The sequence below is a fragment of the Myiozetetes cayanensis genome, unplaced genomic scaffold (assembly GCF_022539395.1).
Source record: "Myiozetetes cayanensis isolate MyiCay16 unplaced genomic scaffold, myiCay2020 scf21, whole genome shotgun sequence".
NCBI lineage: Eukaryota > Metazoa > Chordata > Aves > Passeriformes > Tyrannidae > Myiozetetes > Myiozetetes cayanensis.
This window is the reverse complement of record NW_026087423.1, coordinates 52,698-121,332: the sequence shown is the minus strand read 5'-3', so window position 1 is coordinate 121,332 and position 68,635 is coordinate 52,698. Positions and strand designations below refer to the sequence as shown.

At 46.7% G+C, this 68,635-nt stretch overlaps 1 protein-coding gene across 4 annotated transcripts; it reads right to left on the bottom strand.

Moving 5' to 3' along the window:
* Nucleotides 1-8,349: 8,349 nt before the first annotated feature.
* Nucleotides 8,350-60,136, bottom strand: MORC2 (MORC family CW-type zinc finger 2). 4 transcript variants are annotated; one of them, XM_050318444.1, is made up of 26 exons: nt 59,952-60,136; nt 53,716-53,769; nt 52,569-52,603; nt 51,539-51,607; nt 43,465-43,555; nt 41,810-41,918; nt 40,523-40,682; nt 40,329-40,440; nt 38,975-39,100; nt 35,589-35,668; nt 29,914-29,996; nt 28,916-29,001; nt 24,219-24,359; nt 23,633-23,787; nt 23,381-23,509; nt 21,995-22,100; nt 16,171-16,303; nt 15,782-15,856; nt 15,293-15,670; nt 14,768-14,908; nt 14,618-14,672; nt 13,705-13,846; nt 13,202-13,393; nt 13,013-13,106; nt 11,739-11,927; nt 8,350-10,883 (listed from the first exon to the last, which is right to left on the bottom strand). In XM_050318444.1, the coding sequence occupies exons 1-26, from the start codon at nt 60,017-60,019 to the stop codon at nt 10,815-10,817; spliced, it is 3,072 nt and encodes a 1,023-aa protein (XP_050174401.1). In that variant the 5' UTR covers nt 60,020-60,136; the 3' UTR covers nt 8,350-10,814. The 4 variants fall into 4 exon arrangements, with proteins under 4 accessions (XP_050174401.1, XP_050174402.1, XP_050174403.1 ...); XM_050318445.1 differs by having other exon boundaries at nt 29,914-29,993; XM_050318446.1 differs by having other exon boundaries at nt 40,532-40,682.
* Nucleotides 60,137-68,635: the final 8,499 nt, after the last annotated feature.

The following is a 68,635-nucleotide window of genomic DNA, read 5'->3' as shown; positions in this document are numbered from 1 at the left end:
AGAGGCTGGAGAGCTGCGACACCTGGGTGGCTCTGCTGCTCACTGTGAGCTGGAATTTGGGGACATTGATGTACTGGAGTGTGTCCAGAGAAGGACAGCAGGGCTGGGGAAGGGGCTGAAGCACAAGTCTCATGAGAAGCAGCTGAGGGAGCTGGGGTAGCTCAACCTGGAGAAAAGGAGGTCTCAGCAGGGACTCTCTTGCTCTCTGCACCTATCTGAAATGAGGGTATAGCCAGCTAGAGGTCAGTTTCTTCTCCCAGATATCAAGTGACAGGACAAATTCCACCAGGATATGTTTAGGTTGGATTTTAGGGAACATTTCTTTCTGTAAAGGATTGTCTAGTTGTGGCACAGGCTGTCTGGGGCAGTGGTGGAGTCATCATCCCTGGAGGAATTTAAGACACACATGGATGTGGCATTTGGGGACATGGTTTAGTAGTGTCCTTGGTTGGACTTGATGGTCTCCAAGGGCCCTTCCAACCTTAATGATTCTGTGATTCCATGATCCTAATGTTCACAGATGAGGTTTGGGGAAAGGTGGTTGGAGAAGTGGCTCCTAAAGAAGCAGGAGACAGGTCTCCTTCCTCCATGGGAATCTTCTGATGGCTGTGTGTCATTCTGCAGAGGCTGTACGTGCAGGATGCTGGTCTCAATGATGGAGCGACCACTGTTCAGGGGATGCAGGCTGCACGGGCCCACTCGTTCCCCAGGTGAGTGTGCTTCCTCGGTGGCTTCCCAGTTCCTTTCTATAGAGTGGGGGGTTGCCATTCCTCAAGCCTGTGTTATCATTCGCTTCTGCAGTTAGTCTCAATGATCCTTGTGAGTCCCTTCCTATTCAGTATGGTGTCATTCTGTGATTCCAGGTTTCAACTTGCTGTGTCTGAGGTTTTTTCCACCTGGTACACAAAGGTTGCAGAGAAGCACAGGGTCAGAATAGGTACAGGATGGGTCCCTGCTGCTCTGCCCCATATGGGGTGATCACAGCCTGGTGATCATTCAGCCTCACAGGGCTGTTCCCGAGAGCTTCTTCCTTTCCCAGGGGCACAGAAACATCCCAACAAGTTTTCCCTCCCTATGCTACCAAACCAGAAGCCAGGCATGAGGCAGCAGGAGCCAGGGATGAAGCCACCTGCCAGGTGAAACTCTTGTGGGAAGGGATGGGAGGGATCCTTACACCCCTGGGTGCCAGCCTGCTCAGACACTGGGGCTGTAGTGACTCAGAAAGGTCCATAGGAAACAGGCCCAGATCTCTGCTTCTCTCCAGTGCCTGGGGAGCTTTGGCCCCAGAGGAAAACAGGATATCTGCCTGCCCTGGGCTCATGCTGACACCTCCTCATGTCTCTGCAGTGTGCTCCCCCTGTCCCCAGGCAGCTTTCCTGGGATGGGGGAGACAGGTGGGCAGGAATCAGCTCCTTCAGCCAGACTCAACACCACACTCCTGGCCTCTGAGGACTGCCAGAGAGCGCTGCAGGTATGTGCCAGATGGATCAGACCTGAAGAAAGCTCCTCCAAAGCTGAGCCTAACTGTGCCTGACACTCCTCAGGAGGTCTGGCAGCTGTCTGCAGCGTGGGAGCATGGAAATTCCCGCTGGAGAGAACAGAAAGTGGAATGGGTGGCGTGGGAAGCCTGGGCTGCCAGGGAGGATCAACAGGTACCCCAGGTATGAGCAGGGACCCTCTATGTGAGGGCACCTTGGCCGCTCATAGAACCCTTCTGGAACAGGGGCATGCAGGGTGGAATTGAGGGTCAGGGGGGAACTCAGGGGGATCGGGGAAGACCTTCAGGGGGTGGGGGAGGGGTCCCTTGGAGGGGTTAGAGGTTCCTGGAGGGCTTTGCAGGTCCCTGGGGTAGTTTGGTGGTAATCCCTGGGGATTGGAGGGATCCTGTGGTTTTGGGGGACTCTTAGGATCCAGGGAGATGGGAGTCCCTGGGGACCTGGATGGAGGGGGACAGTCTCTGAGAGGGTTTGGTGTGCCCTGGGGATTGTGAATATCCTGGGGCTTTGGGGGGACTCTTTGGACTGAAGGAGATGGGATTCCTTGTGGGGAAGTTGGGAGTCACCCAACCACAGGGCAGAGTTTGCCCACTCATTCCCCAAAGGAGAGCTCTGGGAAGCAACAGCAGCCATCAGCCATGGTGTGGTGTGGAGTCTCCCGGCTCACACCTTTCCAGGGGTACTGGGAAGTGTCACCTCTGGTTTAGTGAAAGCATCCCCTCTTTGGTAGATATCTGGCCCTGGAGGTCCTTGGGCTCCCCATCCTTCGCTCCAGCCCCAGAGAAAGGGGGTCACTGTGACATGGGGGAGCACCAGAACCCCCCTTCCCATGGAGGAGATGGTGGAGAGATTCCAGCGTGGGACCAGGTGGGTGAATGCAGGACTGGATGGATGGATGTGGAACTGTGTGGGTGCAGGTTGGGGCAGGGGGAGAGGCAGATGGCAGCTCTGGGAGAATGAGTTTTTGTTGTTGCAGGCATCTTTCCCCACGAGCCATCCAGGTGCTCCATGGGCTGGAGCCGCGTCAGACACGGAGGAACATCTTCACGTTTTTGGCTGAGAGCAACCGGCGGCAGCAGGAGCAACAGAAGCAGCTCTGCAGGTATCTCCAAAGAGATAGAATTCCCACCATCCCTCCTCTGGGGCAGCCCTGGGAGACAGAAGTGGGTTTTAGGAGGCTGCCTTTGCTGGGCGTCCCTGACACCCACTTGGACACCCAGCATTGGCTCCCCTGTAGGAGGAAAAAGTCCTGGCTGGAGGCACTCTGATGGCTGTCTGCCTGCTCCCCAAACCCTGAGAGCGTGCCCTTCCTTGGTAGAGTCCTACCCCATGACACCTTGTCCTGACCAGGGACACTGTACAGGACACCTGTAGGGGACACCCAAGGTCTCAGCCCAACATGGCTTTGCCCCAGCTACACCAGGGACCTTCTCATAGGCTGGGAAATCACCAGGGGCATCTTCCACTCCATGGACACCTGGAGATGATCTCATCCTTGGTGCCCTGAGCCAATCCCACAGGAATTCTGTGCCTTCTCCCTGCCCATATCACCAGACACCTCTCTCTCCCACCTCAGCTCCAGGTGCTGGTCCAGTGGCCAAGGGTCAAGGGCTGGAGTGGTGGCTGCAGCCATGGCTGGTAATGACGGGTCTGGGAGGCTGCTCACCTGATGAGGTCCACCTATGGATACAAAATAAATACTGCTGAGGCTGTTCCCACCTGAACTGAGTGGCCTGGGCTGGGTGATGGAGCCATCTAATGGCTAGGACCATGCTGGGACCATGGTGGTTGGGGGGTTGTGTGGGGGTGACAAGGGCTCTTCAGGAAGGTGAGGATGTGGGTTTGCCTTCTGCTCAGGGTGGGACTGAGCAGCAGGTAGGCCAAGGTGGGCACCATGTTATTAGGTATCTGCTAGAGACCTCCTCTTCAGGAGGAACAGTAGGTGAGGCTCCTTCAGAAGCCCTGGTCTTCATGGGGCACCTGTACTCCCCTGCTACCTGTCAGGAGAAGAATTCAGACACCTGGGAGCTCTCCAGGGTGCATTTCTTGGCACCGGTGATAGGGAATTGAGAGGGAAAGGTTCCTGTGGAGGTGCCACCACTGTGGGATGAACTAGTTTTAACACACCACTAGGGTTAAAACTTAGGGGAGACTAAGAATTCGAGGGTAAAATCCCTGGATGGAATGCTGTCGACATGCTCTCCATACAATGATAAACATCTACTCAGAGGGATGGAGCAGAGACTACGCAGCCCTCTCCATTCAAATACTGGCAGAAAGAAGGACATTGTGGTACTTTGTTCAGGAGACCATACAGTACCTGTCAGTCAAGGGGGATGGATTAAGGTGTTCTACTGGTGAGTCAACGATCATGTTGAACCCTCTCTTCAAATGCCAAGCCACGACCACCACCCCACCACCCCTATTAGGCATGGCAGGAGAACTTTACACCAATCAGAAATACAAAAAAAAGTAAGTTGGGAATAGGGGAATAGTTGAGGAAGATTCCAACGAAATTGCTGGGATCAGTCGACAGGTTGAACCTGTCTTCCCCTTATAGGGACACCTATTAGGTAAGAAACATACTCTATGCACACTAAATAGTACTTTTATGATTAGAGTTTGTTTGTGCTTGTTTCGCTTTGTAGTAGAGTAGATTGCTTTAAACACATTTTTTCAGTCAGACACTATCACCGATGACCCCCAAATCTTATTAATCTGTCACAATTTATTTTAATAAAGTGTTATTCTATAAACTGTTAGAGTGAGTCCTTTACAGGTGCTGGCGGTTGCTAGTAGTGACTTTGAATTTGAAGACATCACTTTCAACAATGTAAAAAAATAAAAATCCCTTAAGGGGAAGTTCATTTCACACTGACCATGAGCACTGACTAAAGGCTTCTCAAGATCTTAGTCTTCCTCTTGCTTTTTTGCAACTGATGCTTAAAAAGTACTTTGAAGTAGAAAACAAAACATTAAAAAGAAGAAAAAAATGTACAAGTTAAAGGTGACAAAACTCACATAACTAAACCTGAAAAGAATCAGATTTTTCATTAAACAGATGTTCAACAGGCTGCTTCTGTAACTGGATAAGCCTCGCTCCTTTCTTACACCCTAATGGGATGGAGGGGATGTAACCAGTAGAGGCTGAGGTACTTAACACCTTCTCTGCCTCAGTTTTCAACCATAAGGCAGGTCACCCTCAGAACAACAACCTCAGAACCTGGGCTGGTAGACAGGAACAGGGAGCTGAGTAGCCCATCTGTTATCCAGGAGGAAGCAGTTAGTGACCTGCTGTGCCACTTAAATGCTCACGTCCATGGGACCACAAGGGATCTATCTTGGGGTGATGAGGGAGCTGGTGGAAGCATTTGCCAAGCTGCTTTCCATCATTTATCAGCAGCCTTGGCTCACCAGGGAGGTCCCAGCTGACTGGAAGTTGGCCAATGTGACACCCATCCATAAGAAGGGCCAGAAGAAAGTTTTGGGGCCTGTTAGCTTGACCTCAGTGCCCAGCAAGGTTATGGAGCAGATCATCCTGATCACACGGCACCTCCAGGACAGCCAGATCATACGCAGCCAACACAGATTTAGGAAGGACAGATCCTGCCTGACCAACATGATCTCCTTTTATGATCAGGTGACCCGCCTGGTGGATGAGGGGCAGGCTGGGGATGTGTCTGCCTGGACTTCAGCACAGCCTTTGACACCATCTCCCACAGCAATAATAATGGCCAGTCTTCGCGAGCGAAGATCCGGGGAAGGTCTTTCCACCTTCCAGCCTGCGCATTGGATTTTTTAGGTGAGACACAGTGTGCGCGGAACTGAGCCCACCCTTTAATCCTAAGGTTCATCTGCCGGGGCCAAGCGAGCTTGGACGGTGGCAGTGAGGTCCTTAGGACGTAGGTGGGTTGCCTTTAAGGGCTAACGAGCCCCACCTGCCCGGGAGTGTCCCTGACCGGGAATCGAACCCGGGTCTCTGCGGTGATAGCGCGGCGCCTTTACCACTAGACCACCAGGGGTTCCAGACGAGGTGCCATTACATCTCTGTGGGGGAGGATGACCTTAAACAAAAAATTAATTCAGTCTGTTTTGGGAATTTATTTATATTGTAGACAGGGATAAGAAGCTGAATAACCCCCCTGTAATCCAAGAGGAAACAATTGGCGACCTTCTGAGCCACTCTGATCCTCACAAGTCTATGGGACCAGATGGGATCCACTCAAGCGTGATGAGGGACCCAATCCACTCTCCATCTTTCACCAACAGTCCTGGCTCTCTGGGGAGGTCCCAGACGATTGAAAGCTGGCGAATGTCACACCAATCCACAAAAAGGGCCGGAAGGAGGACCCGGGAAACTCCAGGCCTGTCACCCTGACCTCAGTGCCCAGCAAGGTTATGGAGCAGATCATCCTGAGTGCAATCACACGGCACCTACAGGATAGCACAGGATCATAGCGCAGCCAGCACAGGGTTAGGAAGGACAGGTCCTGCCTGACCAACATGATCTCCTTTTATGATCAGGTGACCCGCCTGGTGGATGAGGGGCAGGCTGGGGATGTGTCTGCCTGGACTTCAGCACAGCCTTTGACACCATCTCCCACAGCACACTCCTGGAAAAGCTGCAGCCCAGGGCTTGGACAGGGCACTCTGTGCTGGATTAGGAACTGGCTGGAGGGCCGGGCCCAGAGTGGTGGTGAACGGGGCTGCATCCAGTTGGAATCCAGTCACCAGTGGTGTCCCCCAGGGATCAGTGCTGGGCCCAGTTCTGTTTAATATCTTTACTGATGATCTGGATGAGGGGATTGGGTCCACCATTACCAGATTTGCAGAGGAAACCAAACTGGGGGGGAGTGTCGATGAGCTGGAAGGCAGGAGGGCTCTGCAGAGGGGCCTGGACAGGCTGGAGAGTTGGGCTGATTCCAAGGGAATGAGGTTCAACAAGACCAAGTGCCGGGTCCTGCACTTTGTCCACAACAACCCCCCTGCAGTGCTACAGGCTGGGGTCAGAGTGGCTGGAGAGCAGCCAGGCAGGAATGGAGGTGGGAGTTTGGATGGACAGGAAGCTGAACATGAGCCAGAGTGTGCCCAGGTGGCCAAGAAGGCCAATGGATCCTGGCCTGGCTCAGGAAGAGTGTGGCAGCAGGAGCAGGGAAGTGATTCTTGGCCTGCACTCAGTGCTGGGGAGGTCACCCCTGGAGTGCTGTGTCCAGTTCTGGGCCCCTCAGTTCAGGAAGGATATTGAGGTGCTGGAGAGTGTCCAAAGTGTCCAAAGAAGGGCAACAAGGTGGCTGGTGAAGGGTCTGGAGCACAAGTGCTGTGAGGAGATGCTGAGAGAGCTGGGGTTGTTTAGTCTGGAAAAGAGGAGGCTCAGGGGTGACCTCATCACTCTCTGCAACTCCCTGAAAGAAAGTTGTGGCCAAGTGAGTATCGGTCTCTTGTCCCAGGTAACCAGCAACTGGAGAAGAGGGCAGTCTTAAGCTCTGCCAGGGGAGGTCTAGGTTAGACGTTAGGAAGAAGCTTTTTACTGAAAGGGTGATTGGGTGTTGGAATGGGCTGCACAGGGTGGTGGAGTCACTGTCCCTGGAGGTATTTAAGAGACTGGATGTGGCACTTAGTGCCATGGTCTAGTTGACAAGGTGATGTTAGGTCAAAGGTTGGACTCAATGTTCTCAGAGGTCTTTTCCATGCAGTCAAGGAACATGTTTTGGTTTGGTGGTGGTTTGTTGTGGGTTTTTTTGGTGTTGTGGTTTTTTTGTTTCTTTGTTTGTTTTTTGAACTACAGAAAAAATCTTTAAAGAAATATTTTGGTGTACTATCCTGTGTAGACAAGACTGAAAAACCAATGGATGATCATTTTGTTCCTTGATATACAACTGAGGAGTAGTGGCAGCATTTTTCTTTAAACAACAGCAAGTATCGAGAAATGTGAAGCCACTGCTCAGGTATTTCCCCTAAGTTCCCAAATCATTAAACCACAGGTTCTTACAGTGCTTTACATCCCCCCCACCCTCTGCACATGATGTGAGGTGGCATAGAATAACCTGAGGGTCATAGCCTTGCCTCTCCTGGCTACTGAAAAAATTACCTTGTCCTGGCTGGAACCAGGACAGCAGGCTTGGAGTAAGCTTGGAGGCAGTTCTCCTCAGCTTTGCTGATAGGAAAGGGAACACAAAGATAATTCAGGAGCTGCCCATCTGGTCCCACCCCACCCAGCGGGCACAGCCATTTTAAGTCATTAATGGCCAGAACTCTAAGACCATGAACACATGGAGATGCTGCTAAGAGGGATTTCAGGATTTGAAGGTACAATTAGATCAAAGTCCCTGGGTCTTGAAGACCAGAAAGACTTTTGGGCAAGGCAGTGGCAAGAGAGGAGGCTTGCATGTTCCCCACAACCCTGTTAAATGGCTGAAAGGCAGCAGCACCCAAAGCCCAGCTGGTCTCTGCTATGGACTGGAGGAATTACTTGCAAGAAAAAAACCAGTTGATCCTGTTGCCATAAAATCAAACCCCAGATCTGATACTGGTGACATGAAATTTCAAGCCTCCACTTAAGGAACTGCAGCAGTACACAGTCCTATGAAGATGTGCAAGCAGGACCACATCCAACACACTGGGAGAGGAATCAAATGCCACGAGCTCAGGGTCTTTGCCTCAGTGCCTTGCCTGCTGTAGCATACAGCCTTGGAGGGTTCCTAACAGCAGGATCATAGTTGTCCATGCTACTTCCCTTGCTGAACCTGTAATTCAAGGGCTCTGTAAGTGATCCTCCAGCTCACGTGGATTCACCCAGTCTCTCTTGCAGAATGAGACAAAGTTGGCTTGAAAAAACAGTCACAAGTCTCACAAATTCATGTTAAAAAAGGTCTCTTTATTAACTACAACAATGTCCTCCTTTGCATTTCTGCTGTAAGAAACAGATGGAAGTGAAGAGGAAGACTGAGTGAACAGCTGAGGTATTGACAGGCTTAATCACAGCACAGAGATGTCATGGCAGTGCGGCAGGGAGGGTTCTCGATGGCAGCTGAAACAGCCTTTGAAAAGTGACAGGGACAGCCCTGTGTTATGCCACAGAAGAACACCCGCAGGAGAAGTGTGTGGTGCAGAGCTGTGGAACAACCTCCACTACTGATTCTAAGAGCTCTAGAAGAAAAGGCCCTGAACAACCTGGTAACAGCTTTGGAGTACACTGGGCTGGGAGATGGCAGTTTGGATCCCTGCTGGAGGCATTCTGATCCTATGGGTTTTAAAGATGCTACTGATGTTACACACAGATCTGCTAAACAAGGTTACAAAAACAAAAACATGAAAAAGAGAAGGATTGCAGAGAAGGATTTCCACGAAGAGTTGGAGAACGAAAAGGTTGTTTTATTGGCACTTAAAAATTCTCAGCTTGCTTTTCCTAGTAAAAAAACCTTGGAACAAGATCCAAAACATGAAATGTAATAAAAAACAAGAGTTAAAACTGGAAATGAGAAGTTACATAAAACAGAGGGGAAAACCCAGAGTAGCACTTTCCTAACAGGGGAGCAGAAGTAGAGAATCAAACTTGTGCTGGAAGCTCAAGAACTGTCTAAGAGCTGTTAGTCCCATTTTGGTGCCCCCTGAGTGTCAGGGATTAAAGCTTGCATATAGAAGCTGCTCTGAACTGCCATCCAATGAAACTTGGTTCTCTAGAATGTCTGCTGGCTCCTGGGAAGGACAAAGATTTCTTCTTTCACCTTAATAAAAAATGCAGCTTCTCCAGAGAGATTATTTTCATCAGAAGCATCAGTCTGTCACCACAACTAACAAACCTCCAGTATGTGTGAGGAAATGGACACCAGTGGAGCCTGCTCCTCCAGCTAAGGAACACTGCCTCTCTGTGATGGAAGGTGTGCAGGGACAGGGGGATGCTCCTTACCTTTGTAAACTGAAGGATGTTGGGCCCAAATTCCAGATGGAAGCAGTCAGTTTCACTATGCCATGACAAGCACCTGGAATTCAGGTAATGAGCAAAAGCCTTCCCTCTCTCCTGTGGTTTGTAGAACTCAGGACATCTTCAGGACTACAAACAATTAGTGCTAATGATTTTCTGTGCAACAGACATTTAATTTGAAAGGGTTTTTGCAAAACATCTATTACACATCCAGATGTCAAGTGAACCCCAAAGGCCCATTCCACCTGACCCCTCAATGGTAGGCAGCTCTTGCTCACACCATGTGCCTCCAGGTGTCTGGCTGGCAGGGGACTCATTTCTGAGTGTGAGTCCACAGCCACCTTGTCCTAGCAGGCCTGAGAACCTGCTGACCAGCTGGCAAACTCAGACTGAGTCCCCTTGGCCACAAGTGGCCTGTCAGGAGCTGGCTGCAGCCAGAGGGCAAAGGACAGGTGTTTTCCTTGCTGCTGGCACTGGGCCAGATGCCACTCAGTGGTGTAGGGCTCTGAAGGCTCCAGATTCTAGCACCTTAATAATAAAATTACCCGGAAGTGCAAGCTGACCAAAGCAACACACACCTGAGGAGGTGACAACAGAAAGGGGTCACTTTATTGTCAGGTGGTCAAGTTCTTCTGATGTTGCAATTATGTCTCAAAGAAACAGCAGCAGCAGTGTGTGATAAGGTGACTGTAAGCAGAGAACCCAAACTCCAGTGTTCTCCCTTTGACGTTCACAGCCCACGGTGATGGCCCAGGAGGCCATCCTCTCCTCAGTCTCTTGGCTGTTAGCATGGTGGCAGTTCCACCAGCTTATGGTGACTTCCTGTTCAGGAATGTGCCAGCGCCAATCCCCCCCGATCTACTGAGGTTCCATTCCCTCCACTCATGCTCATACAGGGACATCTCCTTTCAACTGCTCAAATTCATGGCTTGGCTTTCTCTACCTCAAGTTGAGTATCTTCCACGTCTAAGTCTTGACCTTCTCTGCCAGAACTCAAGGTTTATTTTTTAGTTGCTGCCAGGTTCTTACTGTAGGCAACCTGCTAGGCAGGATGCATCTAAAACTGCAGGTTTAGATGCAAGAAGGGCACTCACACTTTTACATTGCTAAAAACACGCAACCCACCCATCGTATCAGGCACAGTTCCCATTTCTTTTAAAAATAAATATTTATCAGCAAAAGAAAGAGATTCAGAGAAGTACAATGTCAAAAATTTTCCTGCCAACAGCACAAATGCTTTTCATGTACAGTCATAGGAACAAGTTGCACACCAACAGGAGCACTGCTTAAAAACCCTCTTCTGTCATCAGTTGCCCAGGCCACTCCTGCAGGAATCCACATCTCCCACTGCAGCAGCCAGCTCCTGTGTACTTCTTCAGGACTCATACTGGGGCTGCTCAATCTCCTTTCATGATCAAGTCCTCAATATATGCATCCAGTTCATCATCTGTATTAATATCAATGTCCTGAAACAAGAAATACCAGTGAGAAGTGAATCTTGAAGAAGAGTGCAAGAGTGAAGAAGCCAGAGCAGCTCAGCATCCTCTTCAACCTGTGGTCTACTCAGCCTCTATGCCGCAACCTCCAGCACCCATCAGCTGCTGACAGCTGTGGTGACAGCATCTCCAGCTTTCCCTGTCAGCGCCTGACAGACAACATCTGGAAACCTGTCAGCACCTGAGGCTCAAACAATGTACTTAACTGATGGATTTACTGAGCGGATCTGGGGTTTGGTTGGGATTTTTTAGTTTTAACACATTTTCGTAACAGGGAACAACTGCTTCCAGCTGTTTTCAGTAGCTTCTCCATTGGTTGATCCTAATTCTATTTAAGTAGTTTTATAACTTAAAGTTTATTTATTTAGGATTTTACTTAAATATATATTTGCTATTTTAATTAAATACTTAATAGTATAATTAATAAATTGGTTTCACCATAAGATTTTTTTACATCATTTGTTTAAAAGTTTGCATTCCTCTAAGAGGTTCAGAATCTGCCCAAGAATGGGGCCTATGCCTGGGAAAATTCTGCAGCAGAATGCAGAGAACAAACAGAACTTGTGCAGTATGTACATGCCATGACAAATCATCCTGTGAGAATTAACACTCAGTGGGACCCCCAAGGGCCTGGATCCCAAGAGTGGGCAGGGACAGCAGCTGTGCACTTGTCTGCTTCTGATGGGCTGAGTCTATGTTGCTCCCAACTGAGGAAGGAGCTGGAGCCCAGTAAGATGCTGGACTGAAACACCTGGAATGCCCAGAGGGCCTGGGCCAGGTGGCTACTCTGGGGCAGCTCAGGGTTTGCCTCTCTTCCTCACCCACCTCCTGCACTTTCTGTAGAAGGGCCATGATGTTAGTCCTCAGTTTCTGTAGTTTCTCCTCTGTTTCCCTCAGCTTCCTCTCTGAGTTCTGGAGGTTTTCCTCACAGGCTTTGGCCCGGGCATCAGCGCGTGTCTGATACGAATTGCACAGGTTCTGCAGACCCACCTCATACTGCCTGAAATATTCTTTCTGCAGCAGACAAAACACAATAGATGACATGTGAAGAGAAAGCACCGAGCATCACAAAAACAGCAGCACTCACAGGCTTGTAGAAGAACCAAACCCTCCCTACAGCACATCTCTGCACACCCCACCCAAACTCACATTTATATCTGATTCTACCTATTGCAGCCAGCATGAAACTCACGGGAGTTTTCACATTCTTCCAGTATCAGGACTGCCCCCAAAGCTGCCTGAATTTAGATTAAGGGTGTTAACGTGTTTCAAAAAGCCTGAACTCACAGATATGCTGCAGCAAGACTTGACAGCCCCTGTACACTGTGAGTGTCCTTGGTACAGATCACCCAGACAACACAGCCTGTCACTGGTAAGTAGGAACACCTGCACTCGCCAAACACCCCAGACATGACCAAGGTGCCCTGTGGAAGCAGTGGCTGTGGTAACTCCAGTAGATGCCTGAGTTAACAGAGAGGAGGAGATGAGAGAAACTGCCAATACGCACACTATGAGCATGGGAGTGCCAAACAGCACTGGCTCTGGTCATCTGCAGGTGGTTTGTCCCATGTGCAGGTGCCTCCTGGAAAGGTCTCCCTTGCTGGTATGTCAGAGAAGGGAGAAGTCAGAGAGGTCAGTTCCCTTGCTCTGCATTCCAGCCAGCTGGATCTCCCAGCACCAGCTCACAGACACTGGTGGAAGCTCAGCCCCACCCGTACTCAGATAAATGGAGGCCATGTTCTCTTCCAATTTTAAGATTACCTACACCTAAGTTATAAGGCTGGGAGCAAAAACTACAGATGTGTCTGCATCCTGCTTCTACAAACCTCTAACCTGGCATCTCTATTTTAACAGCATTCTAGTTTAACAGCATTCCCACATAGTTGTATGGTAACTAGAAATGTCCTCAGACAATGTCACAAGACTCAGAGCATCTCTCACAGCTCTCATTCTTTTCCTCACCCATGTCAGTCTGCCAAGGATCCAAAATCACCTTTTCAAGAGTGTGCTCTTGCATCAACAGTATGCACATTTGCCATAAGAAGGGAATATGGATGGGAAAACCCCAAAACTTACTTTTCTAGAAGTAGTGGACTTACCAAGGGAAATGCCAACAAGCCTTCCGAGCTCATGGAACTCAGCTCGTTCTTGGAGATTGGAAAATTTGGAGGCAAGAAGTACCGCAAGCAGTTCCTGTGCAGGAAAGAAAAGCATAAAGCCAGAGCTGGGAGTTTAACAAGCTGAAGCAATCAGACTGCAGAGCTCCCAAGCGCCTGCAGTGAACCCACCGAAGGATTTGGACTAGAAGGTCAACTGTTTCTTGGCTGCTGCTGGGACCAGTGGTGTCAGGCTCAATTCTGACGCAGTCTGAGGTAGAGGGTTCAGCCACAACCACCTCTTCTTCTTGCTGTGTGTCTGGAGCCTGGTACTCAGGAGAGGGAGGCTTCATCAGCCTCACATCCTCACTGCCCTTCTCTACCCTGAGAAAAAGTATTAAGGAAACATCAGGAATCTTTTTCTACACTGGACATATCTGAAACACCATTAACAGTTTAACCAGAACCTGTACCCAAGTGTCCCTCAGACCTCTAGACACACAACAGCTGCCTCCATGGCATGACTGATGAAGTCTATCATGCCCATTCGTTATGAAGCCACTGCACAGTCCTGAGCTCACATGCTCCCTGACATGACAGCAACATATTTGTCTTCAGCATCTATGGCAGTAAAGTAGCCCCTTCTTTCCAAAAGCAAAACAAGCCTCCAAAATCCAGTAGCTTGAGATAGTTACCAGCGATCCCGTGGTGTGGTATCTGTAGGGACATAATCAAACTTCACCTTCCACCGGATCGCATGTCTGCCCCTTTCTACAGCTGTGACACGGCCCGTGAACCATTCCTTGTTCACACGCACCTCCACGTGCAGCCCCTTATCTGTGAGGAGGAAGCAAAGGTGTTTGCAAACCTTCAGCTGCTGGAAAGCACATTTTGCAGGAGCCCTTGAAATTCAGGCACCTCAGGGGGGAGCACACTTGAACTGATGACAATGCCCCCAAACAGTACAGACACTATCAAAACACAATGGGCACACAGCTCAGCTCTTGTTGAGAAACATTAAGATGCGTGAAAATGAGCTGGCTTTCCAGACAGGTTTCTCCTGTACTCCAGGCTGTTTAACATGGGCTTTCCAGGCTTGTGAAGGCCTCTAGGACAACTTGCCACATGTCCCTAGTTTCCAGACAGCTCCTTGGAAGCATGCTGAAGAGATGCCCTTCTCTGTCGGAATGTGCAGTACCACACTGGCTACCACCTTTTTTGGGGTGTCCCAGCCCCTCTTCTCTCATAGCAGCGCAGCAGGCCTGGATACAGTACTGACCACTTGCCAGCTGGAATGGCTCCATGATCCACCAGGAAGAGTAAGTGTGTTATCAGTTACACCCCACAGCCCAGTCCCACACCTGTCAGCATGATGCAGCCCTCAATCACAGACCCTCCCATGCCACAGTTGCCTCTGGTCTAATCAAGGGGTTCCCAGCCAAAATGTTTCATGCAAGTTAGAGTCATCTTGGGGTTTGGGACTCAAATTTACACTATTTCTTATTCAAAAAGCTCATTACTGAAATCACAGGTTTTACTGATGAGTCTAGTTCTGCAAGTTCTTTTCTATGTCAGATACCAGCAGCACCCCAATGGCTCATTTCTCACCTTTCTGAGCTTTCTTCAGTTCCACCAGCTCTTCCTCTCCAGCACTGTCTGTTAGCTGGGAGCAGAGAGAGGGCTCACATTAGCTGCCTCCCACCAAGATTAGAAATGCCAGACAAAAACCTTCTGCTGGGGAAACCAGCATACTCTCACCTCCACTACCACCTCATTGGAATCCTTCTCTTCTTTCACTGCCACAAATTTTCCTCGTTTTGTCCTCTCCTTTTTGTGCTCCCCCTCCTCTTCAGATCCATTCTCTGGGATGTTCAAGGTCCTCTTCCGAGTGCTGGAAGCCTGTAGGAAGCAAACAAGCTCTAGCTGTCAATTCCAGCCTGCTATCAACCAAAAACCTTATTTTTAGCCAAGTTAAAAAAAAAAGAGAAAAAATGCCCAACATCCAGTTTGGAAGTTAATCAGATTTTCTGAAAGATTTTAGAGATGCAATGTGATCACCCCACCACTTCACATTCTTTTTTTTTTCCAAAGAAACAATCTGGTCTAACAAGAGAGATGAAACAAGTCTTCTTGAGGGGTGTATATGGCACCCTAACCCAAGAGTAAAGTAAAAGTTCTCTTGTCTTGTGCAGGGCCTACAGTGCACATCACACGGGACAGAGCAGACAGGTTGAGCAGGGTAGTGGGTGAGGAGCTGAGGGGTTTTATCTTGTTGACTCTCACCTGTGAGCATTTGCCAGAGGCAGATTTCTTTACTGCTGGCACCTTGGCAGCTTTTGGACTGGGTGTCTCACGTGGGCTTTTAGGGCTCTGCAGGCCAGCAGAGAGAGACTTCATGGCTGTACCTGGTTTGGCAAGAGTTTTTAAAGTGCTGTTAGACTTCCCAGATGTCACAGTGTTCTGGTGTGTCCTGGAAGTGCTGGCCTCCTCTGTGAAGAGCATGCTGGCCAGCTTGGAAGAGCTGGTATTCGGACAATCTGAAGAGCTCTTTTTCAGCTGACTGCTGAACTTGGGAGGAGGGGAAGATCCTGGTGGTCTGCTGGGAGCATTCTTGATTACATCAGGCAAAGGAGGAGATCGTGGGCGCTGAGGTCGAGTGTGCTGAAACAAACGTGGATACAGAGAGAGGAAGGGGGACAGAGTGAGGAACTGCTGTTCAGAACAGCTAAGGAAGCACGAAAGAGTAAAAGCCTACAGCAGTATGCCATTTACCTCTCCTGAAGGTCGTGCGGTCACTTCCAGAGGCAGTTTCTTCAAGTCAGCTTGAGATCGAATAGGAGTGGTTTTCTATTTTTAAAAAATAAATTGGAAAGGTCATCTTAACAAGCTGCCAGGGGGTGCCTGAACCCAGCCCCACAGCCTTCCAGGTTAAAAACAACAATTACAAGGAAGTGTGTTCTGTGTCCTTCAAGAGACATCCCTTCAGATGTCACTCCTGTTTTCCCATCAGAAAATGAAATGCAAGCTTAGATGCTTGTTTTCTGTTATTAAAACAAACCCTGACCCATGAAGGAGCATAGGTGGCATCAGACTCAAAGCATCCCTTTGCACTAGGAGGTCTCTCAAACCTGCTCTGCTTAGCTGGAGACCTCCAGACTCACCTGCAGAGCTTCCAGTTTTTCCTGCTGCTGGCGGATTTTCTCTGACAGTTGTTTCTGCTTTTCCTCATGTGATTTTGGGTCTTTTTTCAGAGTTCCCAGTGGTACCTTCTGTTTCTGCTCTGCAGCCTCACATCTAGCATGGAGGGAAGGCAAGATAAGATCAGCAAGGACAGCAGAACCAGTGCCATGCTCATGCAGGATTGCCCCAACATCCCATCCCAAATGCAGCAGGAAAACCACTTTCCTTTCTGCAGTAGCCACAATCTCAAAAGCAGTGGTTTTCTTCTTCAGAAACAGATATGATTTAAGGAGCAAAGGTACAGCTGTTAATTAAACATATTTATGCTGGGAATCACCAATTCAGAGCCCAAGAACAGCCGTGACTGGTTTCTGTACTGCATCGGTACTCCAAACTTTTTCAGTAATTTTCCTTCCTATCAGCTTATGTCTTCATATCAGTTCCTCTTTTTACAAGGCTTCCTTTCCCTTCAGAAAGGAAAGCACAGTACTAGTAAGCCATGAAGACATCATTCCCACAAGCCTTCCAGCAGCAGATGCCCTCCGGCTTGCCACCCTAGGCCAAACAGTTTCCTCTGCAATATCCTGTAGCTATTTGCTTTTCCCATCTGTTCAGCCTATGGCCTGAAACACAAAACAGTGGTGAGTATCCTACTCCCATAGGTCCTCTCAGGTGCAGAATCTTGGAAGAGTCCTTGAAAGAGGAGGAAAACATAGGTACGAAATACTCTTTCAAGTGTACTGGCATCATCCTCCAAGTGCTGGCTGAGCAGCTGTCCCTCAGGAGCAGCCAGAGGAGAAGGAAGGGACTGAGCAGTGCTCAGGATCATCTCCTGTCATCAAAGGGAGTCATGGACAGGCACACCAGGATCACGGGGGGTGAGGTCATGCAGGGATGGTGTGAGCCAGGAAGGCAGAAGCACCGAGACAGCCCTTGTACAACACAAGAGATCCAGCAGATCCCACACTGAGTCTAAGCTAAGCTGTCAGCCTGCAGGTGTGAACCTTACAGGTAAAGGAAGGACCCTGCTCTCACTGCAGATCACTCAGAGCTCCAAGATGCTGAGGAGAGATGATTTCATCAAGATCTCTGATCCTGAACCTGCCAACTGATGTGATATCTCCCAGTCTGCCAGATATACACTGTGATCAGCTTTGTCAGTGGGAAGGAACACAAGCAGCAGTTTCTCCATCAGCCTCTGAAGGACTGCTGGGGCATTTTTCATGGAGTGGTTCCATGTGTCATCACTGAAAAATGACTGTCTGACAGTCATGGTGTCTGGTTTAAAGGTAAACTGGCAGGAGAAATAAACTCAACTCAAAAGAGATTATAAGACAGAATTACAATTTAATAAAAATAATACAATAAAAATTATTATACAGTCAAACAATTGGTTTTAACCCACAAAAACGCAGATGTGTAACCTGGAACCCTGGGGCACAAACAGAATGATGTTCATTGACCCCTGTGCTGACCCCCACGTGGGCCCCCCGAGTTCAAAAGTAAAAGGAGAGGTAAAACCTGTTGGTGTGAGTGGTGGCTGCAGTCTGGTCGAGGTTCTAGTCCTCCTCTGGATTGCACAGGTGGTACCAGAAGTCCCAAGACCCCAAGATTATATACACTCAGGTTCAGGTGGGAATGCCCAGCACCTCTCCCAGGGCGGGGAGTTCCACAGTGGGTGAATGTGAGTTCTGGAAGTGAGGACAGGAACATCCTCCTGTCTCACAGGCCTCTTAATACCCAGCTTATAGCCTGAGGGGTCAGGTGAGGTCTGGGCAGCTGCTCCAAATGGTCTATTGTTAACAGTTTTTGGGATACACCCACACAGTGATGAACTGGTCCCAGCTGCTCTAACTAGGACACACCAGAGCTGCAGTTTCCAAAGATAAAGCTGAACAAGTGGCACTGCACACAGGTTTCCCACTGGAGAAATGTTTCTCCCAGCCTATGGTGTGGCCTGAGGCCAGAAGCATTGCCAAGTTGTGCCTTACAGCACACAAAAGAATGAAAATGCCATTAGTTCTTGGACATGAAAAATTCAGACAACTCACAGCATTCAAACCCACAGATTGTATCACTGGAGGCAGCCAGTCAGAACAAAGCAATTATCTTGCTAGTCAGGAACTCAGGACCCAGACTGTGGTGGTGCTCAAGGAGCTTTGAGACACAGAGTCATCTTCAGCTGGTGCTTCAGCCACCAGTTCAAATACCATTTAGGACCCAACTGGATGTCAGGTAGGAGAAGAGAGGCAAGCAAGCCTGGCACTGCAGTGTGAACAGGCACGCTGCCTTTCCTATGACAAAGTGAGCAATGGTGGCACCTTGTGCTGACCCCAACACAGACTGTGGCACTGGCGGAGGTGATTGCTTCACATGACAGAGACAGAGGAAGGGCACTCAGCTCCCATGATCTGGGATAACACACCACCAGCAGCCACTGAGGTGTAGGTGGACAAACCAGAAGGCTGGGGAACAGCTCAGTGCCAAGAGCAAGACACTGTGCCAAGGCAAAAAACAAGCAAAAGAACACCATGTGATCTCTGATGCCAGGAGATCAACACCAGCTCTGACACTGCTTCATTTTCAATTTGGCTGGATGACACTCTGCACAGACCCTCATGGCACACAAGCTTGAGGACCCCACCTATGGTGGCTGTGTTTCTCAAATCCTGCTAACCTTCAAACACTACAAATACCAGAAACAGTCAGGACACAGAGGTGGAGAGTGTTCAAACTCTTTGCACAAGGACATGGCAGGAAAAATCAGGCAGCACAGCACCTGGAACTGGTCCCAGTCAAAAGCCAGATGAGTGCTGGAGCAACTTCTGCTGAAAATCTTCTGCCTCATGTAAAGGACACCACTGCACTTGTTGCTGGAAAGTACATGAGAGCCTACTCAACCCAAAAATGTTCTGGAGTTATTTATTCTCCCCGAGTAAGACTGCTGAGATCCCTTCTGAAGCTGAAATGACCAGAAGATTGGATCACCTGTGTCAAGTGCCTCACCTGCCCTTTCCCAGCTCCCTGCATGGGGAATATGAGATGGCACAGCATGCTCTTCAGAGGCAGTCAGGTTCACTACAAAAAACATCCATCTCATGTGAAATGCAGCCAAACCCTCCACCCACTGAATTTTCATGGTATTGTAAATACAAAATTTAAATTCTTTCATGCGTAAATTAAGTTCCTGGTAGGTGACATGACAAAAACCCTGTCTACAGATGGAAGAGCACAAAGGCAGGTGGGGGGACCTGAATAACGCCCTTCCATGGCTACTCCCTAGCCATCCTAGGAGCCACCAGCCCATCTAGGACCCATTTCCACAAGCCCAGAGGCCCAAAGCAGTTTAAGGGGATGTAAATTGGGTTTTCTGGGAATTGGAGAATGCAAATCTGTTCAGCAGAACAGATACCCCATTTGGGCTACTGCCAGGGCTTTCCCAGAGCAGCCTCAGCCCCAGTGTCCAATCAGTGGGAGCAGTCCTCTGTAACATCTTCTGGACCAATAGGAGGCACCAAAAGCAGGGAAAGAAGGACTGAGATGATTTGGGAAGAATAAACATGGGAAAACAAAGAAATAATAGGCTGAAAAGTTCCAGTTGTCTAGTCAGTGCACCTCTGTAACCTTGCGTCTCCTCTTTTCCTGGGTGAGGGGTTCCATTCCACACATGCACCTGAGTACAGTGGTGCAAGCGCCAGCAGCTGGAGTGGGACCATTGGTTGCAGGGGCCCATGTGCCTGAGTGCCACCATCTGCAGTGACTACTGGCATGTGCATGAACATGAGTCACAGCAAATGCTGGGACAGAGGAGCCAGCCAGGAGGTGACCTGGGAGCAGGGGTGACCTGCCGGAGTTGACTACCAGAGGGACCAGGGAGTCCTGCCTGATAGAGATGGGTATGGGGGTGTAGGCAGAGCTGTGGGTGTCTCTAGACAGAAAGGAACTGGGAAGAGCAAAGATCTCCATCTGATCAGGATGGAAAGATGCTCAAGACGAGACACTGGGAGATCTGTAGTGCGTATGTTATGTGTAACCACAGGAGGTCTGTACCCCTCGCTCCCTGGAACCGCAGGCTGTAGGGCCCATCTATGCCAGTGCAAGTAACCAGAGAGACAGGGGCCAGATATGGACATGAGTATTTCCACTAGTGGTCCCTCATCATGACCAACCAAAAGGGAAAAGGATGAGGCTGCTGGTGCAGTCTGTGTGAGTGCTGAGTGTGCTGATCTGCGGGGCTGGACATACATGTCTCTGTACATACATGGTCTGTATGTTTGTGTGTGTGTCTACCAGCAACACCTTCCCAGCTTTGCTACTGCTTCTACCTGAAAGGCTGGATATGTGGCAGCCCCTCTTCAGGCTCCAGGCTCAGCCCAGCCCCAGCAGTTTGGCCAGAAACAACCTCGGCACAGCCACACTCCTCAGAGCTCCACAGCAGGACACACACATGGAAAAACAGGGAAGTCAGAATAAGTATTCTTCCAATGGCAGGTGCCAAGAGGAAGTAGTCAGAAAATCAGTACTTTCAAATAGAAACATCAACACTCTGTAGCCTTTTCAGCCACAGATGTTAAAATTTTTATTCCAATTAAAAGCTACCATCTGGATTCATCCCCTTTGAGCAAAGGCACCTGAATTTCAGCAGAGTAGCTTCCCTCCTTACACAACACAGACAAGAATCGGCTTCCAGCCATGTTGCTCTCCAAAGAGGAACAGCCTGGAGCAATCATTTTCCTCACTCAAATAAATTACTAGTTTCTGCCTATATTTTATAACTGTAAAACACATCGCTGGGAAGTGCTGCTCCCTCAAGCATGCAAAATGTCCCCCCTGGGCCCACCTCAACCCAGTGGAGTTGCTGAAGTTTGGTGTCTGATGGGTGGGAGCTGGAGGAGCAATAAAGACCACTGCAAAGCCCCGCTGAAGACGTGTCACTCCCTGCCTGCACCATGACAATTCTCCAACTGCCATCTATGCTGCCCACGGCAAAATCAACATGATCTAAGGCTACAGTAGTATTTCCAGTGCCAGTGCAGAAAAGCCACAAAGGATCCGAATTTCACCAAATCATTGGCTGAGGCTGGAGGCATCTCTGAGGTCCTTCTGGTCCCACCCCCTGCTCAGGCAGGGCCACCCAGAGCCAAGGGCCCAGGACCATGTCCTGGAATATCTCCAAGGATGGAGAATGCACACCTTCCCTGGGCAACCTGGGCCAGGGCTTGGTCACCCTCACAGGGAAAAAAGTGACATGCAGAGGGACCCTCCTGTGTTCTGGTTTGTGCCCATGGCCTCTGGTCCTGTCGCTGGGCACCACTGGAAGAGCCAGGCTCTGTCCTCTTTGCAGCCTGCCTTCAGGTGTTTGTGTACATTGATGAGAGCCCCCTGAGCATGCTCAGCTCCAGGGTGGACAGCACACACTGCTGCCGGGCTTGTTTCTCCTCAGGGATAGGACTTTGCATTCTCCCGGTTGAACCTCAGGAGGTTCCTGTTGGCCCATTTCTCCAGCCTCTGCAGGTCCCTCTGGATGAATTCATGACCCTCTGGTTTGTGAGCTGCTCCTCCCAGTTTGGTGTCATCTGTCACTTGCCGAGGGTGCCCTCTGCAATTTGCACATCACACAAATGTCCACCAACATTCAGCTCTACATGTCATCACTGCTTTTTCACAGGCTATGAGCACAGTTTAAAGGCACCGAATTACTGCCAGTCCCTCCAACTGTTCTCAAAGACCAGACGACCAGAAAAAAGCTCCAAATGTACAGGCAAGACACACTGCAGAAAAGTCTTAATATTAACTGATTCTTACCTGTCTTGTTCAGGATCAGGGTTCATGGAGCACACCCAGCTATCAGGGTAGTTCTTCTCCACAGAGCTCAGCTGGAACGGGAGAGTCCGCCACTTCAGACATACATCTGTCACACAGACACTTTGTAAATTAGAAATACACAGCCTGACACACAGTATCATTTTTTCCCACAGCCCATTTGAAGCCCAAGGACCACACTGAAGTGTATGCAAAAGTAAGATTAGTGGCCAAAAACAAGTGAGACAGTCACAGGATACACTGAGTCAATTCTTGCTTCATGCTCACAAAATGCTTGGATAAAACCCTCAAAGACATCCCTAACAAGAATGCAATGAAGCCTGGCATCAACCAATACCAGAGGACCTCACGCTCCTGCTGCAACAATGGCACGTATAAATCAGTCAGAATAGCCAGTCCTGACATCACGAATCAGCCAAGCAGTCAGGCTCTCTCGTACTGATACCAACACAAGTCAGAGACGTATCCACTAAAAAAAAATAAAATTACAATAATTATTACATTTTTGATGAACCAGGAACACAGATTTGGCTTTGAGAGTATTGCTGGCCTACCAGGAAACCAACAGTTTCACAAAATCAAATTTTGCCAGGAAAATCCAAATGTCCTTAAATCAAGCTCTGCAAGGATGTCAACAAGAAAGGACAAGAAGAATGAGAGTAAAGCCTCTCCTCTTTGGCAGTAACCTCAAAACGCTTGAGAAAACCATCAAAGCAGAAGAACCTAACAAAATAATTCCACAAGAATGGCCTCCTATTCCTTTCTTACATCCTCATCCCCAAGTCCTGGGGAGAAAATAAGGAAGTTTGGTGTCCCTCTACCAGGAAGCAAAGTGAGAGTGTTAAGCTCCCCCTAACCCTAGCAAGGACTTAGCCAGAGCTGTTCAGAGGTGCAAATAAGAGAACTTGCATTAAGTTCCAAGGAAACTGTAAAATGTTCCCTTTGTGCTCACACACAGTACTGATCAGCAGGTCAGTGCATCAGGATACAAATTACTTGGCCACTTCGCATTGCCTATAGGGAAGTTTCAGATTTTATTCTGCTGTTGGGATGGGTGGCTTTGACCAGTTCCAGTTTGTAAGACATTTTTGAGCCCACTCTAAACACTGCTACTGGCCACACATGCCCCGTTCTGTCAGGGGATCTGAAGAACATCACAGTTAGTGAACTGTGCAGGAAAGGAGCCTTATGCCAGGATGTCACAGCGTACTATCATGTGCAGACAGAGGTAACTCACAAAGAAGACAAGCTCTAAGAGGGGATAACAAAAATGAAGCCCATCCCAAATGTCCTACGCATTTAACTGCTCCCCAGCTGCAGCCAGGATTGCCCCTCCTTCCCCAGGGAGGAGCAGCCAATTGGACGCACCGCACTGAATCGTGGTGGGGATCTCCATGGCTCTCCGGCGCTTGTAGCGCAGTTCACTAGACGGAGGCTGGTTCCAATTTGCTGATAAATAACCAAATTCATCCCAGAACTTGATGATACCTCTCTGGGCTGGAAAACAAACCACATTTTGCTCAGTATGGAGCCATTATCACAAAGTCACCACCTGCACTCTTGGCTGCCCTCCAGTCAAGTTTCTCCTTCCACCCCCTAGTAATCATGAAGCTTCATTACCTATAGCAACATCCTTCCAATACTGAGCCAAATGCTCTCCCATGGCCTTCAGCAAGTGTCGATACTCCTTGGCATCAGCAAAATCTTGTTTATTATGGGTTGGCTCCAGAACCAAATAGGGCACATCGACCACACCTACCACCCCTCCACATGCCCTAGAAGAGGAACACACAGTCACAAACATTAAGCTGCCAAGTTTTCAACCTGAGCCATCATACAAAAAGTAAGACGGACTCAAATATATGTATTTGCTGTCAAGACCCATTGTCCCTGTCCCTAGAATGAGGCACTATTGCTATCAGCACTCATCAGTGCCACGTGCCAGCATTGAGCCAAAGCACCTTATACTGCTGCAGGGATGACCAAAATCCATGTAAAGAACTTGATATGGAGCAACCAGGGAAACATTAAGCAGTATTAAACATAATTTATTTATCAGAATGCAAACTGAAGGCTGACAAAATGAGCAAGCCTCATGCCCGTGAAGAATGATTAATGTAGAACAAGGTTATTGCACAACCTAAGTTAGATGTAGAAATGTGTCAGGCTTAAGCAAAAAGACTGCAGAAAAATCTGCAAGACTCACATGCCGCCCTCCAGCTGCGGGCCCACCTTCTCATACATCTTGATCAGCCGACTACAGTTATAAATGAACATGCCGTCCAGGTCACGTTGCTCGATGTTCACCCCAAAGATAAAATTCAGCTCTTTGGGTTCCTTCAGTGCCCTGTGAGGGAATGAAACAGAGACTGAGAGATGATGAAAAATAAAGCATATTATATACTGGTGTTAGAGAGAGGGTATGGAAATCTGGCATCCTTGGGCATTAATCCTGTAACCTCCTATTTCTGAAAAATACAAAGCATTTGTTGAATGGGCATTACAACTGAACATGAACAAAATACAAAAACTTTGCAATACAGATACTAAATTTAGGATGGACAGGTAATTATTCATTTCATTGGGTTTTCTCCTTCAGAACAGATTCTGGATTTTACTTCAGATGTGCTTGTTCAAAAAATGACAGTGAACTAGTTTTATGAGAGTGTTGTTTGGTACAGACTGGTCCTTTCCAATGCTGTTTTGGTTTGTATTTTCCAGATGCAAATCCCTATCTAGATAAAGCATGAAATTGAGATTTTGATACAAAACTATAGTCTTGATTTTCAGATTCTGGAAAGTTCACCTAATTCCAATTTTGCAAGGCTGTTCCTTAAACTGTAAAGCTGGAGGATACAACACACAGCCCAAACACACTTTCTTTTTCTTTCATGACAGGATATCAATTTGCATGATTTCTCCTTTAGCTATGCAGCAGATGGCTCCAACAAAAGTTGGTCTCAAGTATGTTTGTGAGCACATAGGGATTTCCAAATCTGAATCTCTAGTTACCAGGAATTCTGTCTCCAGTGAGGCAGAAAGCCTCGAGATTGATTTCTTTGTGCTATAAATCGAACAAAATCCCTTTGTCTCACAAACAGAACTACTGCTCTTTAACAGACTAAATTAATCAGGTTCCACAGTTTCCCTGAAATCCACACTGAGGATTTTTCATAAGGAGGATCCTCAGTTTCAGGCTGAAAGTATTCTCAAATGCAAGGTCTACACCTTGCAATTACTACAGTGCAGAGCCTATATCACAGTCCTGCCCACTTCTCTCAGTTTTGACCTCATTTATATCCCCCTTTCATACCCATAAAGTTCTTAGCACTTATGTGCTTTATCCTACTTAGAAATTTGACTTCTGCTACACTAGTTAGTTGAAGATAGTGGAATTCTTTAAAATGTTCTGCTGACTGTCTACTAATATCAGATATTAGGAGGACCTGAGCTGTGCATGCACAAACCGTGCACTGTGATCACCTGCAGATATGAGATCTGTCTTAACAGTGAAATACCTCAAAATCATAGAATCATAGAATCAGCCAGGTTGGAAAGGACCTCTGAGATCATCAAGTCCAATCCTTGATCCACTACCACCAGTTACTAGACTACGGCACTAAGTGCCACATCCAGTCTCTTCTTAAAAACCTCCAAGGACAGAGAATCCACCACTTCCCTGGGCAGCCCATTCCAATGCCTGATTACCCTCTCTGTATAGAATTTCTTCCTAATATCCAACCTAAACCTCCCCTGGCAGAGCTTAAGACCATGCCCTCTTGTCTTACTGAGAGCTGTCTGGGAAAAGAGACCAATGCCCACCTGGCTCCCCCCTCCTGTCAGGGAGTTGCAGAGAGTGATGAGGTCATCCCTGAGCCTCCTCTTCTCCAGACTAAACAACCCCAGCTCCCTCAGCCTCTCCTCACAGCACTTGTGCTCCAGTCCCTTCCCCAGCCTCCTTGCTCTTCTCTGCAGCTGCTCCAGCCCCTCCATGTCCTTCCTGAGCTGAGGGGCCCAGAACTGGACACAGCACTCCAGGGGTGGCCTCCCCAGCACTGAGTGCAGGCCAAGAATCACTTCCCTGCTCCTGCTGCCACACTCTTCCTGAGCCAGGCCAGGATCCATTGGCCTTCTTGGCCACCTGGGCACACTCTGGCTCATGTTCAGCTTCCTGTCCATCCAAACTCCCACCTCCATTCCTACCTGGCTGCTCTCCAGCCACTCTGACCCCAGCCTGTAGCACTGCAGGGGGGTTGTTGTGGACAAAGTGCAGGACCCGGCACTTGGTCTTGTTGAACCTCATTCCCTTGGAATCAGCCCAACTCTCCAGCCTGTCCAGGCCCCTCTGCAGAGCCCTCCTGCCTTCCAGCTCATCGACACTCCCCCCCAGTTTGGTTTCCTCTGCAAATCCGGTAATGGTGGACCCAATCCCCTCATCCAGATCATCAGTAAAGATATTAAACAGAACTGGGCCCAGCACTGATCCCTGGGGGACACCACTGGTGACTGGATTCCAACTGGATGCAGCCCCGTTCACCACCACTCTGGGCCCGGCCCTCCAGCCAGTTCCTAACCCAGCACAGAGTGCCCTGTCCAAGCCCTGGGCTGCAGCTTTTCCAGGAGTGTGCTGTGGGAGATGGTGTCAAAGGCTGTGCTGAAGTCCAGGCAGACACATCCCCAGCCTGCCCCTCATCTACCAGGCGGGTCACCTGATCATAAAAGGAGATCATGTTGGTCAGGCAGGACCTGCCCTTCCTAACCCCGTGCTGGCTGGCTCTGATCCCTTTTCCATCCTGTAGGTGCCGTGTGATTGCACTCAGGATGATCTGCTCCATAACCTTGCCAGGCACTGAGGTCAGGGTGACAGGCCTGGAGTTTCCCGGGTCCTCCTTCCGGCCCTTTTTGTGGATTGGTGTGACATTCGCCAGCTTTCAATCGTCTGGGACCTCCCCAGAGAGCCAGGACTGTTGGTGAAAGATGGAGAGTGGATTGGGTCCCTCATCACGCTTGAGTGGATCCCATCTGGTCCCATAGACTTGTGAGGATCAGAGTGGCTCAGAAGGTTGCCAATTGTTTCCTCTTGGATTACAGGGGGGTTATTCAGCTTCTTATCCCTGTCTACAATATAAATAAATTCCCAAAACAGACTGAATTAATTTTTTGTTTAAGGTCATCCTCCCCCACAGAGATGTAATGGCACCTCGTGTCACACCTTCCTTTAAAACAGGTGACTCTAATACTTTTATAAGAAAACATCTGCAATAGCAGTTTTCAGTACTTTTAAATCCAAATCTTTGCCAAGAGGGGTTTTCAACACTGTCAGCTGCTGGGCTGCAATGTGACCCTTTGGTCCCAGCTCAAGGTGGACAACTGTGATTCAAGAGCATGAGGAGGTGTGGCTAAACACCCAACTCAGGGATTCATTTTCTTTTTCTAACTTCTGGAAAAGGAGGTAGAGCCTTACATTTCAAGTAATACCATGCACTCACTCACAAAATAGGAAAGGCATCTCCTCATTTTTATCAGAGATGAAAGGAAGTAAAATTATTATCCAAACCATGGAAAATTAAGTGGTGGTTCAAAAGCCAATTTATTACTAGGAATTTAGTACCTGTCCTATCGTTTGGACTTATAACCTGATCTTACACAGGCTTTGGAAAACATAAAGCACTTCTTTCCTTGCTGCACCCAGCACCAGAGAAACAGCAGAAAACTGTCCTAGGACATCCTCTGTAACTCAGGAGTTTTGCAAAAGGTTATGGGAACTGGTTTATACAGAAGGTTTCCTATTATACACATTTTTCAGGAATTTCCTTCTGCTTTCTGGATGAAACACAAGGTTGTGGAAAAGGCTGACCCTCTAAACTGTCTCCAATTACCAGTGATGAATGCAGGGACACAGGGAAAACCATGTGCCTGCCCAGAGCTTTTTTTGCTGGTCAGCTTATTAACAGGAGAAAATATTTTGCCCATGGGCACAAGGGGCAGAAGACCATTCACAAAATTTTCCTTTGTGCACTGATGTCACACACAAGAATTAAAGGACAAGCTGTACACAGAAAAGTATGTGGAAGCTGAAGAAAACAGTTTTTCCCATAAGTTTCTACATCCTTCAGATCTCAGCTCCAGCACTTTTAAATTAAGGCTGTATTTATTTCTTTCCTTTTAGTATTTTAAGAGGCATTAGATCTATCTCTGGCAACAGGTCTGGGATAGTTCCGACCTAGGCAGCCATGTAAACTAGCATGCAAACAACCAGGTGGGAATAGAGACATGTTGTATGCAAATCCCCAACTTCCTCAGACTCAGTATTTGTTTTAAGAGCATTTGTTTCTGGTTACCACTTCAATTGAGAAATGCAAAACAAAATGTATATAAAGAGTGAAATATTCCTGTGAGTACATCAAAAGCCAAAGTTAATTGCAATCAGACCTAAACTAGAATAATGTCTTCAAATTTCACAGCACTGACTACAACAAAACTCAGTACATTTTCAGAAAACATCCCTGCAACTCCTAAAGCTTTTTCACTGTAACTTGTGAACATTGGTTCACCAGTCTGAATCTTACCTGCAGATGGAAAAGTAAAAAGAGTGAAAAAAGCTGATGTGAACACCAGGTAAACATCTACAGCGAACAACTTCACCCACTCACCCACATGTCTTTCATCAGATAAGAGGGGAGCAGCAGAGGTAACCAGAACAGTGACCTAGTTGCTTGGTTTAGTAGCCTGGGCATACTGGATGCTCACATTTAAGCTTTGAGCGGAACTTCTCCTCCACCACACACACAAAGCAGAAGAGACATCTGAGCACCTGGGAGCAAACAGCCAAGGAACTCCAGAGTTTGGAAGCCCCTGCACTAACCACTGGGAACTCTAGAGCCTGAAAGCCCCTGCACTCACCGCTGCTTTGCATCCTTAATCCTTCTCTTGACATCGGCCTCCCGCCGCATGGTGATGGCTGAGTTCTGCACTTGACGCAGCGTCGCCTGCAAAAGGGCATTGCACAGTAAAGCTGCTGCTGGGAAATTCATAAAATTCACTCAATTTATGATTTCCCCTTTCAAAAAAAATCTGAGAAATCGTTTTAAATGTAAAAGAATTCACAACCGGTGGCAGGTGACAACCAGCAGGACTCCACATGTAGGACAGCACTTACATCCAGTTGTTTAAGCAGCTACACAGTTGCTTGGAAGAAAAAGTCTAAATGTAATTAAAAGTCCCAGGAAACTGAAAGCAGAGGCAATGGAGCACAGGGAAACAGTCAGAGCACTTGGATACTGCTGTTTCCACGAGATGCCAATAGGAAGCCCATTGATTTTAACCTGGTGTCACTTGCTGACCCTTGCGGTGTCCCTGCCAGCCCTCCTCCCACCCTGCGGCACTGGGGCTCAGCATTGCCCCTCTCAAAGCTACAGTCCCACTGGGAGGAAGCAAAGAGCCCCTCTCCAAAAGCCCCTGCCCAAATGCCTCAGAGACAGTTGCACAGGCAAGGGAGGAACAGCCAAAAAGCCCCCAGTTCTACTCCTGTTCCAACACCTCCTGTTCCCCTGGCCTCTTCCATAGAGGCTGACAGCAAACAGCACCTGGGGCTTGGAGGTCCCCTTCCCACTCAGGATATATGGGGGCCGTGGGCAGGGGAATGCCAGCATGCATCCCACTTGGGCTGGACATCAAGTGCAGATGGTGTAGCACATACAGTGGTAATGAGATGATGGAGCTGCCTGAACACTGCTGACAGCTCACCATCGACTGGAGTCAGCACCTGCTTAACCAGCACACAGGATGCTGCCATGTGGGGGCTGCCACAGCGGCTGCTCAGCCAGCACTATTCCATGCCTGTGCTCCGAACCGTCCCTCAGTGCCCAAAACACAATGTGCTGCTAAAGCACAAGGCTCACCCTGGACTCCCGCGTGAGATCCCCTCCAAGGCGCTGCTCAAGGGCATGGGCTTTGCTCTCTGCCTCACGAGCCTTCTCCTCTGCTGAAACACACAGGGACAAGGATGATGTCAGCTAGTCAGTACAGGAGAGCAATTCCAGAGAGCCTTTGCTGCACGGATGTGTACAAGGTTACAAAGGAATACAAAAAGGTACAAAAATCAAACCTTACATGAGAGGGCCCCACCAACACAGCATCTCAAACATGCTCAGAGGTCACAATCAACGCTGTCACAATCGCAGGGATAAACTCTGCAAAAGTACGTTTAAAGGAAGGACCCTAGAGGAAGTCAACAAAGAACTGGAAAGCATAAGGATGCCAGTGGCCCTGCATGCTCTGCCTGGCAGCATGATTCGCAGAAAGACTCTCACAAAAACAGGCTTGAAAAGGAGTTCCAAAGAGGTCATTTTCTGATAGAGATGAAGGGAAAAGAAATGCTTTTGTCTCTGCTAATAGCTAAATTTTGCCTGGAAAAAGAGAAACCTGCGCTATACACAAAATAGAACCCAGTGTTCTGAAAAGTTACCCTGCACCTGATCCTTGCATGCAAGAAACTTAATATTCCCCTTTTCATTTCTGTCCTAGAACAAGAGGAATGCTGACAATAGGCACACACCACCTTTATATCGCTTAAGACTCATTCAATAAACCTCGTTTTCAGCAAGGAGAATGGATTGAGAGTAGCCCTGAAAAGGACTGGGGAGCGCTGGTGGGTGACAGGCTGGACATGCCCCAGCTGTATGCACTGGCACCCAGAAACCCCCTGTGTGCTAGGCTCATCCCACAGCGTGGGCAGCAGGGGAGGGGGGAAATCTGCCCCTCTGCTTTGCTCCGTTGAGACCCCCCCACCTGCAGAGTGGCCTCCAGCTCTAGGGCCTCAACATCAGAAGGACATGGAGCTGCTGCAGAAGAGTCCAGAGGAGGCCACAGAGATGCTCCAAAGGCTGGAGCAGCTCTGCTCTGGAGTCAGGCTGGGAGAACTGGGAGTGTTCAGCCTAGAGAAGAGAAGGCTCTGGGGAGACCTTAGAGCATCTTCCAGTGCCTAGAGGGGCTCCAAGAGAGCTGAGAGGGACTTTGGACAAGGGCCTGGTATGACAGAACAAGGGAAAATGGCTTCTGACTGACAGAGAGCAGGGTTAGATGGACTGTTGGGAAGAAATTCTTCCCTGTGAAAGTGATGAGGCCCTGGCACAGGTTACCCAGACAAATTGTGGCTGCCCCATCTCTGGAAGTGTTCAAAGCCAGGTTGGACAGGGATTGGAACAACTTGGTCTAGTAGAACGGCATGGAATGAGAGGAGCTTTAAGGTCCCTTCTAATCCAAACCGCTCTGTGATTCTGAGATTTGGAAATACAGTGGTTGCACACTGAGGGACAGTGTGGCTCACATTAAGGTGAGCAAAAGGACCATGCCCCTGCAGCAGGGGGGCAGCAGCACAGTTACAGCACACCCAAAAGCCATTTCCCTCCCTGCTCTCCTCATAGAGAGCTTCACAACTGCAGCTGTGAGACTCCCAAAACAAGGAAACACACCAACTGAGGAACAACCTTGTCTAAGATTTACAGAGGTAAGCAGGAAGATGACAGGGACGCAATTGGCTCCTACGGATTACCAGCATCTCTCTGAAAAGCAGCACTCAGTTGCCAGACAGAAGGGAAAAAAAGTCTGTAGCCAGTCCGCTCACTTAGACCCCTACAATAAAAATCCCTTTTCCTTCCTATACAGCGTCCCATTGGAATTTTATTCCCCTCGTTCCCACAGCACCACACTCTGGGTTCACAGCTGCTCACCAAGCAGGTCATAGCAGGACTGTGCTATGTGACCATCAAGAGACAGCCTAGCTAAATCAAACCCACAGGAATCTGGAGGTTGCTTAAAGCACTCGGTCCACTTCAATCAGAGCTTGCAGGGAAGTTGCTGGTGGGCTAAAAATATCTGTGGCTAGTGGAAAGAACATAGCAGTAACCCAGAAGGGCACAGGTCAAACCTGCTCCACTAAGGCAGTGACAACTGAGACAGGTGACAGGGCTGAGGCCCCAGTTAGAGGACTGAGGCCCCAGTGGGTAAAATGCGTGTCCTACGCAGGAAAGTGAGCATGCAGCATCTGGTACCCACATTCACATCCTCCCAGGGGACAACAGGCACAGTATACCCATGCCATTGCCAAGGAAGGCACTGGACACACCAAAATACTCCAAAATAATACTCAGTACAGCACAGAGCTGTTAATGACTTCCAGTACTGGACACCTGCGTGACTCCTCACCTCTTCTGTTTGTTTGTTTTCCAAACTTTGGAAGGGGATTTCCAGAAGCCAGGCAATGGCAACACCAAGGTGCCTCAGTGGAGTACTCAGTCTTGGTTCTGAAGGACACAGAAAGCAGCTGATGGTCTTTCACAGCCACCTTGCCCAGGAATGGTACTTTTTTCCTAGGTTCACCCACTCACTTAGAGATCTGGATAGTACAGCCTATACACGAAGCAGGAAGTCAGTTCCCATGGAATGAAAAGATGGCTTTTCCTCATCTTAAACATATGTATGTGTTTACTTCTGAGACATGGCTCTTCCTACAATATGCCAAAGCCATGTCACCAATAGTCACAGCTGCCCATACATCCTCCTCCAGCTATTTTCTGGTTATCCTAAGTTTTCGTTCCACAAGCTCATAAGCTACTTTCAGAGAATCAGCACTCTCTCAGTCTGATGGATTCCAGCACATCCCTGGCAGGCAGCTCTGGCAAGTTGGAACTGTTGTTTGCTCAGTTGAGACCAACCATTTCTCACAATGCACTCCTGAGACTTGAAAGAGCACACTGCAAACCATTCCTGGGTGAGAATCCTTCTGAAGAGCTGGAGACTACAAGAAACTAATCTTTTCTACCAAAACAGAACAAGAGAGCTTGGCTGTTACAGATTAAATCCATTTTCCTACAAGCAAAGCAATGAGATGTGTGCTGCTGAGGCTGAGGATAATGCTATGAGCATGTTTTAATCCTGGAGGCTCCATGTGACCCAATCTTGCAGTAACAGTCCGAGGTCAGCTAGGAGTTTTCACCACCACATCCTAAGCACTTTGCTCAGCACCCCCTCTCCCCCAGGGGACACTAGGCCAGTTCAGTGATCCCTGCACCCCTGGAGGCAACAGGTTGGTTCACTGCCAATGTCCACCCTACCCTGACACAGTTCACTTTTTATATCTGCCCAGTTGTTAATAAAGACAGTCTGACTGTATCAACTAAAGACGAGGTTTTATTCTTTTTTGAAGGGTCCTCTTCGTCAAACACACACATGAAGGGAAGAGGGAAGGTGGATAGCAGCACGAGAAATGGCGGAATAGCCAGTTCTGGAATGCAGTGTTTACATAAAGCATATTTATCACACCTAGAGCAGGGATTTTTCAGGCTACAGGGAGGGCAGCATGGAACTATTTGATATACAGTTATACACCTTTTTCAAACTTATTAACACTATTTAAGTCTCTTTATACTAACTTATGACACTCTGTTACTACTAAATATAAATCTATATTTTTTCTGTAAGTAAAGCTAACGTAAAGAATCTTTTTCTCTTAGTTTTAACTTTGGTAGCAGGTGTTCACTGTGCGGTGTTCTTCTGCAGAAGTTTAGCAGCTTCTCTCTCACTTTCACTAAGTGCCCAAGGCCATTTGCTAGATTGCAGAGGTATCTCCGAGGCCTTTTGTTGGGCAGCTGCTCCTTGCTTGTCAGGCCTAACACCTGCTAGGTCCCCAACAGTTCCGAGAATTACAGAATCATTTAGGTTGGAAAAGACCTCCAAGATCATCGAGTCCAACCTATGACCTAACACCACTATGTCAAATAGATCATAGCACTAAGTGCCACATCCAGTCCTCCCTTAAACACCTCCAGCAACAGTGACTCCACCAACTCCCTGGGCATTCCAATGTCTAAATGACTCCTTCTGTGAAGATATTCTTCCTAATGTCCAACCTAAAACCTCTCCTGGCACAGCTTGAGACTATGTCCTGTGGTCCTGTCACTAACTGCCTGGGAGAAGAGACCGACCCCTGCCTAGCTACAACCTCCTTTCAGGGAGTTGTGGACTAATAAGGTCTCCCCTGAGCCTCCTCTTCCCCAGGTCAAACAACCCCAGTTCCCTCAGCCACTCCTCACAGGACATGCACTCCAGACCCTTCACCATCTTTGTTGCCCTTCTCTGGACTTGCTCCACCACTTCAATGTCCTTCTTGAAGTGAGGGACCCAGAACTGGACACAGTACTCAAGGTGTGGCCTCACCAGTGCCAAGTACAGATGGGGAAGAATCACTTCTCTAGTCTTGCTGGCCACTCTATTTCTAAAACAGGCCAGGATGCCATTGGCCTTCCTGGCCACCTGGGAACACTGATGGTTCCCTGCACATCCAGAGGCAACAGGCTGGTTTGGTGATGGAAATGAGTAACATCTCCATGCCAGTGAGACCTGTTCTCAGCATTGGAACACCAATGGCAGCATTTTTCAATGTCAGACACTAAAGTTCCACTTTTAAGTATCATGAAAGCCTCATTGGACTGCTGCAGAGAAGAATCTCCAGATCTTGCTCTTTGCACCTTCTTGAGAGACAATGACAGTGTGTGCTGAAGGCCTGTCTTGGCTGCAGGACTCAATTTAAAAATAAACTTCACCTACGAGGATTGAGGCACACGGTAAAATCTGCTTAAACTTCATCTTTTGAAGTCTATCTTGCCAGGCTGTACTTCCTAAAGAAGGAACAGAGAACACAGCAATTCACACCATTTCACTCTGCTGCTCTGAAGTCACGCTGCCCTCTGTGACACTACATAGGCTGAACGTGGCACTAGTCCTTGCGTATCTGACCTGCAGCCACCAGCAGACGTGCCTAAAGCAGCTCTGATACAGGGGTAGAGGACACATGCCTTCAATTGATTTATAGAGTTGATTTATAAAACCTACCAGAAGATACAGGTCGCATATAGGTCACTTACAACTTCCAAGATTCCTTCTTCACTACGGCACTTCCCCATCAGGGGTTAGGGGTGGACACTATTTAGTGTGTTTAATGTCTGCAGATTTAATGCAGTCATATACTGTATTTATAACGCTTATGTGATTTCTATCCAATAATGGAAAACTGGGTTTTCCCTGAAGACTATAGGACAAAGGTATGCCTGGAAGGCTTAAAAACAAACAAACCAGGGCTCCTTTGTACATCCAGACCAATCCCTTTACATCAAGTGATGGAACAAAAATCTACTGTTTGAGCTGCCTCAGCAGGAAATAGCAAAAGGAGAACACAACTAAGAGCTCATGATATGCTAAAGGTGAGAGTAGAACTGTGGGGTGACAGGACTCAACCAGGCCTTGGCTGGAGCGAGGGCAGACAGCTGTGACTCCAAGGGGTATCCTGTACATCTGTTACCCAGATGAAATGGTCTCAGAGAACAATGTACATTCCATTGAACAACGCACTTCCATTCCATGGAAGTAAGTCTATGTCGTCTGTAGTCACTGTCATAACTCAGTTCCTGAGCAATTCCAATGATCCCAGAGGCAAGCAATCCAAGTCATACCCAGCAAGTGTTCAGTCCATCCCTTCACAACAGCTGAACGAGTGCACATGCATACCCTGAGGACTCACCTATCCTTGCCATGTGCTCTGCTTTCTTCACCTCTTGCTCTGCACGGGTCTTGAAACGGTTTGAAGTATATTTGTACATCCTGTGATGATCAAAATTTATTAATCAGCAAACTTAGCAGTAAGGTCAAACCAAGATTTCATCACTGCATGAGAGAACAAGGTCTACAAGTAGGTACTGTATACTCCTCCCAATAGACTCAATAAATGGAGGAGGTTTACTTATCAGGAACTGGACATTTTTGGTTGAACCTAGGCAAAAATCTCTTTAAGTCAGAGATGTTTTAGTAGAAGTTGCAACCATAATACCCTGTCTTTTCCTGCATTAACCAGTGGGGGCGAAATATACCCATATTCTGAGGAAATCTCTAGACTTAGAGAAATAATTTCTTCTTCAGAAGTGGAAAGAAGAGCGAATAGATATGGAAAGCTTCTCGAAATCCTCCCACTACAGTTAAATAACTACTCCTTTTTCCTGCAAACAGCTGTCCACAGGTCCATCTCACACAGGGTAGCTCAAAGCAGAAAAACAATCTGACCAGAGCTCTAAGTTTCAGGACATTTTTGTGTGCTCCACATCTGACTTACAACCCTGCAAATTGTGATGGAGCTGCAGCAGCTTGTTTCACCTTTCCTATATCTTTAAATGCCAAATGCAAATCCCAATCCACAGACTGCTGCAGAGTGAGAGACGGGTATGTGTGAGAGGTCAAAGCTTATGAGTGCCTCTGAGCAGAGGCACGTAATGAGGGAAGACTACACCAAGGACAAGCAGAGCCTGCAGGAACTCAGATCATCTTAAGATACAAGGTTTTAGATGTATCAAAAGGAAAATCCTACTCCAAATAACTCTTTACAGAAAATAAAACTTTCCAGCATTTAGCCAAAGCAAAAGTCATTAGAAATGCTTTTTACAGAGAGGCGGAAACACATAGGGACGTAAGGCTTGACTGACCAATTGACTAGAATCACATTTGGATCCCAACGAGAGACAAGATTCCCTCCAAATAGCAGATAAACCGTCAGGACTCATGAGAAACCACATCGTACAGATGAAAAGTATTGTTTAGGTTTGTTTCTGTTGGTGAGCACACATGGATGTTGGTACTGAGGTCAGAAATAGTCTCTCCGACAGGAAATCCTTGCTCCTAAATCTAGAAAATTCACACCACAAGCACAGTTCCCTGAAACACATTTTGCTAAACTCATTTTCTGCTATTCAAAAGGATTTCCTCACTAGCAAAAAAGCAGCCAGGTGCTAAAGCTTCCAGAAATCACCCAATTGGGTGATGTCACTGTGTCAGGAGCTGCAGAGTCAGGATTTTGGCGGTATCTTCTCTAACCTATGTAAGCTTGATGAAAGCTACCTGGAGCCAAGAGAGAGAGCACACTGAAAGCCGGGCTGCTTTCAACATGCTGGCATAACCACATTATCTCATCCACATCCACCTGATTTTTCTGAGAAAAAAAAAGAGAGAATTTGAAAGTGAAGCTGAATTATCAGCCCATGTCCAGCTCAGGGGCAAGGCAGCTCCTGAGGGGACCATAGGGACAGCACTCCTTTTGCAGCAGGGACCACTGTGAGCAACTGTAGGGTGTCCCAGATGATGGCACTGTGAGCCATCACCAGCCTCACAACACTCATTCCGACTGCCTCGGAGTGTCCTTTTAAAGGGACACACTTGCATGTGGCCTGGCTACTTCTACCTGCACAGTCCACGCTCCAACAGGTACTGGGGGAAGGGATGGAAGTAACCTTTCAGGAGACACAAGCCATTCCCAAGAAGCTGGGACTGTGGTCACACATCTGCAAATGCTAGTGAAGGATCTGCACAAAACCAGCCTGCCCCTGCCACCGGCACATTACCAGCTCCAGAAAGATGAGCAGAAGCCTCTCCCACAGAAACACAGCTTCCAAAAGGGGCAGATGACAAACAGAAAACAGGTGCCTAGCTCAGGAGACGCACTGTTATTCCTGAAAAACAGCACAAGGGCTGCAAAATCCTAATTTTCAGTAAAGGCATTTACATACTCTAAATCCATGGTGGATTACCACTCTTTATTCTCTAACACCAACACGGGAACCTGCAGACAAGCCACTGTACAGGCTTTTCCTTCAGAGATGAAGGCAACCTGACTGACCGCCCTACTGCAGGAGGGAGGCTCCACTTAAGGCAAAGAGCCCTTTGGGATGTCACACACAAGCACACCAGCTGCTCGGGGTGCAATGCAGCAGCACTTCTGCCCGTTCCATCCCTCTGTTGGACCTGGAAAGTTAAGCATTTACTTGGCCCAGGCTACTGGGCCAGAAACACAGCCATGCTAAAGAGCTGAGCACTGATGCTGCATCAGCTGACCCCAAAGGAGCCCATGTGGGTAAAACAGAGTCAGAAATCCAGAAATTCTCTATCCAGCAAATCAGGATTTACAGTAGCAAGTTTCCTGCCATCTGCAGGGAAACAACTGGCCTGGCCAGCACAGGGAGTAGTGGGTGTAACATTCCTTGACTTTACTTGGGTTTCTAATACCATCTCACACATTCTCACATAAGGAGCTGAGGAAGTATGAGCCTGACAGACAGACCATGCTCTGAGTTAGAAATCGGCCAGACTCTTCAGGCGTCATTAGGCATGTGACACTGGCCTGGGGTAAGTAACATGCCTGGTGGGCTGAGAGTCGCCCCATACTACTCAAATACCACTGCAAGCCAAAATGCTATTCTAAAATAATCAGCTAATACTCTATGAAATTAATACTGCTTTATTAAACCAAATCTAGAATGCAGACTGTGTGCTCCCAGGGACAGAAGAACACTACTGCCTCAAGTAGACTTAAATACATGTTTCCCTTTCCCCTCCCACTCCGGTAACCTTTTCCAGTCTCTGTTCAGCCAACTGGCAGCACATCTCAGCTCACTCTCATTTTTTGTTTAAGGGAATTTAAAAGAATATAGCGAAAGCTATTTCTCAATCTCTATTCAAACCTCGATTAGCTAAATGTAAAAGCAACTGTTTCAAAGTACTCAGTCTAGTTTCTTTTCAGTAATAATCCCAACACCAACTATACGTATTTCCTTGTCCTATTCAAAAAAACAACACAGTTACCCAACAGTTTTGTGTGGATACAGTATTTTGAACGAGGATCTTCATTTCCTAGTTTGCTCTGAAAGGGAGTCAAATTGCACCAATGACTCATGCAATTTTCATAGGCATTAGATTTTCCAAAATGTACCTCTTTTTCCATGACATCAGCACCACCTGTCATTCTCTAATGGTCTGTTTCTGTGGCATTAACATGGAATTATGCAGTATACACCTGGAGAGCAAAATGCTAAACCTTTTCTCTAACATCTAAAGGTCCTATCTGCAGATTTTGGGTTCAAAACTTACCTTGGCTTATAGAGGCAGCACGAGAGTCGTTTGGTTTGCACTTTGTGTCCATTGATGAAGATCCTCATCCTGGGATCGATATAAAGCACAGCAGCATAAGCACGGAAGGAGCGGCGCTCCGGCTTGCTGCAAGAGAGCCATCTATTTCAGAACAATGCCCAAGAGATACCCTCAGCAAGACAGCCAGGTGAAGGAAAAGGTTTTTCTATTTTATTAGCGTGCAGCTACCTAAAGTGAGGCTTTTCTTTAAAGTTTTTTTCTGTGTCTTGTCCAGAGACTATTGAGTTGTACATTGTAACTACTGCTACCAAACACTGATACATGTTACTGCAGTTTGAAGAGAGAGTTTAAATACATCTGCATAATAAACATCAAAGCTATAAAAGGGACCATTTAACACAGTGTGCCCATCTGCCAGAGCTTTCTTACCCTTTGGTGAGTCAACAGTGCACTGCCACAGAACATGCACTGCTCACACACAGACATGGTACCATAACATCAGGAGGAAGAAGTAGTGATGCCTTGGTATTAAAGAGGTTGAGAAGCACATGAGATTGCTGGGGGAGATCAAAGGAGTTTGCTGCACTATGCACTCAATAATGTCACTCTTAATACATAGAGACAGAACTGCTTTACAAGGTCTGAAACTTCCCATGGAAAATTCAAGTACTTCAGGAAAGAAGCACGTAATCTCATCAGAAAGGTAAAGCTTGCTAAGTGTTCCCATGGAGCTCTGGGATCAAAGATTTGGCTCATTTCAGCTAAGTTCTTCCTTTTCAGGCTACAAGTGATCAACCCAGCAAACACACAGCTCTCTCTGAACAGGGCCCTCTGCTCCTCCAGCTGCCCTCAGAGTACATTCTTCTTCTTCCTATGCAGTAAAGTCCAAGAACGGTCCCTGCTCCCAGACAGATGTGATTATACAACCCACCTGCCCCTCTGTACCATCCACCTATGGAGGCTGACCTGCACAGTGTCTCATGCTTTGCCATTTAATCCCAAAACTGAACAGCAATTTAGAAGCAGCACAGACTGAGGATGAAAATATTTTTGGTGAGTGTATAAAATTAAACCTATAGTTTAGGGCTCCTTGCTTTAAGGGGTCTAAAAGGCACTGAGTCTGCTGCTTTGGCTATACTGAGACCAGTTAGCACAGGTGTTCACCCAAAACACAGCCAAAACACCCGTGGGCTAACACACACATGAATCCCAAGCTACTACAGAATTAACTACAGATCTTCTAAATTATCCAGTTCACTACAGAAAGAGAAGCTTTAGAAAACCCCATGTACACACTATATAGCCAAACCCCACACCCAATTTGATCAGGGCCTGTAATACCGGTTATACTTACGTTCCCTCAGGGGGTGTTTCTGCCATCTGAATGTCTTGTGGGTCAGAAGTCACATCCAGCTCTGGTTCTCCATTATCCATTAGTTTGAGGTTAAAGATGATCACCAGGGTGCCTGAGCAAGTAACAAGACGGATCAGGCAAATCCCAGTCAAACTCCAAATACCTCACCCATGACCTGCACCATTCACATGTACCTTTCTCACCACGTATCTTACTGAACTGCTCCATCACTTCCCGTTCTGATTTGAAAGGGGAATACTTGTAAATGAGCTCCGTCTCAATAGCAAACTTCTCCATGTTGTCCGTCAAAGGTTCACGGCTCCGTGCATTCCAGGTGGGCAGGGGAACAATGACCTGCAAATCCCATTGTACTGAGAGTGACTCCAGCTCTCCCACTCCAGTCAGCCTCTCCTGTGGGTCACAGCCCAGTGACTTATCCCACCTGACAGCTCCCTAAGGCACCATGAGAGTCCTTTCCAGTTTTTCAGAGGTTTGCATGTCTGTCAAATGCTTGAAGATCCTCTTTGCCAGCCTCTGAGTTGCTTTCCTACAACACCAGTCTAGACTGAACCACTTCTGAGTCACCTGTATGGTACCAGCTACTCACACACACAATGACTTTTTCTCCCCTCCCCTTGTAGCAACTTTCATAACATTAAAAAGTCACTCAAACTTGCCTTTTTAAAAATGTAAACCTCTGGCTTCATTTCTCTCTTGAACTCAAACATCCTTCACTCATATTTATCCCGATCTCACTGTATTCTTTTTATAGGATTCTAGCAAGGTTACTGGTGGTTTCTATTATTCAGAGTAAAAATACAGATAGAACTATAAACTGCAGCTGCACAAAGGACTTTAGTTGTGGGTTAGTTGCCACCATGCACTCCCTACACTCCCTCCCTTACGACAGAAGATGTTTCCTGAGATACTATCCCAATGCAAATCTAAAACTTCAGTATCAGCCTTGCCTGGAGTAACATTGCCTGAGTTACCTATTAAGATATACAAGTTTTTCACAGGTTGAGCCACACTGACTTTTTACTAAAAAGAAGACTATCTGAAAGAAGAGACATGCCTGGAGTTTATGACCTGTAGGTAGCAACTTCAACAACATCTTTTATTCTCTACAGAAAATCAAGTCAGAGCAATAAATCTAAATACATCTCAAATTCAAATTCTGTGGGAAAAGGAAAATGTGAGAAGTCTGAGCATGTTCTGAACTCAGCAAAACCACCTTTAAGTGACTGAAACAAGCCCTTCAAACTTGCTATAGACTTCTCAAACACAATTAAAACCAAAAGGAAGAAATCTTTGATGAATTTGCAGAAGCCCCACAAGTATATCACTAAAAGAAAACCACACACTTGATCCTACAAGAGCGGCAACCAGTCCTTACACAGACCATTCTCCTGTGAGAGCTAGGCAAGTTCAGATGAGACAGCATTCACTATATTACTTCATTACAACAAGCACATGCAAACCTCATCGATGCCTTCTTCCTCATGGAATGTCCGTGACAAGAGGAGACAAGTCATGGTGTTGTCTTTCTTCGTGAACAGGACAAAATCCTTCCCAATCCGCATGGAACCCCTGCAGACAGAGGTGATGCTGTGTGTTACACCTGATGTACCACACTGTTCAGAACGCAGACCACTTTACTGAGGTTTCTTCCCATTATGTTCAATTATGAGATGTCAAAATCAAGTTAGGCAGAAGGGCAGAAACAGCAACTACCATTTCTCTCTAAACATCTCATTCCTTTCAGAAGGCATCTCAATCTAGACATTTTCACAGTGTTTCAAAACATTTAACACCAGTCACAATTAAAAGGTGCAGAAGTACAGCACGGCTCCTACTATGCAGTTTAAATAAAAAGAAAAAAAAATGAAAAAGGAAACTAGGGTGAGATATGACAGTAACCTTCAAAGCTCTGAGCAGAAATGTCAGTGAGAAAGCAAGTACAACCTCATTTCACTGTATCTGGAATGAATAGCAGCAATCTGGAGACAGAAAACTAATTTCCTAATATCTAACTAAAGCCTCATTGACACTTCAGCTAAGGTAGCTTAGCAGCTCATTGTCACAAAAAGGGAAAGTCCCATCTTCCTCCTCACTCTCCTATCCCAAATAGTGTCTTTGCATCTTCTCTGTTACCCTGTTACCAAACTGATCCAGAAAACCTTAACAGATAAGAATTGACATTGCACTGAAAGAGGTATCAGTCTCACATCAGTGCATTTGTCTTCAGACTGGCTTAAGGCCATACCACAGCAATACCACAGCTTACCCTTCACATGCTGGGGCTTCAGGCAGCATTTCTCAGCTGTAATACAGTACAACTCTTGTTCAAGGTTAAGAAGGGACACAGATATGTCCTGGAAGCACACAGCTCAGGATCCGGGATGTGTCCTGTGCTGCAGTTGAATCAACGCTGTCTCAAGATCCCCTAAATCCTGGGGTTTTTTTCCCCAAATTATAGAGTACTGCCAATTTCCCAGTAGGATGCGTATAATCAAGCCACACATGCCAGGACAGAGCAGAGCAGAGTAAGCCATAAAGCCCTCTAATTTTTCCAAAGACACAGCAAACATCTTCCTCTTTCCTAACAAATCCCCTCCAGCCAGATTTCCTTCCCACCTCTGTTCCTCTACACTTAATCCCACTCCTTCTCTCATTCCTTCCATCATTCCCCTTGTCCCTACTTTTGTTTGGTTTAAGAACAAAAATAAACAGTTAAAGTCCATCTGCCTTGCACGAGACAACTTTCCTACTGAGAGGCTGCAACATTATTTTGTTCTAATCTTATTACCTGGCTGCCGCAGGCATGTTTTTCAGATTATGGTTTGGTTTCCAGCTCTTTCATTATTTTTCCCTGGCTCTGACCTGTACCTTCTGTCTCACGCAAACATAGTGCCAAAATAGTGTCACTGGTTGTGGACAGCCTTCTTGGCCACTGGAGAACCACAGCAGATGTTGACAGAGCTCCTAGCCTACCAAACCAGGGAATCTTATTTAGAGTTCATCTGCTTTTTTTTTCTAGAAAAAAAGACATACACCTTCAAGCAAAAAGTACATTAACCAACCACCTGGCTTCTGACCTCCCCAACCTCAGGAGGCTGGCTTTTGTTATACCTACGATTTCAAGCCATTCCCATACTGCCCGATTTGAGTTGACTCCGGTGATCGCTTGGCTGATTTACCAAACTGGATAACACTGGCAGCTTCATCTGCAACAGGAGACAGGGAACAAAAAGAGCTTATTTTAATGTACAGACACAAACACACATCTTTTAGATAAAGAAGGAAGATAACTCCTTCACCAACCAGAAACAGTACAGAAAGACTATGGCATGAAAGAGGTCAAAAGTCCAAGCTGAAGTTCCATCCTGAAGCTGAACCACAGAGCCTTGTGAGGTGTGTGCTGCTCGAGGGCACTGACACTATCAGAAACTTTCTTACAGGTGCCATGATGTTGACAAAAAGAGTTTTTAAGTTCAGCCTAGTCCAGTGTTCCATCTGAACTGCATGAAGATGTTTCTTAAAAAAAAAAAAAATCCCTAAAAAGGCTCTGTTTATGTCCACCACAGTTATCAACACTCATAACCGGGACGCGGCAGCTCCGCTGCATCCCATGTCCCACTGACACCACACGCTTGAGAGCACTGGCACTAGAGCATAAGGTAGGACTATAAAAAGGTCAGGAATACAGAATAGACACTAGTATTTCTTCACAGTGCTGAACTGAATACTTTGGTTAATTAAAGCACTAGTAAGACACAAGCTAACTTTGGAAGCAGATTGCTGGAGCCCTGGCAGCAGGACAGCTGCGGGGAAAGGCAGTACGAGCAGGTCCCACAGCAATTAGTGGAGGATTTCATTAGCGCAGGACAAAATGGAAGGACACGATAGCTTTACAGCTGAGAGGGTTTGTCATTTTTAGTTCCAGCCTTTCTACTGTTCAAGGGATAAAGCCAAAATTTTAACATCATCCCTAGGACAGAATAATGATTCCTTTCCCTTCCCCCAAGAGATAGCAATCATTCCACCAGATGGTTTACTGGGAGAAAGGAAGTGCAATTCCAGAGACAAGGAACACAAAGTCCTTAACAGGAAGGCTAACAACAATTACAGCTCTCAAATGCATGCATAAGCTGTGACGGAGTACAGGACATCGCTCACCCCACCAGGCAGCTATGGGGAGGCTGAGCCCATGGACTGGCTAGTTTACAGCACACAGGAGACTCAGGCTCACCAGCAGTGACGGACAGTTTTACAGTAAGATATTCAGTACTAACAGCATTGGTCTGACATGGCATCACTGGGCTGGTGTCAGAATGCCATTTTCAGTTGAAATTATATTCAGATTTAAAGTCACAAATACAGCAGAGCAACTGTGCAAACCCCCTCGCTGCTTCAATTGTGGGTGTTCAGAACGGAGCTCCACAGCTATTCCAAAACCAACTTTGGACTACATGAGGGTACCTCTGCCTTTCCTTCAGCCTACTGTAGTATTTTCTAGCCAAAGAAAACATTGGAATATCTTGTATGTGAGATCTGGGTAAGGATGTCAATGATGACAATATTTTTATTATTATTATTATTGTTACTACTACTATTACTGCGTTATTTTTAAAGCCTGGTCAGGAAAGGGGATACAGAATATTCTGAGAAGAGAAAGACTATTGGAATCTTTTTGCTGTACAAACGTTTTTCAAAAACTAGTTTTAAGAAATCTTTAGGAAGCTAAAAAGTATAAAGAGTAATTACCCAAAGTATTTCCTCTTTTAGAAAAGGTGACCAGATGATTCATCACTCAATGCTGGGTGTTTGAAACCACCCTATAATGACTCTTCTTTCAGGGCAGAAAGATGAAGATGGTGCTGAGCAGAGGGGATTGTGGGGGAGCACCTCTCTGCTCCAGACCAAATGTCTTTGGGAGAGATTTAATCTTCACATCCTCTCAAGAATCAAGGTACAAATGAATTTTTTTTTCAGCCCTTTTGAGTTAAGGTTTTGGAGAGAGTTTCGCTTAAGGCTATTTTTAGTCACACAGGTTTTGTTTTGTCGTGTCTCAGAGATACTAGATTAAAAAAAGGCAAACTCCCTGGCAAGAAAAAGGAGGAGAGGGGGGGATCTATGCCCAACAGATGAGAGAAAAAACAAGTTGAAGAAATTCACTCAAGATGGCAGATTTGATCTTCAGAGCCCAAGAAATCAAGGGCATGTATAAAACGACTCTTCATAAGGAACATCAGACACCAAAGATGAAGGAACTGGCAGATGGAGTTGTCTAATTCCTGAGTGTTCCTGAAGTCAGACCTGGCTTCACCCTTTGAGGAAAGTCCTCTCATATCTCAAAGTTCTGCAGCTGAGAAAGAAGGTCTCGATCAGAGCAGAGAAAATCATCCTTCCTACCTTCTCCACAAATTCATCTGCTATATTCATATTAGGTAGAGTACTTGCAGCGGACTGAACAGCATCCTCAAAAGATATCCCAGAGCCAAAGAATCTAATTCACTACCTGGGGAAAATCAGCCTAAAGCAAAGTTGAGCTTTCCTTGGGACAGGGGGAAAAGGGAGAAGCTCCAAGGTTCTTTGTCACCATAACACAAGACACCAGCCCCATTTGGTGATGGCTGGAAACCACCAGTGATTAACAAATCACTTTGATATATGTTTTTGCAATTTATTTAAAAAATCTGTTAACCTGAGAGGAAATGTCAATGTTAAGTTAAAGATTAAGGTTTAACCTTAAATAAGGTTAAACAGACATTTTCCCCTGAGAACTGTGTAGACCACTCCCCTGAAAATGGTCTCCAAGAGTCTCTGCCCACACACACAAGTGTGTACACAATCCAAAAACAAGTGCTGAAATCCCAGTTACATTTAAACAGCGTTCCTCACCACTGTGAGCCTTGGATAAACAGCATTTTAAAAATATAATATCTAATAAAGTAACCAAGACACTAGTACTTAATTAACTGCTCCCAGGAACACAAAAACTGTTCTGAGTTTCCAAACTTCAAAAATACGGTTTAAAAGAGCAATAACTGATATACTTACTTCAATCTCTCAAAAAACAATGGAACGAGTCCTCTTAAAAAAGTATTACAAGCCAGCTGAGACTGCTGACTGGAATAAGTCAGCAGCGATTACCAAGGCAAGTCATTGATGATGACTGATGTGGTTGCCTTCTGCAAGGCAGCACTTTCTGTTCATGTGGAGATAGCTGTGTGTGTTGTTTGTCTGGACTTCAGCCAAGTGCTGGACACAGATTTCCACAGCCTGCTCCTGGACAAACTGGGGAGACACAGACCAGACAGGTGGTATGCAAGACAAGAAGGGGACTGGCTCACAGATTGTGCTCAGAGGTCATAATCAATGGTTTTCATTCTGGCTGGCAGCCTGTCACAAGTGGAGACCCCTGGGGATTGATGCTGTGCCCCATGCTGCTCAGTATCTCCATACAGGATCTGGATGATGGGATCAAAGACACCCAAACCAGCTTTGCTGATGGAGGTGAACTGGGCACATAGGGAAAGCTTTCTTAGAGACCTGAATAGGCTGGAATAGCGGGCAAGCAAGACCTGTCTGAAGTTCAAGGGAAGCGTAAGGTCCTGCACCTGAGATGAAATGACCCAAGAGCCCGGCACAGACTGGGATCTGCAGGGTGTGCGGAGCTGCCATGCTGGAAAGGACTCAGAGGTCCTGCTGGACAACAAGCCAAGCATGTTCGAGCAGTGTCCCATGACAGCGAAACAGGCAAACAGGGACAGTATCCATAGGGACACTGCCACAAAGATGGAGATGTGATCATCCCACTCAACTCCTTGCTTGTCAGGCCCCTCTGGCAGTACTCTGCCCAGTTCTGTCTCCTTAGTTCAGGAAAGGCACAGATAGACTTGACAAAGTGTGAAGGAGAAGGTGATCAGAGGGCTGGAGAGCCTGCCTTATGAGGAAAACTAGATCTCCTTCCTGGAGAAGAGAGGGCCCAGGGGGAATCTCATTATAGTATTCCAGTACTTGAAGGGTAGCTACAAAGAGGATGGAGGATCTCTCTTCCCTAGGAGCCACATGGAAAAAAAAAAGGGCAACAGTACAGGTTGCACTGTGAGAGGTTTCTTTTTAATATAAGTAAGAAATTTTTTAGAGATCAATCAATCAAGCCCTGGAACAACCCCCCAGTGATGTGGTGAAGTCTCCATCACTGGAGAGACAGGGTGCTAAATCATCTTCTCTCTTTCCCATGAAAGGAAGCAGATGATCTTTGAGGTCTTTTCCAACCTGAGCTGTTCCATGATTCTAAAATGCAAGTTATAGACTTCTTGTCTTTAATCGCTTAAGAACAACATTACAGACCACTTCCTTAATTAGTTGTTACACTTTTTCAACCTACAAGTTGACTCATTGAATCATTCAACCTGTATTTGATTCACTGAAGTCATGAAGCACCTGAAGGTGTGAGAGCCAGGCAGCAGGTAAAATTCTCAAGCCCAAGTATCCTCAGTAGTGATTCCACTGACAATCTGGGAAATGCTGACCTCAGATGGGCTGCACGAGAACTATTGTTCGGATTTATAATGGACTATCTAGTCCCTTATGAAAAAGCCAAACTTTTGGGCTAGTACTATCATCCTCTCTGTTGGGGGGAGGTGGGAGGGTGTTTACACTGGATATTAGGAAAAAGTTCTTCCCGTAGATGGTGACTGAGCAATGAATAGGTTTCTCAGGGCAGTGGTCACAGCACTAAGCCTAAGAGAGATCAAGGAGCATTTGGATAACACTCTCAGGCACATGATGGGATTTTGGGCTTGTCCAGTGCAGGGCCAGGAGCTGGACTTGATGATTCTTGTGGGTTTCTTCCAACTTGGGACATTCTATAATTCTGATATCTCCTTGTGAGACATGATGGTTCTTTTGAAAAGAGCTGTCCTGTGGCATCACTGAATCTTCAGACCTTTTGATAACTCATGACTCTACAGCATGAGATGTCTGTAGCTTGAGTAAAAATGTATTTTGATCTTCAGACCACGTAACCCAGAGTGATCATTAAGAGGGCCAATGCAGCAAGTACTCAATGCAACTTGAATCACTTGACAAACACTCCTCATTTTTAGAAATGAGGAGCTATCATTTGGCTTGCTAATCAGGAGCCATCAGACAGAGCACTCAAATCTGGCTGACTGCCTCGCTATACCTTTCTGTTTTCAGAGCTTGCCAAACATATCTAGAAACAGCCAGCACAGAACAAGTCCAATGAGAACAGCAATAGAGTAACACGGAGAACGTGTTAATGGAACGTTCAGAGCCTTCAGCTCTTCCCTCCATGTAGAAGTGCCCAGAGGCACTCATCCTCCCCAGATGGTGCCTCATCAAGCCTTCCAAGCTGTCCTTTCAGCGTACTTGGGAAGATCCCATGGGTTCCAACACACAGCGGTAAGTCATGGACTTACTCTTTTTAGCATGTCAGCTTTATCTAGGACAAAATTAATTCTTAATTAAAGCTATCATGCACAAAAATAAAACACTCCCAAGCTCTATGATTTCTGTTGAAGCAAGGTCTGTATGAAAGGAGAAAAGCCCAATAAAAGGTCTTCTGCTGACATCTCCTAAAGTCAGATAGGAGAACTGCAAGATGCCTTTAAAACTGGCAGGTCTGCATTACGAGAAACTAAAGTTCGGATCCCTACAGCCAGGGATGGAACCAAAGAAAGTCTCATGCAGGGAGCTTGGATTAAAGACTCTCCCCAGCTGCTTCTGTTCATGCTAACAGGTTCTTCGTGCTGTCCGTGCAGCACATGGTGCTTCCACCCAGCTGCCCTTGATCAAGTAACTTTCAAATACTCATCAAGCCTTAATGTGAATGCCCAGTGCTGAAGCCATGAAGATGTGATCAGAGTTAGACTGTGCATCAAACAATATACCTGAGATTACAGAAAATTAAGAAGGGTTTTCTTGAAAGTGCTAAACAACACTGCATAGTGATTTTACAATCTGAAAAGTGATGTCCTGGAAAGGGGCAAAGGTAACTTTACAGCCTAGGTAAAATTAAAAAAAAATAGTATCTAAAAAACCCAAATATAGTATTTTTTTTTCAGACGCATAATGAACCCAAATTTGATGCAAGCATAAGGACAGTCAAAGGACATGAATTACATGATATTTGCTGTATATGATACATAGTGCTGTGAAATACCACTACAACCCATAGCAGCTGCCAATCTCCCTGAGTATCCCTGCTTAACAGTCAGGATAAAATCCTTCAATATTTAGCTGAAAGAACAATCAAAAGAAGCAACTTAATACATAGCCAATACTTAAATCCCACTTTGTCACAAAACCAGCAATATGAAAGCAACAACAGTGTAAAAGCTGTCATGAAACTTGGTGGCATTAGAACAGACATCTGCCACCTTCTAGAGACAAACACGTAGTTTGCAAGACAGGCAGAAAAGGTTGTATCTCCTCTCCCTGATACAAGGGCTTGCAAAAAGGCCATGGTTCAGTCTTGGAGCTTTTTTTACAGATGAGGCTTTATTGCTTCCTTCAGTTCCATGGGTGGCAGAAAAATACTCTTGGAAGACCTGTTTAGCATTCCTAACTGTATTTCTAAGAATATACAGAATGTACCTAGAGTTCAAATAGATTCTTTCATGGAGGTCACAAATCTGTGTATCAAAGCGCTAACAAATGGAATGAAACATCTTGTATCTGTGCTGAGATAGAGTTCAGTCTCTCCATACTAGCCTGCATGGGGCTATGGTTTTGGATTTGTGCTTGAAAGAGTGTTGCTAATACAGGAATGTTTTCATTAGTGCTGAGTAGAGCTTACACAACACCAAAGCCTCTCCTGCTCCTCACACTGCCCCACCAGCAAGTAGGCTGGGGTGCACAAGTTGTTGGGAGGGGACAAAGCAAGGATGGCTGACCCCACCTGACCCAGGGGATATTCCAGACTATAACATAAAATCCTAGAATAGTCTGGATTAGAAGTGACCTTTAAAGACTATCTCATTCCAACCACCCTATCATAGGCAGGGACACCTTCCACTAGACCAGGTTGCTCCAGGCCTCATGAAACACAGTGTAATGCTCAGCAGATAAAGCTGGGGAAGAGGAAGGGGTCATGTTTGGTGTTATGGCATTCACCTTCCCAAGACACCGTTACCCATGATGGAGTCCTGCTCTCTTGGAGATGGCCAAACACATGTCCGTCCATGGGAAGTGGGGAATGAATTCCTTGGTTTGCTTTGCTTGTGTGCACAGCTTTTGCTTTCCCTATTAAACTGTCTTTATCTCAACCCATGAGTTTCCTCACTTTTACCCTCCTGACTCTCTCCATCACTCCACTGGAGGAGGAGTGAGCAGCTGTTTGGGGCTGAGTTGCCAGCTGGAGTTAAACTATGACAATATCACAAGAGGAACTAAAAGTATTGAGGGATCAGAACAAAAATGTTAGTTGTTGCTTATTTACCCACCTCCCTTGCCACCTTCAAAACCTCCCAGTATCACCCAACTTTTCTGTCCCGTTGAGAACTCCTCACAGGATGATTTACCAGCCCTCAAGACTGAAAGAAGGTGGTGGGGGTTGACAGTAAGCTCAGTGATGCTGAAGCAAAGCAGGAGAGCTTTTAGGTTTCTCCTGCTAGATATAACACTGATTTACATAAATCCTTATAACAAGGCAGAAGTACACGTTACATTCTTCTCATATTCCTAAGATTTTATATTGTCCAGTCTTAATCTCCGTCACAATGCTAATGATGAAACAACGGTAAAGTGCTTTCAAAGCTGAGTCTTCAATTTCCACTATGACACACCTTCTGACTAGAGCTGAGATACACTGACCACCTGGCAGCCACTGATGGGGAAAAGGCTTATGCCCATCAGAGCTTGTGCTTGTTCCCTGTCTGGCTACACTATTCTCCCTTCAGCCCCAAGGCCAATTTTGGTGTACTGGAAAACTACAGGCCAGGCTGACCCAACTCTATAATGCAGCAAAACAATTTTCTTTTGACCAGATTAGTTTTCTGAACTGAAGAAGTGAATGGTTTTATATACAACATGGTACAGAAGAACCAGTGCAGTGGCAGGATCACGCATACAGGCATGAAATATACCCTTTTCAACAGAACTAAGATGTTAATTCAGCTTAAGATATAACATGAAACCTCAGCTTGCAAATGCAAGTGTAATTTCCTGTCACTTACTTGAATCCATTCCTGTTCCATCATCCAAAAAACACAGCATGAATCCACCTCTTAGGTCCTCTCGTTGCTCTGCAAGAGAAGGGTCATTCAGTGCTCCCACAAGCAAAAGTTAAAAGTTCCATAAAATGGGATTGGTGTTAACAACAAAAGTAACACAACAAATGGGACTTTCACAACACCAGTATGGCTAAGCTGTAAGAAAGAGCACCGGATTTTTGTTACAGAATGACTAAGAACTTCTGCACTTTACAAGTGTACTGTGATAGCTGATTTCTTAAGCACCCAGTAAAAACTGCAACTCACTTCACCTGACCTCAATTGAAGGCTGACCTAAGTGCTTCTCCAAGGTATTTGTAAAGGTACTTCTTTTTGAAAGGCAACAGGCACTGAGGCGCAGGAGAAATGGTAGTCAAACAGAATTATTTACATTGGAAAAGATCCTGAAGATCATCAAGTCTAACCAAAAACCTAACACGACTGAGTTCACTAAACCATGTCCCTAAGCACCATATCTACATATCTTTTAAATATGGTCAGATGGTGACTCCACAACTGCTCTGGGCAGCCTGTTCCAGTGTCTGACCATCCCTTCAGTGAAGAAACTTCCCCTAGCATCCAATCTAAAAATCCCCTGCCACAACTTGAGGCTATTTCCTCTTGTTCCTATCACTTGTTACCTAAAAGAAGAGCCCAACACCCACCTGGTTCCACCCTCCTGTCAGGGAGTTGTAGACAGCCAGAAGGTCCCCCCTCGAACCTCCTTTTCTCCTGGCTGAGCCCCTCCAACTCCCTCAGCTCCTCCTCACCATACTTGTTCTCCAGACCCTCCCCCAGCTCCCCTGCCCTTCCCTGGACATGCTCCAGCTCCTCCATGTCTTTCTTGTCATGAGGGGCCTAAAACTGACCCCAGGATTGGGGCATAATCACCCGCCCTCTTATTGTATCAGGGACAACACACATTTGCAGCCTAAATCCAAGTTAACTACTGACTTAATTGCTGACATGCAAGGAAGCAGCAGGAGCGACTTACCAGTATAAATGTCTATTCTCGTGGCATCTGCATCTCTACAAAGCAATAAAAACACAATTGTTATTCAAATGTCTAAGAGAAACTAGGCCAAAATCCAGGCACATGTAATCATTTCCAAAATAGGCTGGTTTCACAGATCAAAGTCCACAGACCCACAGCCAGCACTGACAGAAAATTAAAAGGCATATTTTCCTATCTTTTGCCTACTTGAACTTAAACTCTAGCACAAGACATTGCTGGCATACAACCAGATCTGGTGACAGGGAGTAACACTGGCTTTTTAACAGAAGTCATATTGCAGCCAGGGGATCAAACAAGCACACACTTCTGAGCTCCCTCCTGTATGAAACAAACCTACAGTTTTTCTGTCAAGCTGCCTATCAAAGGTTTTCTAGCTCCACAAAAAGCTCCATCCCTATACATACAAGGTTGTTACAGGAAGCTGTCATTGGAAGACCACTGAAGTGAAATCCTTCACACACTGCATCCACCCCTGTATTTGAAAGTCCAGCACTACTGTCCTCTTCTCAAACTAACCTTGGTTTGCTGACCAGAGGAGTGCAGCTATTACGCTGTAACGAAATCCCACTTGACAAATGCCAAAGCCACTGTCATTTTTGTACCTCCAGCCCAGCTGCCTCCTTTCTGGAGGACAACTTCTCCGTAGCCAAAGGAGAACCAAGAGGTCAAGGGGAAACCACCCCAAAGACCCTACTTTTCACTACCTTGTAGCAACAGTGAACACAGCACCAGCCCACAAAGAGCTGATTCCCTACACAGAGGTTTTCCTGCACAGAAATCCCCCAGTTTCAGCTCTTTACATCACGAACTACAGTGTGACAAGTCATGTTTGAGAGAAAACAATTCCAAAATATTTCCGTAATGCCTCTTGAGAGTCCTTGTCCAGCTCAAGAGAAAAGCATGTGAAGCTGGGGATGCAGCTATAGGATAGATTCCCATTTTTAGGGGGTAGATGTGGCAGCGTAAGAAGAGCAAGTGAAATATTCATACTAAATTTCAGCGACTCCTATCTTGTATTTTTTGTAAATTCGATTAGAAGTGAAAATTGCTCAAGATCAACTAATGGCCAGGTGAATTAAATCTTAACCAAAGTTACCTTGGGAATTACATAGTCTCAGGTACGTACCTGGCATTATCTACAAGTTCAGCAAGGGCACCAAACAAGAACTCATGGGTAGTTCTGGAATAAAACACAGAAATCAGCAGGGTTACAGCAACACTTAAAAAGAGAGACCTTTAAATAAACAAGAATCTCAACCACATTTTAAACAAATCCAATCAAATGTCTACCACACTGTCTGGTTGACAGGCTAGGAATGAGCAATTTACTGTCTCCCAGAGGCAGCCAGACAGCAGCCAGGCTTCCTCAAACTGCAGCTCAATATGGTCTAAAACGTACAGCAGGTATGCAGACCCAACAGAGAAAATGATGGACCCAATGAACCAGCCTATGACAGAAAACAATTCATGGAAATCCTTAGTTGACATCATTGAAATCATTGACAGGTCTTTTTAGAGCAACTAAACACTGCCTATATGTAAACACAGACAGGTCAGAGTTATCACACAATCACAGAATGGTTTGGGTTGAAAGGGACCTGAAGGCTCATTTCATTCCAATCCCCCTCCCTGCCATGGGCAGGGATACCTTCCATTATGCCAGATTGCTCCAAGTCCTGACCAGCCTAGCCTTGAACACTTTCAGGTATGAGGTAGACACAGCTGCTCTGGACAACAAGACATAGACAACATTATGCAAAAGGTCAGTCTCTCCCATATACACAGTCTCATTGCTGAAGTTATTTCTGACAGGAAAAAGCTTCGGGATCCTTGGGAGACTTCCAATAGCTGCAACTGCTGCTAATCCAGACAGCCTTCTAACACCACTGTACCACAACACCTTCCCAACTCCATGCTAAAATCATGAACCCAGCTACCACTTCAGCACAATCTCAAGAGCCACGTTTAGTTTCCAGCCTCTTAGCTGCCATGTCTTAGAAGCAGCTTGGAAGCCATTAGTTATGTGCCTCAACACTGAAGGAAGATACATGGTGAGAAACCTTAAGGAGCTAATAAAAATCATTACAATATATTGTCTGCCAATGTAAATGCCATATCTCTGCTTAGTGCCCAAACTGGCAACCTGGCTTCAAAATCTAACAATTATTTCAAACGTAGATGAGCCTTACTGACCGTAATATTAACAGCAGCTGTAAGACCTGAAGAAATAGCTGCTGGGACTTGTTGCTCCTGTAAGATGTTTGATGGAGAGATCAAGGCCTCAGAAACTGGTTTTATCAACGTCTTTCAGTTTGCACAAAGCCCTCCCAAACAACCTGTTCTCACTACTACACAAACAGGCCAACAGGTGACTAAACAGAAGATACTTATTTCTATTTTCAGCTTTACCAGAACAGACACATAGGTACTTCCCACATATAAAATACATAGCAGTCCACACTGCTAGTAACAACAAAATGAGCTTTCGTATCCATCTTCAATGTCATCACACCAAACCCACCAACTCAGCTCCAGTCAGAGGTAAAACACATCAGCCTTCAAAGTTATCACTAGGACCATGGGAATCAAGATTTCCATCTTTGCAAGCTCCCACTTGCCCATGCAGAGACAAGACAGATGGGAATAGTGTTTAGAAGACTATCTATCCAATCAGAAAGCTTCTACAGAAATGCAATCCTGCTGTTTTTTCCTTTGAGCGAGATTTCCTGCTGTCCTGGTTTCAGCAGAGTAGAGTAAATTTTCTTCTCAGTAGCTGTTACAGTGCTGTTTTGGATTTAGTGTGAGAATAACATACAGATATTTTGGTTGTTGCCAAGCCATGAGTACCGTAAGTCAAAGACTTTTCAGTGTCCCAAGCTCTGCTAGTCAGCTGTGCAAGAACCTGGGGGGGGACCATAGTCAGGACACCTGACCCAAACCAGACAGAGGGATATTCCATACCACGGAATATCCTGTTCAGTGTATAAACCGGAGGGAGCTGGCCCAGAGGGGCCAATCCCTGCTGGGAGATGGACTGGGCACAGGTCAGCAGAGGCTTAACAATTGTACTGGGCATCATTTGACTTTCTTGGGCTTTATTCCTCTCTCTTTCCTATTATTACCATATCTTAATTTACTTCAATTTTTGAACTGTTCTTATCTCAGCTCATGGGTTTTAACCTTTTTCTAATTCGCCTCCCCATTCCACTGGGGTAGTGAAAGAGAAGTTGCGTGGGACAATTGCAGATTTCAAGCACTCTTGAGTTTACAAGCAGCTACTCAGCTCCACAAACCAACATCCCAGAAGTTTATTTAGGAAGTAACCCGTAAGCAAATGGATGCTTTAGCATTAGTAACTACGCTTCATTAGCAGTTTTTACTCCACAATTTAAAGAATACTTCAAAGACGCAAATAAGATACAAATAAGGATTTCCAAAGAAAGATGCTGGAACAAAACAGCGGACAACAGCTGTAGGTGGTAAAAGAGGCAAGAAAACATCTCCACGTAGCCTGACACCATACTGAACTTGAACATCTCCCAAAACTGCAACCTCTCAAGCTGACAAAGGGAAACCATGCTACAAGCAAGTGAAATTCACTCCAGCTATTTATCACTAATAAAAATGAATATAAAGTATAAAGATCTTCAGTTTATGAATCTCAACACACTTGTCACTATCTAACTAAAGTCACGTGAAGTGCTTTGGCCTGGTTCAATCAACTAATTTTAACAAACCCCATAGTCTTGTCTTACAGTCAAGAATGCCTCAAATACTTCACAACCAGCACGATCAACTAATGATAATTTCTCCCACCTCTCAAAAAAAGTTTGGGATTACTTTACTTGCAACACAAGTTTAAAAAACACGAGGCAAGCTCTTGCCAAAATGAAGTCTTTTCAGAGCTTCAAGTAAACTGGAAATATCTGAGCATAAGTTAGACAGCAACCAGCATCAGAGCGTTTGAAATACAACTACTACTGGTCATACAAGAGATAAAACAACACATGGAAGGGAGGGAAGTGTTATCAAAATCCAGAGTCTCAGCAACAGCTCATCTTTGGCAGGTAGACTGGCTCAGACCTTCCCATAACTTCTATTTGAGCCAGCTCCATGCAGGAGCACAGGCTTGACAGGGAACAAACAGGCAGTCCAATGCTGCTAATTTATTGAAACATAAGTTACAAAAGGTCAAGTCAGACTGCTCCAGAACATGACTGGCTTCAAACATCTCTACAAACAATCATTTGGAGTAATGCGCCAAGAGAAGCTAAGCTTGTCTTGTGAGCAGTTCCTACAGGATCACCCCTCTTTGAACCCAGTTTGACTCTGGACCCTGCATAATCAGACAAGTACCTAATTACTAATGAGACACATAAGACTTCAATTTTGTTCTAAAAGAGGTCACATCTGGGAAAATGTGGGGTTTTCTTTGCACGTGTGTTAGGAACAGGAGCTATCCTCTTAGTACTCTGCACTCCTTTTCAGGCCAGAACAGAAAACAAACACAAGAAGCAGCAGAGTTTGGAGGGTGGGGAGATGTTTGTAGTCTATTATTACTAGTTTTCCTCAAGCCCACCATTCAGTCATCTTGAAGTCTGTCTGAGTGACCTTCTTCCATTCCAGCTGTATTCAATGGGACAAGTCTAGTTACAGGAAACCATTAAAGTTCCATCACAAGCTAAAGGCTACCTACCGCTAGAACACAATTTCAGGTGTTTGACTTTTAACAAACTCCTTCAGATGTTTATTACAAATATTCAAAATATACAGACAGAAGTTCTTTGGGCTCAGGTCTGCTTTTGGGTTCATCTCAATGAATGACTTTGGAAGTATCCTAAAGTAGGAGCATTTAATTCTTAAGGAAAACCAATGTGAAGGCAAGCAGATGGCTCTGCGAAGTCATAAAAACAATGCACAGGTAATTTTCACGTGCTTATGTACAGTGGTTTTCATTCTAGGATCCAAAAGGACTTTCACACAGAATCATAAGGGTTGGAAAAGAACTTTAAAGGTCACCTAGTCCAACACCGCTGCCACAACCAGACACCTTTCCCTAGCCCACGTTGCTCCAAGCCCCGTCAAACCCAGCCTTGGACACTTCCAGGGATGGGGCAGCCACAGCTTTTCTGGGCAATCTGTGCCAGAGCCTCATCATCATCTCAGCGAAGAAGTTCTTTCTTATATCTAGTCTAAATCTACACTCTTCTAGTTTAAAACTATTATCCTCTGTCCTGTTGCTACAGGACCTACTAAAAAGTCTGTCCCCCCTCAACTATTCATCATCTAAAGTGCCTGGAAAAGCACAGTGGTGTTTTTATTTTAAAAAAAAATATGGTAACTGAAATTATTCATATACATGCTGTGAAACTTGCTATCACACACAGAACCATTAAACAGCTATTGTAAAGATCTGCTGCAAGTCCTCAAGTTCAGAGACCAGATCAACGGTCTCCTGCAAAGCACTTCAGACTGAGTGTTCTGGGTTAGACATAACAAAACTTCTCCTAAAAAAGGTCTTACAAAAGAAGAAAAAAAAAAAAGTCATGGTTTCCTTCTGCACTCTAACAGCCAGATGGCTGGCCTTTAACTGCAATTTGAAGAACTTCTACCTCTTTGACTATTAGAACACTTTTAGCACTGAACTAGAATTTATCTGGGATGGGATGGTCTTCCTCGGCAAGAGAGAAATGTCCAAAAGACCAGTCTCCTCTATGAAAAGCCCTATGCTGGTTTTGGGCTGTTTTGAGGTATGGGTGTGGTTTTTTCGGTCATTGTTTTGTTGGAAGAGCACGAAGGTTGTTTGTGATGGCTTGGTTTGGGGTTTTGGTTTTAAATGACTTCCACTGTTTCCATTCCCATTCTCAGGGAAGCATTTGGCTTATGCACTGATTCCCATAATCTCAGAAGGCTTTTTGCTCGTGATGGACAAGAAGCCCCAGCTTTGTCTCATCCAAGAATCAGCTTCCAGCTCCTCCCAACAATTTGGTCATGCAGGTATCACTGCAGACATACAGAACACCACAAGCAGACCAGCAGCATAAGCACAGTGGCAACATGAAGTAGCTTTAATATACTTGAGGACAGCATCAACACCTCAGTCTTTTCTGCAGCACAGATGTTATCTTCTTAAAAAGAGTTCTGGAGTTCTGAAGGCAAACACAAACTTCTGACTGAGCTCTACCATACAATCTTCTAATCCATAAAAAAGACCGTCTTTTGCAGCTGGACACCAGAATTTCACAAATCACCACAGCACTAGGACATGACTCAGTATTGTCCACCTTCAGGCATCAGACTGTTCACTCTCCACCAGCTGGGCCAGAGAGCAAGGCCACAGGACACAGACCCAAGGGTGATATGGAGCTGTTACTAGGTTTATTCTCCTGTACAACAGCCCTTTGCTTTTCTGATCCTGAAAAGAAAGGGACCGTAATGTTCTTGGCATACATATGAGAGATTAGTCTTGGTTGTTCTTGCAGATGAATCTTGTTTACCAACAAAACCAGACAGATCTACTTTGAAATCAAGTTGCTCATGTCTCTGTGCCATCTGCAAACCCCTGTGGTCCTTCACAAATTGAAAAGGGAAGCAAAAAGCTAAACTTGCACTTAGTTTCTTCTTCTATTGATGGATAACACTAAGAGTCAATTCTTCCGCAGAACATCAGGGGACAATCTTAGGCTGGTGACCAACTCATCAAAATGAAGTAATGCCAAGTGTGGTTCCACACTGTTCTTCCAGGTCAATTCGGGAAGAACAAGTACTTTCTTTCATTTTCTCTGTACGTGGCAACTACAAGGCTTAGGAGTGGCAGGCAGGTCTCAACAGGTGCCTGACCCCACAAAGCACTGTTTTCTGGTAGTGCTTCCCATTTTCTAGACATGTACTCAGAAGAGCCTCATTTTAAACAAGGGCTTTGCCTCTTCTCAGGATGTGTTATTTTGGGGATTCATTGGTAACATGCAAAAATCTGATTGGAAGAAAACTGTCACATTCCTGTTGAAAATAAACCTGCACAACACATGCGGGCATGCACGAAGCCAGATGCCACAGTGGGATGGCGGTTGGCACAGCAGCGCATGTGCTGCTCACAGAGGCACGGCTGCAGGGGTCGGGCTGCCCGAGGGGCCCCTCCGTTCCCCCCAGGGCCTACCGTCCCCACACACCGGCTTTCCATGACCCGTGGACCCGCCTACGGTGTGACAGCCGGGCCTGGAGGGACCACGAGGTGCCCGGGCCAAGGGCAGGGAGACCCCTCTGCCCGTCGGCCCATGCGGCTTCGGCCGGGCGCACCACGCTGACCCGTCGCCCCAAGAAGGCCAGGTGTCGCGGGCCCGCCCCGCCGCAGCCGATACTCACGAGTTGGTGTGCAGGTACTCGAAGGTGAGCTGGGCTCGGTTCAAGCTGCTGTAATTGCCCAGGGACATGGCGGCGGCCGTCACCGGGGCCGGGCTCGGGCCCCGACCCGCGCCGCGTGCGTCGGCGGTCGCGCGCGCCTCGAGGCCTCCCCGCCCCCTGCCAGTCACAGTCCCCGCAGGGCGGCTGGCGCTGTGCCGCGCTGTGCCGCGCTATGCCGTGCCGTGCCGTGCCACCCCGCGCCACCCCGCGCCACCCCCACCGCTGCCCCCCCACGCCCCAGGCCCCGCTTTGTCTCCGCCGCGCCGCGACCGCTCCCCGCGTTGCCGCAACGGCCCCCGCGGGGGTGGGGCCACGCGGCCACCACCCATTGGCCGGGCCGCGGCACGTGACGGGAGGGTCCCGGCGCGGCCAATGCGGGCTCTGCGCCATCGCGTGAGGGGCGCGCGCGGCCGGGAGGGAGCGGCTGCGGTGAGCGGTGAGCGGTGAGCGGTGAGCGGTGAGCGGTGAGCGGTGAGCGGTGAGCGGCTGCGGTGAGCGGTGAGCGGTGAGCGGTGAGCGGTGAGCGGCTGCGGTGAGCGGTGAGCGTGCGGTGAGCGAGTGAATGCACGGTGAGTGCGCGGTGGGTGAGCGAGCGCGCGGTGAGAGAGTGAATGCACGGTGAGTGCGCGGTGAGCGGGGCCGCCCCGGGACCCCCATGGAGCTCCCCCCCCCGCTCGTAACATTCCCCCGGGACCCCAGGGGACTCCTTCCCCAGGCTCCGCCCCGGCGGCAGCCGCCGAGCACCAGAGCGCCGCGGGAGCGGCCGCCACGGCCTCCCTAGGACGGCCGGGCCGGAGGCCGCGCGGTGGGGCCGCCCGAGGCCGCCCGGCAGCGAGAATCATGTCCGGCCCTGGGCGGACGCGCCGGAGCGGGGCGGCCCCATGGCCGCGGGGCCGGCGAGGAGCGGGGGTACCCCAGTTGACGGTGACCGCGGAGTGCCGGAGCGGAGCAGGGGAGGCCCCTCATTCCCAGACGGTGGGAGCGGCTCCGAAACGCAAGTGGATGGGAGGATCCCGCCGCTGAACCCCTCCGGAGGCTCTGCGCGGAGCTCGGCGGGCGGCGGTCCCGCGGTGCTGGTGAAGGCTCCAGGAAGTCACCGAGGAGAAGCGCCTGAACGTGCCCGTACTTACTAGAAAACATTAATAGAGACGGTTTATAAAATCGTTCTTGCTTCAGTCCTGTGTCTTTCGTTCATCTTGAAATGCCAAGGGATTGAGCTCAAGAGCTGTCCTCTCTGTGTCCTGCAGACACCTTGTGCCCCCAAACTATAGCCTGAACCCAGAAGCCCAGAAGGCCACGAGTACTTTGCTGAACACTTGAGTGGAGTAACACACCCCATTTTCCTTCTGAAATGGACACTGAAAAAAATGGCTACTTCTCCCGTGTCTTGGATAATAGGAATCTGAACTAAAGATCCAAAACTGAAGGAATTCAGTCTGTGCAGAAATTGATGTGGTGTATTTCTTCTTGAAGAATGTCCAGCAAGAATTAAACGTGTAAGATTGCAGATTTATAAAGAATAAATATTATTTGATATTTTATTTATAGGACATCATGGGGAAAAGTAAAGAAAGAAGCACTTTATCTGAAGATTTTCCAGCAATAAATCTAATACATCAGGAAAAAAAAAAAGTATGGGAGTTGGGAAGGGAAGGATATGAGGTGACTTTAGTGCAGCCTTTCAGTACCTGCAGGGGCTCGAAGGGAGCTGGAGAGGGACTTTGGACAAGGGGAATGGCTTTAAACTGGAGGGTAGGAAGACATTGTCCCCTGTGAGGGTGGGGAGGCCCTGGCACAGGTTGCCCAGAGAAGCTTTGGCTGCCCCATCCCTGGAAGTGTCCAAGGCCAGGTCGGACGGGGCTTCAAGCAGCCTGGGCTAGTGGAAGGTGTCCCTGCCCATGGCAGGGGGTGGGATGAGATGAGCCTTCAGGTCCCTTCCAACCCAAACCATCCCATGACTCTGTGGTATCCAAGCTAGGTGGTGAAAAGTCAAATCTGTTAATCATGATTGGTGAATGGTTAAAACCTGAGTTTCATATTTGAGGTTTTTGGCCCTCATCCCTAGTGGTGTATGAGCCTGTTCTGCCACGTCTATAGCTTTGGCCTGAGAAATTCACTTGCCAGTGCAGCATTTAGTTCTGTTCATTCTCAGTTCAGCCTGTTCACATCTAAAGATGCCTTCAGGCCAGGAAGTTGTGTCCTTCCTGCTGACAGGAATTTCTCTGTATGTTCTTGTGTAATCATCAAAAGAATCAATGCGTACGTGCGTGCAGGCCTTATCTGAAAAGCTGCACACAGCAGGACATCAAAGGTGCATGAAAGAATGGGGAAAATTACTGGCAAGAACTGTACTTACGTGTCATTAGGTTTATGACAATAATCAACATGCGTCTTTTAAGGATTGTAGCATCATCTGTTGTGCTCAGCTTTTATTTTTTCACCTTTCAGTCAATATAAGCAGCAGATGTTCAAAAGCAATATAAATCCCATCAGCATAAAGGCAAAGTAGCTACCCAGATACATGTTCGTGAGGAACATGAACCTGAACTTAAGCATCTCATCAGCCTTGTCCTCTTAGGTACTCTAAGCATCTCTGTTCCTAGCATCATCTTGCCTTCAGGGAGGAACTAGTGTTCCTTTCCTGACATTGGAGAGATTGACAACATCATCCTAGTACTGCAGTGCTGTGGAACAGAGCAGTTGGACACCTTGCTGCTCCTGTGAGATCTGACCTGTTTCAAGGGAGGGCTGACTGGATGCCAGTCCTTTTCACGCGTCCCTTGGGAGAAGACCGGTACTTGGCAGTTCCATTTCATTTTCCCAGTCCCAAGGCAGGAAATTGCTCATTTTCATCCTGCTACTTGGTGGTGGTGAATTCCATGTCTTTTTTATTTCCTTTGATGAAAATGAAGTGAAAATTAAATTCTTACACTTTCCATAGCTGTTCTGCAGTAGGTTTCAGGCATGTTACTGACTCCTGCTTTTTGGTCTCTTTTGCCCAAGTCTAGAAAGGATTGTATCTTTCTTTGTTTGCTGACTCTCTGAACCACCAGACTTTGTTCCAAGATGTAATGAAATGAATTTACCTTTTGCAAAGCACCATTTGGATCAGGCCATAGCTCTGCCTTGGCCATGGCAGAGCTATGCTTTGGTAGGAACCTCTCTGTCTGTGGATGGAGAGATAACAGACTCATTCAGCCTGTGTGCTGCTGCTGCAAATTGCTGAATTCATCAGTATTTTGGAGATGGAAGTCTTCCCACTGCAAATTCACATTTATCCTCTTTTGGGGCAGCACTTTTATGTTGGAAGCTCTCTCCCCAAACTTTGTTTCCATAGTTGTAGGTCTTTCAGATATACTGGTTATGACAGGCAACCTCGGGTTTTTTTCCTTCTGCTACTGGAACCATTTCCATGACTTTCTGTTCAGCACCAGGTCTCCTCAGTATCTCTTACATGTATCTATACATATATCAGCAATATCTCTGCAAGATCTCATACAATAATGGGCAAAACAAATCTGGCTGCTCAGGTGTCACAGGTAGTACCCCCCCACACACCCTTGAAGGCTCTCAGTGCAGTAGAAAGCAGCAGTTTGCTCTGGTGCACGTAACTTTCATGATAAATGACCTGTGGGTTGGTTGGTTGTCCAACCTGTACGTGTTGAGGTTAGGGCAAACTGTACTGCTCTTCTTTAAGCCTAAGGCTGAGTTTCTTACTCTGAAATAATCCCCAAATCCCCTTGTAAAACTAGTCTTGATTCCACACTGGTCAAAGTCTGTGTTTCTAGACTGTGGTATGAGAGTTCCTGTGCAGTCCCATGTGGTGGTTGCTGGGTCCTTACCCTGGCATGGTGTTTTGCTAAGCCTCTTTCCACTAAGTCCAGGCCATAGCCTGAGATTGTTGAATAGTTTATTTATGTGGCCATTGTTCTGCAAGTTGAAGGTAACTGCTTCTACACCTGTGTGAGCCTTGAGTCAACAATTATTCCTTGTCTACCCTATAATTTAAGAAACCAGATTTCCAAGCCAGTATTTAATGCATGAGTCACCATGGCAAGTACTAGATTATGAACCAGACAAGTGCTATGAGTGCAGCAAAGTATCTTCTCCCCCATGAGGTCTCCTGAGTTAACTGTTTGTGGCTTCATTACGTGTTTATGCACATGAAGAAATGTAAACCTTTGTATTGTAGAAATGGGGTTTTCACTGTCAGAGTGAAATAATCTGCGGGCAGTGGAAAAAAATATGAGAGATCACCAGTATTCCTCAGGGGTTTACTGGTCCTTCCTTTATCCTTCATTTTTATGGAAGGAAAAAATGGTATTGCCTTTGGGTGCAAGGTCCTCTGTATATGTCATGACAGAAGCTGCTGAAGTTCTAGGTTGGTGCTGTTCTACTGAGTGTTCACCTTGGTACTTCTTAAAAAGTTGGATGCAGTTACAGGCATAGTAACTGGGATCTCTTTTCCATTGCCCTGAGTTTATAGAAGGAATTTCAAAGCACCTTCCTTTAATGGGCTGTGAAATCGTCATGTTGCCTTGCAGCTTTTTGGTTTGTTCCGTCATACTGTGCCACGTGCTGGCTCTGCTGCGTGATGAGTCCTGATGATCTGTCTGTACAGAATGGGAACTTCGTCCATGAAATACATTGCTGCCTTCAAACAGCATGAGGTGTTCTTCTTTAAATCAGGCGTACCGATCTCACAGAGAAGTACCTGCATTATTCATTAAAACATTCTGCCTTTTCTTGGGCATGAGTTGCATCTCTGTGTCAACTCAATACAAGGCAGGAACACAACCCTGAACTCAAGAATTTAGAAGGAAGTGTTTTTCTGCTGGCTTCTCTTAGTAAGAAGTTATTCCCTGTGTGACCTGGGACAGCCCTGTTTCTTGTGTTTGTAGCCACATCTTCCCAGCCTCTCCATCATTCATGTCAACTAGCAGAACAGTTTGCTGACTAAATGTAATAGAGTCATGAAGTGAGATGTCTCTTCATGGAAGTGTCTTTTTTTCTATGCTGGGAGGTCTAAATAATGCCATTCTTCTTGTCTGGAACAGTAATTTAATGCACAGTTGGTGTGTCAGTCCTCACAAGACATGCAGGCCAAGATGTTCAAAGGCAAGATGTGTGGTAGGTACTGGCATAACAGTTCAGAGGCCTTTTCTGTAGTGCCAAGTGTCGGCCTCTTGCTGCTTTGTCTTCAGGGAAAGCCACACCATCGATTTAAATTCACTATTTCAGTCTAGGTACCACTCTCAGTGAGACACTGGATGTCAGAAATTACTTTGTAAATGAGATTGCAGAAGAGTAGAAAGCGTAAGAGTAGGTGAGAGCAGAAAGACAGTGAGAACCAGGAAATTTTCAGTGGGAAGGTGAAGGGGGAAAATTTTCCACTGCCAGTTGGGCTCCCATTGTCCCGAGTCCAAGTTTGATTAATGAATTAACAACATGAAAAAAAAGTCACAGATGTTATAGCATTAAGTCACTACCTCACACCTACCACAGAAAACACTCTGTGCCTTTGTAAGAATGATGGGCAGAAGAATCCATGAGAAGATGGTAGAAAAGGAAAAATGGTGGTGTCTTACAAGAATTTAGCTGACAAACTTGAAAGAGTTATGGATGGCATGAGCTCATCATTTGTCAGAGATTGACAGTTTGGCCTAGATTGGATGGTTTTCCATGAGGATGCTAAAAAAGACCCAAGCCTGGAAGCTTCCTGCTCTGAGCTGTGACTGCATGACATTTTTAGTGGTTTCGACCAACATGAGAAGGTGTGCAGGCTTCTTAGTAAGGTGACTAACTAGTACAATTAATTCTTTTCATTAATAAATAGTTTTCCCTGTGTCATTATTTTAAATGTGTGGACTGTGTTACTTGTGGGTTTGGTCCAGTTCAGACTGTATGTTTAACTCAGCCTGACTGATATGCCTGACATGGGCAGTTAGGTAATTTCAGTCTGGCAACTCGCAAGCAACCAAAAACATGATCTTGTAGTGAAAAGCTTATGGAAACCTCTTGGGTGCCTCATGGAAGCAGCATCCAAGTAGATTGATCTGTGATACAAATGAAGAAATGAACAGCTGTATCACCACATCTGGTGCAGAACACGCTTGATGAGTGGTAGGGTGGGAGCAAGGCTCTGCAGGTCCTTCCCATCGAAACATCAACAGTGATGACTGGCAATAGATAACTGCTCCTCCATTATGTGCTAGAAATGCCATCATGTGTCAAATGTCAAAAGACATTTGACATATTGAAAAACATTAATCTCCTCCGTCTTTAGCACTAGACAGGTACAAGGGGTATCAGAACCCTGGACTGCCCTTCTGCCTTATAGGAAGCTGGTAATGGAAAAGCTTAACTGCCTTGATGAAAGAGAATGAGGTGAACTTCATAGATGCATAACATCTTCCCTGGCCTGTGGTGGTTTGCAGGAAGCTGATCAGGCTGGTAGTCAGGAGGTGGTGTGAGGAACAAAAGTACTGTAGCAAAAAGCTATAACACTCTGTCAATATATAGCTCCAGAGACTGTACCTAGCCTGAGCTGAGACTGTCAGGAAGCCTGGAGGGTCTTTGAAAGCCAAAGAAAATTAATATGTGGGGCAGTGGCATTTTTTTCAGCATCTTCACCCTCAAGTTATTTCTTCTTATCATTCAGATCTTTCATCCAAACATGGTTATTTTCATTAAGAGAAACAAACTCAGAAAAGGTTTTATCAGCACAATTGGATCATCTTGTGATGGTTTGATCAATCCTCATCAATTCTGTAATCCCATCAGTGTCCAATCTGGAAGATGTGTGGAGTTGTCATCATGCTTGCTCAATACATCCTGACCTCCCCTTCTTTGTCCTACACTGGTGATCTGCATAATACATGTTCTTTTCTCACATGAGCCTAAATATTTTAAAAAGACAAAGAGCTTTTTTCTGTAAAAGTGGCTTTGCCTGTGTGCCTCTCCCACACTGTTTCTCTACCCCCTCCCCACCTAACCCAATTTAAGGAAGAGCAAAGTATCCATAGGCTCACAAGGGTGTGGTGGTGACACATTTCCTACAGGCACGTGGGATAGTGGGTATCTGAAAACCAGTGAAGAGAGACTCCAGCTTGTGCTGAAAGTCAGTTTTGATGTTGAAGCAGCCATGTCAGGGACTGAAATGTAGGAAATAGCAGCATTAATGACAATAGTGCAAAATTGCAGGCAGGTGTCTGGTCTAGGGCTGAAGTTATGGGATGGAGGGATGACTGCCAGGCCAAAGCGAGGCCAGCCCTGACCCAGAGGTGAGCAAACGGTCAGACAAAAGGGCAAGATGTAGTGTCAGCAGTGCTGTCTGACTGGAATCACTCACCAAGGCTGTAATCACTAAACAAGGATGCAAAATCCACAAAACTTGAGCCTGAGAGGGAAATAACTGGGCCAGGTTATTCGTATGGCAGGGAAAATGGCAACAAAATAGAGGGCAAAGCATGTGGTTAGGACTCTTCGGGGCCAGGGTGGGCATCAACTCGAGTACAGTCAGGAGCAGGACGCCAAATCTGTTGTGGCCATATGAGTGGGTATGCCTTGCTCCTGCAGCCAGGCTGGTGTGATGCAGCCCCCAGCACCACAGAGCAAGTCCTCTGACATGATAGCAGTGAATGTGGCTTAAATTAGCATCTCACTTCATCAGAATCTCAGAAAAGGCCTTCCAAGGAATCTCATTTGTGTCCACATCCCTCTACAGTCCTAAACACAGAAAAATTGAAAGAAGGAGGAATGTCACAAAGTGCCCTCTCCCTCCTCCCAGGAAGAGCTGCCCACAGGTCCTTCTCCAAGCTGCTGTTTGCAGAGTCTTTGAAATCAAGGCAGCACATCCCACACTCCAACACACCCAGGCATTTGGTTCAAACTGGGAGGTGACGCTTGCCAGGACCAGGAGGTGACCCTGCTGTATTTCCAGGCAGCAGGGACACATGTGCCACCAGACCTGTCAGTGCACCTCAGTGCCGCCAGAAGTCATCCCAGCTCCAAACCCTACATGGGAATGCTGCCTGAAAAATGAGGGAACAGTTTTGCATAAGGAATGACTCAGGGCTTTGGTATACAGTGTTCTCAAATATTTATTTCAGTGTTCTTACAAATGTTTTATTTGAAGAAAAATATTGTAATTGGACAATATTCCAGAGAATCTAAATATTTTGCTCTAAGACAGTACTTCCTTCCCCCACCTCACAGAGATTTAATTCTTTACTGATTATGTGTTTCAGGCTCTGGCCATGATGAGGGCTTGCCTCTGCTCTGCCCCCTGTTTACATGTAACTAAGGCCTTAATCCAACTACTGATATAGAAAGGGGGAGAAAAGACAATCTATCCTTGGTTAATCCTGGAAAAAGCTTTTCATCTGAAAGACTTACCAATGCGAATGAGGAATATGGAAGAACACACATGGGAAGCGAATGGGACAATTTGGGGGCAGAAGCCAAGCCTCCCTGCCTCCCTGCCACCAGCTGTGCAGGGAAGGGGGCACTTGTAAGGAAGGGGGAGTCCTTGCATCAGAGGCTGTGTGATCTCAGCTCATGGGGCCCCCAGAGCACACGATGTGGTTGGGGAGCAGACAGTGTGGGCTGTGTGCCACATCTGGACCTTGTCCCTGCCAGCTCCT

Coding starts and splice junctions, on each gene's coding strand:
- MORC2 (XM_050318444.1), bottom strand. CDS start 60,019: ATGTCCCTGGGCAATTACAGCAGCTTGAACCGAGCCCAGCTCACCTTC. Junction 29,997..35,588: donor AGAGCACATGGCAAGGATAG/GTGAGTCCTCAG, acceptor TGTGTGTTTCAG/CAGAGGAGAAGGCTCGTGAG. Junction 23,788..24,218: donor CCGCAGCTGGAGGGCGGCAT/GTGAGTCTTGCA, acceptor TTCCTCTTCTAG/GGCATGTGGAGGGGTGGTAG.